We start from the raw sequence: 60,194 nt of genomic DNA on the forward strand, positions 1-60,194 counted from the left end.
TTTGACATTATTAAACAAACACACCTGGTATCTAGTCTACTTGAGGCCACACATGGGTCCTGTTCTCTTCAAACACAAGAACAACATATCAGTTCTTCGCAGTACACATCCAATCATCTCACATCTCGATCTTCTTATCTCTGAGTATGTCTCTTTGTTCAGTGTTTCTCTACTTCATTGACATTGTTGTTCCTAAAAACATTGTCCTGAATGATGTGCAAGCACAAGGGGCCGAAATAAATAAATAGAGAATCAAAGGGAAGAGGTTTTCATCTCCAACATATGTCATGAGCACAGTACATAAATTATTAACAGTGAATAAGAAATTGAGCTGATATAAAATGATTTTGAGGAGGGGGGTGTCCTTTTCATGTAATGTATAGTTTTTATGTAGTTAGCATATTCCAAAACAACAAACATCACATGTACTTATCCTTTTTGAGAATCATTACAGTATTTCAAAATGCAGAAACATCACCTGTGGACGCTTACTGATGATGGATAAGCTTAGAACAAACATGATCAGTGTACCCAAGCTTAAATTTTATGTGTATGTATACACCACGCTACAGTTGTCTTGGTTGCAAAACCCTTTTGCCCAAATTGCATTACTTGCTAGTATAAATAATTATTTAAATTGGCATGTGATAAACACTCACATATGCTGTTGCAATGTTTCATCTCACATGTGGCCATGTATTTGGAAGTTTGAAGTCAGGGTCTGCACACTTTATTGTATTGTATAAATCTAATTTTACAACATTTTAAATCGCATATAGGGTAGAACAAGTGACCAGCAGTATGCACCCAAATTTACTCATCACACAGGCGGTTATGATCTACATAATTACAAATCTGTTTTCAGGCAGGAGCAATAAGCCTTTTCACAGCACATATTTTGACTTTCCATAGCAGGAATAGCACAGGTGAAACCAATCACATTAACGTTTGCTCTGATTCATTAAGTGTCTCAGTAGGCCATGCGGATGAGCCAGCATGCACAATAAACCCTTTTCACAGCAGACATTTTTACATGTCAAAGCAGGAAAAGCACAGGTGCAATTTCTTACATTAAAGATGGCTTTAATCCATTTAGTTGATCTTGTTACATTGTATCCAGTATCATGCACGCTCAATCACTGACATTGCTTACTTGGACATTTAAAAGAATGGAGCCATCATTAACATTATTGGTCACACCTGTGCATTTCATACTTTGACAGTGAAAATGTCCGCTGGGAAAAAGGTCTTTACCAGGATCTTGAAACAGAAGCAGCTGAATCTTATTCAGCCACCATCACTTTTGGGCTGGGCAGTATTGCCATAAAATAATATCGCAATATTTTTAGGTCACGTACAAAATATACCATGTTATTTTGAGATATTCTCCAAAGCACTTCATTCATGTCTTCACACATATTTTTAACCTAATAGGCCCTACTTCAATATGAATATTGTAAGAAAATACTAACACAATGGCATTTCTGATCAATAATCATTAGTAATGTAGATATAAGGAATGACTACGTAGGTAAAGACAGTTTGGTGAGTCATTTTTTTTGCATTTTGAATCATTTAAAAACCAGGAAGACACCACTTATGACATATCGATGTATATAATATATATAACAATATCAAAAATCTAAGATGGTTTGTAGTCTCATATGACGAAAACAATACATATTGTGAATGTGCATGTAACTATTTGTCCTGTACCAAATGTATTACTTAAACAGGAAAACAAATGTAAGTGATCTACAGTAGGTGAGGTGCAGCCTCCTTATGGGAAGCATGGCCGCCCAGTAACTATTTAATAACAGAAACAAATCTGCTGCACATAAAGCAGTCTCTACTTCTTAATTGGACTCTTTAGTTATTCCTCTTAATGTTAAATACTGGCAGAGAGGGTTTAAAGACTCATTAACACACACAGACTCACACTTACACACACCTTAAGGTTCTATGGCTGGGTGAACTATGCACACAGATACAGATACACACACAAAAAACGATGTTGTAGGTGAACTACCACACACACACACACACACACACGCACACAAAGGATAATTATTACCTTCATATGCAAACGCCTGCAGTGCCCGCCTGGCAGCCTGACGTTTTTTAAAGTGTGTACTTTTCTTATTTAATTAATTAAAACAATCGTCAATGAACTTTAAATTAGTCCAGCATAAAATAATCATTTCCACTCTCTGTGTGTGTGTACTGTATGTGTGTGCGAGGTGGGTGTGTGCATGCATGTGTGTGTTAATAATTAGCAGGCAGTAAAGCGGCTGTGTTAATTGCATTTAGGCTCCTGCCTGGGGAGAGAGGGGGGGAGGAACAGAGCAAGAGAGCAAGAGAGAGACTGAGGGAGGGAGAGCAAGAGAAAAGGATGACTAAAAAACAGGAAAGGGAAAAAGAGGAAGAGAGAGAGAGGGCAGAAGCGAGCAAGAGAGAGAAATAGAAAGAGAGAGAGAGAGACTGACTATCTCTCATCTCCTGTTCCTGAAATAGAGAATTCCCATGTATTCTGAGATATAAAATGGAGCGTGGAGCCCTCAGGAGCAGGAAAACACACACACAGCGTCTCTTACACACTCTCTTTCTTTAACACACTCACACACAGCCCCTGGGAGGATGAAGCTAACCTTAATTAGCCTAACACTGTGGTGAAATTGATTGAAATGCAGAACATCAATTATTAAGCCTAACTGTTTTCATAACCCCACACACACCCCGCCATGTAGCACATGTAGGGGGAAGGAGGGGAAGGATAATAGAGGGGTGGAGGTGTGTGTGATGATAAGAAAGGAAATATGTGAATATACATGTGTGTGCACATGCTACAGTAGCCCATTGCTAAGAACATTAAAAAGATAATGACGTGAAAAGATATTGTAGATTTTACATATTGAAAACAGCATAATGGCTCGTCACAAAATGACACACACACACACATGCACAAACACACGTGTGTCGGTCGCTTACAATAAATCACAACACAAGTTGTTACTACTCACATTTTCACCTCATCTCTTGTAACACGGGGAGGAGCATACTCTAAACTAACAGTATGTGGTGACTGCAGCCAAGATGCTCAAGTCTAGTCCAAAAGTTTTAATGGTTCTGCAATGGTTGAAATGCATTAGCAGTGTCACTGACTTCCACAATCTTGATTTGATTCATGATTACAGATACCATTTTGAAACAAGACACTAATTATCTGGTCTCTCAGACAAGGTTTGGTTACAAGTCAGGACTAATAGGCTACAAGATGAAAAGCAATGATTGATATTGACGATAGCTTATAGGCGTGTTAACATTGTATAGCCAGAGCTGTGTAGTAGAGTCAATTGTAAGGACTGGTTACCGGGCAGCAGCTAATTGTTAGATTTGATATTTTATCTATTTCATATCTTAGATTCATCCTCTGAGGAACATAAAAGTCGGAACCAAATCTTTCAACAATTTGTCCAATAGTAGTTTTACTATTTCTGCCTGGACATGAAGTGGTGGACAGACAAAAAGACAAACATTGCCCATAGCGCATTGCCCCCCTAGAGCCAGGTCACTGGCATGGCAAAATTAGTAATAACGCATTGAAAATCTGTATCCTTGAGTTATAACAAAATAGGTTGATCTGTGGCTTTTGGCCTTAGGCAAATGACTGCAGCCCATACTGCATAGCATAACATGACCATGAAGTGTAATAGAGTGAATTAGTGCAGTAGTTAGTGCTTCAAATCTCAAAGACATTTTGACAGTTCAGTGCAGGAAAAGAAAAGGTATAATTGACATTATTAAGATAGGCTGCATTCCATTTAGATGTGCCAGTTCTATGGTCCTGGTGTTGTCCTTAAAGGCTCCCTGGCATGTTTCACTGAGACATCATTACTGTAACTAGTAACACATGTGCTTTTACAAGATATTACAAGTCAAACTGACATGTATAATTTAATTGGAAGGACTATGACAATAAAGTATTTTAGATTTTCTATCTATATAGTGAGCTGGCATGAAGTACAAACTTCTTACTGTACTACCTCCCAATGGCCCATCGACCTTTCCTGTGGCCTTACGTAACACTGTTGTAATCCAGTGACCTTCTGAACCCAACTTGAGTGCAGGTCACAAACTGGTAATGGTAATGTCATTTCAACCACACAAACACTTCCTGCTGGTTGATCTTAATGGCCTGTGGTTGGTTCAATCATTATTGGTGTAATTTGGAATTCTCAGGTGAGCAATAGGAATAAAAAAAAAGTGTTTGAGCTCAACTTCCAAACTGAATTTGGGCAAACTGATCTCAAGCTAAATGGTTTATTTTTCTTTTGTTCTTTTTTGCGTGGTGCACACTGATTGTTTTTTTGATTCATCCATTTGGGCCTACACCAGCTGAATAGTACTGAAAAGCTGTGGTTTATTTACTCTAACAGTAGCCCTTTTTACACAGCGTCTCCGCATTATCTCCAGAGCGGTGGTTCGCCAATTCTCCGCCGATGGTGATTCACACAGAGCTAAGCATCTCCGCCTTCACGTGCGTAATTCACACAGAAAGCCGGCGCTGCAGCTCCTGACGGTACACGTCATGTTGATGACTTCGGTGTCTCCCAGGTGTTCCCCCTGTTAATCTAAACCCGCGGACAGATTATAATCATATGGATGCTGTTATAATGTGTAGTGATTGAGATCCTGACCCAACAAACATCCTGGAAAGTGACAGAGTTTTTTGTGCTAAATTACATAATAATACATGATCGCCATCAGTAAACAGGACGCTGTCTGACTCTGTCACTCGCGAGGACGGAGGCTGTTTTCTGGGGGAAAGTTCCCTGAAGTCTCGGTCCGGAGAGCTGATGGTCGCGGTGATTTATTTTCGTCACAAACACTAGGTGAGTTAAAGTTTTTTGCCGGTGACAGACGCTGTTTTTTGAGCAGAAATGTGAGGAAGAGTCGGGAGGACAGGTGGAGGACGGACAGGAGGACAGACGCTTCTCCACGTACAGCTGTGGTATTTGTTTTCCTCATATAAGTTGCCAAAGACAGTTACAGTTACTACGTTACTTTTGTTCGGTCCTGTACGTTGCTTTGTGGGGCATTTCTCTGTATTTAGTTGAGTGAAGGACCTGTGTAGTTATCAGACTGTCAGAGCGACACGCCCCCGCTCCGCGCCTCCGGATTATCCGTTCACACTGGGACAGCTCACCAATAATGCGGCCCTGATACTTCCTCCAGAGGCGGATCAGCGCCGGAGCGAAATTTCCCCCCTCTCCACATCTGAAACTTTCACACAGGGGAGGGTGCGGAGAATTGGCGCAGGATCCCCGCATGCAAACGGCAGTGTGAAAGAGGCTAGTGACACATCCAGGAATAAGCCTTTGCGTATGGTCCTCACATTTTATGGTGAGTCTCAGGAGTGTGATTTGCAAGTAGGCACAAACTACTTGCTTTTAGCTTGACAGGTGTGCATTCTTTAGTTTTATACATAGCATGAAAAAAGCAAAACAAAGTGTCAGTGATCTTTCCCAATGCAAAGGGTAGCAAGGAATCAGCACTGCACATGGTATTCTTTCAAATGTGCTGTCAAATGCTTTTAATAAGATAGAGAGATGAGGAGTGCAGATTTGCCCTTTTACAAAAGTCTGGCTTTCTTTTGAAATCTTAATATTGGTCAGGAGCTTACTTCACAATTAAATTACACCAAATGTATCACTGACAGGTCTAATCCAATAGCAATGATGTTAACAATATGGTCTTTGCTATTGTAAGACAAATTACATAAGCAACGCAACACAAATCTACTTTACAGATTTAATTACCACAGTCAGAATACATTCACAAACACACACAAAAGCGACAAAACTGCTCGCACAACAGCTGGGGGTTCTGTTTCTGTTCCCCATTTATCATACAAAGAGTTAGAGCGCATACCTCTGCCTCACAGTCAAATTTTGTACTCACTAATAGATACCAACCACCTACATATACCAGATGTTTTTTCAGGAAATCCATGCATTATTCCATCAGAAATTAATGAAAATTATGAAAAACGCCCAGCCTTTATCCAGATTTGCACCATAAAGTTGTGAGGTCTATTCTGTGCCAAGACGCATCCTCCATCCAAGTTTTGTGGAAGTCCATTCAGTAGTTTTTGTGTAATCCAACTGAGACACCAACCATACAACAAGCAAACAAACAGACACAGGTGAAAACATAAACTCCTTGGCGGAGGTAATTAAGTTTGGTGATGGATAACTTGCCCTGACCTCAGCCTTATTCAACACCTTTTGGATCAGATGGAGCCACAACTGCGAGCCAGGATGTCAGCCAACATCAGAGCCCGACTTTACTATTGCCTGTGTGGTTGGGAGCAAATCCCTTCAGCAAGGTTCCAGAACCTTGTAGAGAACCATTGTGGAAAAGAGGAGGCTTTTATGCTGCATAGCAACATCGAAACAACTTAATAGGTTGATTGCTAACAACTCCCAAAACAACATTTTTGACTGTTCTCAAAACAACATGCCTGTTGCAGTGTACCAGCGACAGCCTTAAAGGGCCTTTGATATACACGCGCTCTTTGATTGGGTTTAAACAAGAAAACTACTTGGGCATGTTTGGGAAAACATTGTGGTTTGAGAATAAGCTATTTCTGCACAGGTTTTATTGCGACAGGGAATCAGCATGCTGAATACTAGACTTATAGTTCTCGAGACCTGTCTTTTTTGTGGTCTTGGGCTTGTTACAGGCTCGACAGTCTTTGGTCTCGGCCTTTTCTCGGTCTCAGGTCTCTCGGTCTCGCAATGTCTCGCACTGGCCGAGCGGTCTCGAAGGGATTTGTAACCTATAATATCCAGGCAGGCAAGGTTTTTTTTGTTTTGTTTTTTTTGGTTTTTTTTTATATCATTATACGCCCCCTTCAAGTGGTACCAATCACATGCATTTTGTGACACAGACGGCGTTGGTGCTCGTCCTCTCACGCCCCCCCCTCTAAAGCACGGTCACGGATCCATGGAGGAGGACCCAAATGTTGGCGAATTCGTCAGTTGTCATGTTTGGTATTACAGACCATAACGAGTTCGTTTGCCACACAACGAACGGTACGGTATGGTACGGTGTCACTGCACACAGTCTGTCAATCCGTGAGAGCACACCTTACACACACACACATACGCTTGCTCCCTCTCGTGCCTACATGATCAACATGCAATGCGGCCTTATTTTATTATTGTATATTTTATTTTATTAAATGTTTGATGTGGTATATGATGTGGTACATGTATGTATAATGTGTGATGTGGTTAACACGGTTAAGTCCTCTTCTGTGTGGCCCTATGAGGCTATCATGCCACTACAGCTGCAGAATCGTTTAGGCTACAGATTCTGTAGAGAACAACATCAGACCTTATAGAGTAGAAGTGTATTTTCTGTTAAGATTGGTTTAATTTCTTATCAACAATACACATGAGTTAGCTGGCTGACAGGAAGAGCAGGCATAGTGCTGCAGTTATGCAAAAAGATGAAGTCAAATACAGAGATGATCTGTTTATGTGTCATACTGGATTGGATTTAGGTTTCATAATGCAAAGACCTGATGTTTAGACTGTACACTTAATTTTCATATCACGTGCGTTCACACACAAGACATGCACTGTCTATGTATTATTGTGCCTGTAGAAATAATACAATCTCATATTTATACTAAGCAGCTGAACCCAGTATGGTGCTTATGTTCTACAACTTGTGCAAAATGGCAAAAAAAAGGTATTTTTTTGGTCTCGGTCTCGGTCTTGAGCTGAACTAGTCTTGGTCTTGTCTTGGTCTTGATACTCTCTGGTCTTGGTAGTGTCTTAGTCTCGGTTTAGGCGGTCTTGACTACAAGTCTACTGAATACTAGGACAATGAAACCAAACGGAAACCTCTGGGGCTGGAAAATAGAGCCAATGTGTGCAGTTCCTTGAATGGCCACCTGAGGCTGGCTCCAAAACCAAAGTAATCTCTAAACAACCCCTTATCAAAATGCACAACTGTACAGCAGAAATGAACTTGTTTTAAAAAAAAAAAATGAAAGCAAACTCATCTACTGGCAATAGAAAAGGAATCAATTGCATTTTCTTAATCGGTTTAAAAGAACTGCACATATGTGCTAATTTCGGTGTAAGGCTGTATAAGTGAAATAACTACCGATGTATCTCCCCTGAAAAACCTTGACCAGGGGAGGCCTACGGTTCAAGCATCCCTTACTGCGCCCCTCTCTTCATATGACTACAGCAATGCCCCGTCTCTCTGACTCGATGACTCCCTGACCTCCAGTCTATCTTTGTCCCAGCGCTGCATCGCCTCAACTCACTGAGTCAGTGGAAAACTCATTTAGGCCTAATTACATGGGCTAGGCTTCTGCCTTTCTTACTTTCTTTCACTGAAGAGGCACTTTCTTTCTTTCACCCCCTCTCTTTCTCCTTCACTCTCACGCTGTCCTTTTCTCTCTGCTCTCTCGTTTCTTCTCTCCTCGTGCTCCAGTTACCAGATCAAGGTAGCCCTGCACTACTAGCCAGCCAGAACACACACACACACAGGACATCCAACACTCTGATGTGGCCAAGAGGCCACAGGTACAGCGGTACAAAGGCTTTTAGATGGTGCATTGTTATTTCCCGGGGGTCAGCCATAGGTTAGGGCCTAGTCTTAATTAGTCGACATAACTTATACATGATTACCCCTCCTCAGGTCCTATGGCTTCCAAACACACACATACACAAACACACATAGTACCTTTCTAAGACCAGAAACCAAGAAGTAAAGAGGGTTTGTCCAGGAACGAACCAGAGAGGGGTGGACACACACGCACATCATGTCTAAGGTTTAGAATTGTGGGGTCAGGGAGGTGAAATGTAAGGAACCCTACGTGCAACCTTACCCCAGGACGTCAGATGGCACAAAAACAACGTCAGAAACAAAAGTCATGTTAATGATAGATGACAGTCTGGGGTCAGCGCTCAGGTCGTATGTCAGGACCTGCACTGCTATGTCACCAGGAATCAAAGATGGCAGACAGGGAATGTTAAACGTGTTATTAAAAATCCTCCCCTGTGTGTGACAGGTACAATTTTTACCTTTGAAATATGGACAGCAACATAAAGGCAGATAGAAAGATGGATGCCATCTTAAGATTGTATCTTCTAGAAATGTTGCAATTTCATTTCTTCAGCACAGAGACCAATGAAGGTCATTAATTACACTCCAAGAATCTACTCTTAATGTGATATGATATTAGGGCTGGGACAACGTGCCGATGTAGTCGACGTAATCGACGACATAAATTTGTTGACATGAATAATTTGCATCGACGCGTCGTCCCAAACAGGAAGTGGTAGTACCTGCGGAGGCTGAGAATAGCCCCTCTCACACAGAGATGCTGCATTAACGCCGCAGCGGCGGTTCGTCAATTCTCCGCCGTTGATCTTTCACACAGTGCGAAGCACCGCTGGAATAAAGACGAACCGCCATGTAATTCACACAGAAAGCTGCGCTGCCGCTCCTAAAGAGACATGTACCGTCATGATGATGACGTCGGGGTGTTTCCCAGGTGTTCCCCCTGTCGATCTAAACCCGCGGACCGTTAATGATGTGTAGTGATTGAGAACCCGGCCCCCTGAACATCCTGGAAGGTGAAAGAGTTATTTTATTCGCGCTAAATTACATTATTACATAATCGCCATCAGTAAACAGGTCGCTGCGTGACTCGGGGAAGCAGGCTGTTTTCTGGGGGAAAGTTCACTTAAGTCTCAGTCGGGAGGGCTGACCTACAACGGGAGGACCTACAACTGTGGCATTTTTTTCCTCATATAAGTTACCAACGACAGTTACAGTTACTATGTTACTTTTGTTTGGTCATGTAACGTTAAATTAATCGTTAGATTAGTCGACTAATCCAAAAAATAAACGCTAGATTAATCATTTGAAAAATAATCGTTTGGGACAGCTCTATATGATATTGACAGAAAAGTTCTCTTCTTCAGGAGCGGATGCTTACCAGCAAAGACATTTAAACCCTCAAACACTCCTGCACCAGCCTACCTCATGTAAATATGAAATCCTTAGTACACTGTGGACAGGCTGGTTTAAGCTCACTGTTGCCATACATATGCTGCTGAGTGTAATTTACCAACTTGAATTACTCTCATAGTTATTGGAAAGCATTTTGCATTTGCAGCCACTGCACTAGACAGCGAGGTTACAGCACATAAGATCAATATCCAGTCCATAAAGTAGACGCCACAGTCACAGGAATTAACGTGCTCCTGTCTATAAACCATTCAGAAACATAAACATTAACTGAAATCCGTTCTGCAACCACAAGAGATAAAAATGACTGCCACCATTACCAGTCTATATTACACTTCCAGAAAGTTTAGGTACACTCAGGATATGGTATTAATTTGTTTGGGAAATGCTTACTGCTCTGGACTTTAATAGGGCTCCAGGGAACGGATGAGATCCAAGGCCAAACCATAAGGAAGGAGGGCGAGCATCAACAACAACAGCTTAATGATGCTCTTAGAAAGAGTACTCACTCTGACAGGCAAAAACACACTTTGCACACACACATGCACACTAACAAAGATGCAAATGGGAAGACCCAGTGGGTGCCAAGTATCCATGCAGACAAAAATGTGTCATTTCCGTAATTTTTGTGTGTTAACATCATAATAGTCAACTGTGTTACACAACTGTAACAATGAGTCTTATCATTGATTTGAAAGAAAATTAATTGGCAATAATCAGTTGATTGTTACAATCAGTCTTCAAGCAAAAATGTCAAACATTTGCTGGGCACAGCCTTTCAAATGTAAGGTTTTGCTGCTCTTCTTTGTCATTTATGATGACAAATAAAGACTCTTGGGCTTTTGGACTTCTAGTATTACAAAACAAGCTATTTGAAGATGTCACTTTTGGGTCTGGGAAATTGTGATGAGCATTTCGATCAAACAATCGATTCATTGCAAACATAATCAGCACATTAATCGATAATAACATAATAAATAAATAATAAAATAGCCCTGCCCTTGTGTTTGTTCTTATAAATAAAGGATATACAAGTGATGCACACATATATACCGACAGCGTCTTGACTCTCCAACCCCACCAAACCTTTTAACTGCAAAGGTTTTTAATGTGTTTTAATGTCTATGGGATGTTTAACTGTAAGGCCGTCATTTCACTAAGTAGCCTGCTGCACTGCTTATAGAGGGGAGGGGTTAGAGGTTTCACTTGCTGACAGTAAACAAATCTAAATAATTCAGAGGGGGAAATTATCGTTTTATTTATCTGTTATTTGTCAATTACTGTTTCAGGGTTATGATCCATTGTCCGTTTGTGTGTGTAGAGAAGGAAAATAAAATGATAATTGTGACTCTTAGAGGTAGATTACAGTAATTCTGGATATATAAAAAATCCTATAATTTGTCATTGCTATATCTGTTTTGAAATGTGATTTCTGCTTTTTAGATTGAAAAGCAACCTTTAAAACCTGACCAATTCAGTTTGGGACTAACAAAACCTTACAGACATTTTTAATCCAGGTTATCATGTCTCAGATGTGTAGTAACTTAAGGATATTTATATGTTGTTGTTTTTTTAAAGACACTACATTCAACGAAGATGGATGCCACACATATCTACATTGGAACAGGATAACATTTGATGTCTATAGCAAGATAACATTGACAAAACTTGAGGCATGTTAAAACGTTTTTTTTTTTTTTTTTGTAGATGTTCAAGGGTGAAAGGCATATAACACAGATAAGACACATTATATAATATAGCCTACATTTTCAAGTTCCAAATGACGTTAGTTCAATTGTATGTACTTTCACAAATTAACAACCATGTAGAATATACAGTTTGTGGCTTCTCACTTTAGATCTTTCATTAATGCACCTCTACCTCCCTCTACTGGCTTTTTATGTGAAATACACCTTGCACCACTAGTATAATAGACCTCCACCATACTATACAGTCCTGTTACAAGATGTACACCTGTTTAACCTGGCACTTCGTTTTTTATATAAAAATATAAAATGAAAGATATGCCCTACTTTCAATTCTCGTAAATTGCATATACAATGATAATCTAGCATGATGTTGCTCAAGTTGCTGCGCATAAAAGCATTCACTAAATGAATACAATTCAACAAAGCAAGACACATTTTAGGTGTAATAGCAGGGCTGAAATACATTTTTATGACTTTGAATACAACCAACTTTAGCATATGTTGTTTAAAAAAAGAGCTGTGAATGAAGGCCCTGATAATTAACTTTGTACAACCACAAATGCTAATGCCAAGCAAATGCTAATATATATGGGCGGTATAAACTGACAATGGGTCCAGTGAAGTGATAGCTTTGTGTGTTAACCTATTAATAGCCTATAGTGTACTTTTTTGGTAATGTTAGTGTAATTATGTCTGTTAAACAACCATGGTTAAGTGTATTTACAAGGAGAAAATGCTGGCTGTATTAGGCTTACTTACCATCATAAAAAGCATTAGTTTAACGGGATGAACAGGAAGCAGCCCCCCCAGGTGGTGTCCTGTTCCTTTAAGTTTAACTGTTGAATTCAATGCAAAGATGAAAACTATCTTAAGGGTATCACTTTACCAAACTTCTTTCACTCTCAGAAAGATGACCGTCATGTTTCTGGCAAAGGCTTCCTGCTAGCTTAATCCAAATTTCGTTTAAAAAGCCGCGAAAATTACCTTCTCTGTCGCACCTGCTTCCCGCCGGATTAATTGATAAGACCCGCCCCCCACTAGGCTGCCATTGGTGGATTAATTCAACAAAACATCAACAGCGACAGAAACACGTTTATGTTGGCATGCATAGACTAGTGGCGCATATTTCAGGGCCTAGTTCATGGGAGGACGGTCTAAATTCATTGATTGGGAAAGGATGAGAAGAAAGAGCCAATGTCCATGTCGGTACATCTGAGTATTTTACCATAAGAAAATGAGCACAACAACTATCCTCCATATTAAGTAGTAGGACTTTTTAAATAGGCCTAAGGTGCAAAGCTAAAATGTAAATTGTCCGTATTTAATGCTAGCCACTTCATGTTGTATGAAAAGGTGGGCACAAATACATGTTCTGCTTTGAGATGTATTTAACAAGTGGTTTTGACTTAGGGTTCAGGCTGGCTTGTGTGACAAAAATATGTCATGATGGCCTACATGTTAAAGAGAGGATGGTTATTTGTAAACTGGCTAGTCAGGGCTCAATAAATGGCTTTCTGCCCCAAATGTTGCAAGTATGGCTGCAAACAGGTTGTAAAAACGTGTCAAATATTTTTTCCCAATGTGGCATCAACCACAGCCCAGTGCCCCTATGAGCTGTGTTTTTGGTTATGTATGCAACCTTACGGGTTTAAGCGCTCCCAGATGAAAACATTCAACACAACATCAGTTAATTCAGTTGAATTAAAACAGCTTTATTAGTGTACACTGTAAGAAGTTGTCTGTATATGTAGAATAGTTGGAAAGCCTATGAAGTGTGTGAAGAAGACAGAAATCCTAACAGCTTGTTGTCTAATGGAGAATGCTCTGTTGATAGCAAGAAAGAGGAAGTGTATGGTAAAATAAAAAAAAAAGGTACAACTATACAATAACATCACTAGTGACATGTAGGAGCTTAACTTTCTCCAAAAAGCCTCCTTCTCGGGAATCCATCAGAAGGAGGCTTATCTGGAGATACACAATTGTCATCACAATAAGAAAAAAAAAAAGTACAATATGTAATCTGTAAATAGGAATGTGGACCCTCAAAATGTGTCAACCACATGAAACCTAATTTGGTCTCATCTTCCGTCTCCAAAACAGACTTCTCAGGAGATGAAAAAAGCTGGTTTGTTCTGAGGGTACAATGTTGGGTGGCACTCGTAAAAAAAAAAAAAAAAAAAAAGTAGATACAAAGGCTCTTTCTGGACCCTGGAAATAAGCATAAACAGCATGTGTACCCATCAGAAAATACACAGTGTATATTTCTTTACGGGGAAATGTTCTAGAGTATACAGTCCAAACGATTTGATGTCGCTGCATAGACAAACATGTGGATGAGCAATGATTCGACAACCTACTATATTTGAGCATGTGTATTGACCTCAGCAAAGTCCAGTCATTTTTTTCCCCCCAATAAATGAAAAGAAAATGACAGACCAGAACAGACAGGTGGACAGATATATACACATACAGACAGACAAACAAACATACAAACATCACTGCATCTGGTTTCAGTCTGGTTACAAGTGGATATTAGAAATAACTGACCCAGGCAAATGCTCAAGGAAAAAAGAAAATGGTTCTATAAAAAAATAGAGATCATGATTTTCTGTGATCAAAAAACATAAAAACGGCAGGATCGTCATTTGATTTTGAATTTTTTTCCCACAAATGTCAATCTTTTGGTCTGATCCCATTGTGTTGGCCAAATCTGGAATTGTTGTCTCTGTAGGATTCTGACAATATACGATTAAACATCAGGATTTCTGGACTTCTTGTCACAGGCATAATGTGATAAACTACACCTCCTCTTGGTGTCCTACAAAATGTTTTTTAAAATGTGCATTTCCCCTACATGTTGCAGTAGTGAGTAATAAAACAGAAAATATGAATGTGTTTACATGCACACCAGCATTACTGTGCACCAAGTTAAGACTGCTGTCAGGTTATTATCACAGTTTGGAGAAAAACAAGCTACCTGGAATATGACAGCATAAGCCAAGATAGTGAGTCCAATTTACATATATTTACATGTCCCACTTAGAATCCCGTTTTTTGAGGTAACACTTGTGAGGAAAACACTCTGAGATAACACAATATCATGTGCATGTAAACACACTCACAGTGCACAACCATACGTAAGGAGACATGAAAATTAAATGTCTGCAGAGCTGAAATTGGCAGCAGCTTTTACGCACTGCTAACTGGAATGTCCTATGTTACTTAAGTAAGACAGAATTCAACAAATTCACATTACAACGTCAGAGCATTTAAAATAAATACCAACTGCTTTGATACTGAAAAATAATACTGTATGGTCTGGCTGCTGGATCAAAATCCTAATATCTCCAAAACGTATGAATTGTTGTTTAAACTGCTTCATCTTCTCATGACCCTGGTACACTCAAAATATCAGCGTTTTTAAACTGTTATCTTGAATTGCAACCAACAATTTGAAACCAACCAAACCCACTGCCCCCAAAGCCAATAAAATTCAATACCAGAACAACTTGAGCTATTAGGTCTTCATCAGCAGTTACATTTATGACACAGTGTGGATCTGCAGTGTACAGGACATACCGTAAATACATGCATTCAGTCTTTGGGAAAGCACTGTCGTAATTTGGGTCGCGTCCATAGAGCAGAAAGAAATTGGAACACTAAGGCAGGAAACTACCTTCATCAAAAGGCTCAAACAAATGATAAACTCCAAAAGTCACCAGCCACTTTTTACTACTTTAGCAGCCAGATTAGGTTATGAAGAAGAGAGGCTGGTAGTTATGGTGACTTCAGAACACAATTTGAACTCTTCTCAGTGATAATTTCAGAAAAAATGTTATATCCTATGCTACATACTTCATAAATCATCATCAAGCTGTGATCATTTCAAACAGAGGGTATCTTCTAAAAAAATATTGAATTCTAATAAAAAGGAAGAAAGCTTTGACAATTTTAAATATATTCATATAGAAAAAATACATGGAAATACAAAAAGGTAGCTAAAAGAACATGTAAAGAAAATAATAGCTGTGTCGTATAACTAGCTTGTCAAATACTTAAAGCTTAAACACTTTAAACACAAAAGATTTGGACGCTAAAAATATCGACGTAGGTACCAGCTGGTTTTAAAATCACGGCAAGGAATCTCATTTAAAATCAAATGGATGCTCTTTAACAAGCCAATTCAGACAATATAAGGGGAAAAATCTTTATAGTTAGTCATTTAATATATTTTTTGGAATCGTCTTGATTTAAATTGGGCTTTTCAACATTCCTATCTGTACAATTCAAAGCATATCTCGCTGTATTTTACATCAAAGGCAACTTTCTTGTAGCAAAATCAAGGGTGCATAATTTGGGGCAGTGCAAGTACAGTATGGAAGCTACTTTTTTTAAAGTCCCACACTGCAGGACTTCTTATGGTCGTCTTCCTATCAATAGAAAGTCAATTATAGGGAAATCGTGCATCAGTCCAAGCATATAATGAAGAGACTTCAGTGATACATAAGTGATGAAGGACGTTCATCTTTTCATCTGTTAAACAGCAGGGGGTGACATTGAGGCTTTGACTCATGCACTGACTCCTTATCCTACACCAAGTCCAACACATAATTCTCCTTCATTAATAAGATGATATTGCAAAAAGTTAAGGAAGAGAAAGTATGGTACAGAGAACAAGGGCGCGCAAGGGGGGGTGGGCAGACTGTTTAATGTGTCTCTCTCCTTAAGCCTCTATTACTGAAAACAACATAATAAATTGTGGGATGTTTCAGTACAGTAACATATCTTAGATATCTGGGCTGGTTAGCCTCTGACCACACTTTAAAATAAGAACTCCTCATAGAAGAACAAAAGACACACTTGTATGTTTCAGCTCAGATCCACACTGCACACTCGTGGTTGAATTGACACCGCAGAGGAAATGATTTGTCGTTATGTCAAAGCAAAGGTGTTAAAACAGCAAGCGGTGGATGAGCTGTAAAGATTTGTCTGTGTTACAGTATTTATGCAAGCATGTGAGGACAGGGTGTGTGAAATTAATCATAGACATCAACTTGATCTCCCAGTTACCCCTTTGACAGCCGAGGGACCGACAGTCCAGCATAGTCAGGTCTGTGATGGCAACAACACAGGACTGATTAGGAAAAAGTAGGAGAAGTGGAAACCTCAGATAAAAATGGAAGTTTGGTCACCAAAACCAAGGGAAAAATAAAAAAAAGTAGAAGTCCAGGCATGACGCTGACTTTGGTTGTACATGAGCCTGGAGTGGCAGTACTACTGTTGGTCAACCTTGTGTAAATCTTGAATCAAAGTTGTGCTGCGGTAGGTAGGTAGGTAGGTAGGTAGTGACGCACGAGGTGGGTCTGATGGTTAACTGTGTTGGAAGTAGAACGTCACGTCAGTACCCCAAAACAGCTGCTCTCGTGTTGAATTGGAACAGGACAGTAAAGCTCCATCCCACTGTGTGTTTCTGGATCAGAGCCTCTGTCAAATACCAAAAACATGAATGTAGTCTGGTCCGTTACTACATCACTCTCTTGTCATTTTGATATTGCAGGGTGATTTCAACTATTAGGTCCATGATTACTGGAATGTCAACATTAATCCAACAGAGCCTGAGGTGATCCAGCCAAGTCTGACATCACACCAGTGATCTCAATCCCCCATCCTCCAGGTCCATTGTGTAATTCATTTTCTTTGTTTTTATAATGTTGTTAGTACATCAGTTGAAGACTGCATGGTGGTCTCCCTTAGGACATACTAATGTTGTGAAATGTCAGTTTGCTTTTGCGTAGGCGGCAGCAGAACCCTGTTTAGGACATACTGGAGCAGCGCACTGATGGTGAACCCATCTGGGTCAGGACCTTATCTAACCACTGGAGGGGGCCGTTGAGATGCAACTCAATCCAACAGGGTGTGCTGGTGACTGTCTGACGTCTGTTGGGACAAAACAGAGAATAAGAGTGAGGATAAAGTTCTCACTAGTTCTGCTTGGTTCAAAGACTGAAACAAAATGAAATAGAAACAGCAGTAGTGTGAGCAGTGGTAGAGCACTTTCTCCTAGTGATTTACAGCAAATAAATGAAAAGTCAATGGAAGCTTGCACTGCCAAGGTTAGACCAGATGATCAAACACAGCTGACGACTCTGTGGTCGTGCCAGGCTTGGCCCGCGCTCTACAGACAGTGGAGACACTGACTGTTAACCAGACGAGCTACACAGCGGCTTAACCCTGGCCAGTGAGGACAAGCCAAAACACCCCCACAAACGCTGCTGTCTGGCTCCTGGGAGGGCACAACACAAAGCAGAGCCAGGAGCAGAACAGATGTTTGCTGGATGGATCATTGGAGGGTCACAGAGACAAGAGAGGTACAGACAAATGCCCTGTAATCTCTGACATTTTACAACAAAAGGAGGAATAAAATAGTGATTATAACCTTGCAGTGCAAATGAGAGCATGCAAAATCCTTTTACCTTTCAGACAGTTGTTTACACAGAGAACATGGTCACTCTGGATCTTTATTTAAAGATACAGCCTTATTTATTTACCTTAATTAAACCATGTTTGAGTACATTTGTCCTCTTTGATTAAATTAAATGGGGTCAGGTCTCATCATATCTTATATTATATTTTATCATATCCTGTATAATCTGTGCCCATGCGATGGTGATTCAAAATATAAGGGTTAAATCCATTGCATATGACATCAGCATGTGAGTCAGTGTTCAGGGCAGATGGTATATGGTGTATGCACCAAACATCATTTGGAGATTCTGCAGGCTTTGCTAGGTTCTAGCCAGACCAACATGACTTCAGCGCGTCCAGGCTGAAAAATCTGGGTGAAGTATTCAATGTTCCTGCTAGGGTAGTATAATATGGAAAAAAACAACAACACTGCAGTGGTAGTAGAAGTATTTATGTCAAGGGGCTCCCAGTGTGATCTCTTTCACAAGGACACACAAAATAATTTCATTGGCTTCTCTCTGGTCTGACCCAGGACCTACACCTCTAATGTGCTTGAGAGCGTAACATACCTGTACTCTGCTCCCCAGCCCTTGACGAAGCTCATTCTGATGGTGCACATCCTGGTTAGCTGGTAGACTGCCTCAAACCCCTGATTGACTGACTGGGCCAGCAGTGCAGCAAACTCCTGGTTGTTAAAAATCTTCAGATTACAGCCTAAAGAAAAAGACAAAAGATTCAAACATTGAAGAGATTTCCTCATCTTGGTTGACAATAGTGCAGTGTGAAAAGAGTGGTGATAACCATATAAGTATTTCATAAACTTTTTGTTTCATCTCTAATTGAGTCTGATATGTTTGAATTTGACAAATATGTTTGACTAAACTAAAAGTTAACGATGAACTACTTCATAAAAATATGAGTCTACTTCACCATTTCTGTAAACACAACCTAAAAGCACCAAGCAGAGGCACTGCTAGGTGTGGGTGTATTGTCTGTTGGTGATTATTCTTCACAGGGCTGAAGTGTCCGACCCCTGCATGTCTACAAGATCCTTGTTTCCTTTCTGTACAAATCTGTGCCTCAGTAATGATACTGTTCACACCGTTCATTTAGCTAGGGATGAAATGTTCAAAGTTACATGGGTACAGATGAGTCAGTGTGCGTGGGTGGGAGTCGGAGACAAACTGTCACATAGTGGAGGGCATTGCCGCTCTTCCTAAAGCTTCATTCAATCGATATCAGTTGAAAATAAAAGAACGTTCCTCTATTTAATCAAAACTATTTTGGAGTTTTGTTAGGTGGCACATCTTGTTCTTCACATGGATCCAGACTTCCAGATAAAAGTTTGAGGAGGAGCTCAATCCGTTTTATGACAATCAATGTCATGACTGCAGATCTTATTAGTAAACCAGAGTTCTTCCAGCTGTACAACATTCATCTGGCTCAAGAGTCAAAGGAAAAAAAATATATTTATGTGTATTAACCTGGTGGTATCTTGCAGACTGTGGCAGGGTGCCAGCCGTATCGCTGGTTGCAGTTAGGACTCTGGACAAAAATGGCACTGTCGCTGAGGCACTCTGCAAACACCTCCCCTCCGATGTAATACAACCTCACACCACGACCTGCACAGTGTGAAACAGAGAAATGTGGAGAAAAACGGGAGAAACACAGACATCGTTGGGAAGAAATTGTGAATTTTGTGCCATAGAAAGTATCATGTGTATTCAGCAGTATGTCCACAATACAGTACATTTTCAAATAGATTTTTCCCTCTCTGTAAAGATACAAAAAACTTTGCTCAAACAAATCAGTGTACCGGTTAATGTATGTCGCATGTGTGCTTTTACCTATGTGTCTCCTTGTCATTTCTACCGTTGCGTTCCTGTTGACATTGCTGAGAAGCCCTAGACAGAAGCGTTCAGAGTTGGAGGGGTCCGTGAAGCCATCGACTGTCAGGGATGGCTGTGAGGCGTGGAACGTCTCTCCGACCCGCTGGTTGAGCTCATAGTAGGCTATCGAACACCAGAAAGCTGGTTCACTGTAGGTAACTGGCTGAAGGTCTGAAGAGAAACATGGAGAAGATATTTTACAGGTACAGATTTTAAAATCCTGTTTCTAAATTTCTGGGCCTTCATTCAAAAGATTTGTCCACTTTATATAACACTTTTCAAACTACTAGGGATTCTCCAGTGAATTAACCAATTTCTCACATTGATTTACTTTAAAGACCTCAGTATATATTGACTTGTTATCAAATTCAAGAAAACCGATACAGACAAAAATAAAGAAGTCTCACCAAGGCCATGACTGACAGGTGACAAGGCGCCTGGTGACATTTCTGCTGGTGAGCCTGGGAGAAAAAAGAAGACATCTCATTTAACAACTTATTGTTATCTGTATTATATTTGATGCATACATTGTTTGAACTGTGCTGTTCAATGTTTGTAGTATTGATGCTCACTGCTGTAACATATTTTTGTCATTAGTTTGATTTTAAGTTGTTAAAAGTGAGCTTTGGTATTTTTTCAAAGATGCATGGTCACTAGCACCGCGCCCAACTATTCTACCTGTTTCCATACTTTGATTCATCTGCTGGTCGCTGGTCTCTCCATCTTCACTGATGTAGCCAGGCGGAGGAGTCTCTGTGGAAAACACACAAATATGAAATAAGAATATATTTTTAGTAAAACACTGTTGCACATTTTGTGAAAGCCTGTGGTCTTTGAGTGGAAAAAAACACGAAAATGAGTTCCTGCCCTGCATACACACCTGGTATATAGTTATTAGGAGGGTCTATGCCAGCTGGGAAGTTGGTGTTTTCAGGGATGGAGTTTGCAAAGTCGTCTAGAGGCGGAAGCTCTGTCAGAATTTCCGTGTGTCGTGGTACCAACACCGGAGGCAGCACTGGAGAGAAAGAGAAGTGTCACTGACAGAGGGAAAAATAAATACTATTCAAATCACATTGTTGAACCTAAATGCATGTTTTCTCTCATCAAGTGTGCAAAACATAATTATTTAAACACATCTAGACAGGTTTTATCTACACTGAATTTCAGTCGCCATGACCACCATCATTATAGACTTATTAGAGGGCACCTTGAAGATCACAGCCAGCAGTATTCAGAGTAAAAACTGTGTCAAAAAAACAAACACTCAGTTATCAAGGATCATTACCAGGTGTCTCCACTCTCTGGTAGTGGTAAGGATTGACACAAACTTCATCCTTTTTGAGGTTGAAGGCAAACTGGCAGGCGTCGATGGCCCTCAGCTCATGGTGGCTATGAAGGTCGGGCCATCTCCATAGGCGGCAGTAGATGACATGAGGCAGGCCCTTACGATGGGACACCTGGAGACGTCCGTCCAGTGACCTGAGAGGGTTGTGTGAGAGTTTAACTAATAGCTCAGAGATGACTGTTCATGAAAGAAGAAGAAGACTCTGCTTTCTTTAGTTTCTAGTTTGGCAGTGTGGAGCAAGGAAATAAACAACAGGAGTAACAAAGAAAGGCCCCCACTGCACCAACCAGTAAAATCTTTCAACAATTTCAAGAACCCATGGGAACCCGGTTGAAACACAGCTCAATTATTACCCTATTACCTTCATCATATAAAGCATGATGACACCAATGGCATTGATAAGGCTGTATTATTAGAGGATATTACACTACAGACAGCCTTTCAATGATCTCAATAAAAACAGACAGGGTCACGTGAGCAAGTCTACAGTGATACTGTAGATTACAGAAAGATGGATGAACGTTAAAGCAATATGTGGTGGCATTTCTCCAGCATAACGCTTGCAGCAGCTGTGGGTTTGTTGTGTTTGAGTGCGTCTGAGAATATTCACCTGCTGTGGTCAGGATATCCGTACATGCCTGTAGAGTCCCACTGCTCTATCGTGTGGCCTGAGCCTAGACCCCATAGATCTGAGCAGTTACTACACACACACACACACACACACACACACACACACACAGAAGACATACATACATACACACAAACAAACACACACACACACACACACACACAGGACAAGTGCAAAAAGGATAAAAAATAAAAGCAAACAGATGGTAAACATGAGATGTTTCATTCCAAATTAGTAAGATGATATCACAAACATGTACAGTTGGTCTCTTATTGGCAAGAGGGAAGGAGCTAAAAAGATTCGCCCTCGCACTTTTCAATAAGAGACAATGAGTGGATGACACGTGATCGTGTGATAAAATTCAAATTGACAATGATGTGGTGGTGCAAACAGAGAGGGGTAGACAGGACTGAACTCTGAGATTCACCTCACTATATGCAGATGTGAAAAAGACCACACTGATCATTTTACTCAATTATAAGGCTTTAAAATCTTAAATTAGAAAAGTGGTGTGAAGTAAACAGGAAACAGAAATGCATTTACACAACAATGGCAAGTGAATGAAGAAATAATTCACTAGAATACACAAAATGTGTCAAGACATGATGACAGAAAAAAACAGATACAACACAAATGTGTGTGTATGACTAAAAAAAGCACGCATTCCGACTGCTTCCTTGCTCTGTAAAGCCCTTAAGAGTTGTAATGTAACGGAGGAGAGGAGAGGAGAGGAGAGGAGGCTGTTCAGAGTGAAGTAATTGCCAGACCTGTCTGTACAATACCCGCTATCTCGATACTTATCGCCCTACTCAAAGAGTTCTACAAGCACAAGCCCCGTGTGGACTATCTCCTGACACAGCTAATGTCTTCCCTTCTTCCTTCCTCACTTAAAGGGCACGGATGCAACCCCTACAGTGTCTGCCTCTCTCATCCAGATCAAGACTCTTGATCCTCATCCACTAGTGTACAAGTCCATATGGATCAAAGCCAAAAAGCTAGACTTGTAGTTGCTACAGATCTAGCAGGTTAAACTGGATTATTTGCAAAACATTGTGAGGATATTTTTTCTTCCAGAGGTGCGCATGCTTGCTATCTGTAGACACAGTTGAGTTGTTGCACTTGTCCGCTGTCACATTGCGCCTTACCTCTACTCAAAACAGAAATCTACAAAGCCCCCACACCTGCTATCTCTGGACAATTCTCCAGACACTGCTCTCTCATCCTCCACCACCCAAGAAAAAAACTAAAAGAGCAAGGGCAAATTATCTTAGACCTTTATCAACCTTACTGCACAGCGATCAAAGGGAAGTGAGCCACGCATCAAAGGCCTGGTGTGCTATCACAAACTGCTGTGCACTGTCAAAGAGTACATCCTGGAGATTCACTGGCAGGGTTGTACCCAACCAAGCCACTGTCATTAAATAAGTAAGGCAAGACCAATAGCTAAACGTGACCCTTCATAATGCTGAAGGAATGTATGCGTGTATGGCCCAAATACTGAAAGTTGAAAAAATCTAAAATTTCTTCATGAGCGACTGAAGACAGCAGTATTCAAGTAAAACCACCATCACCTTATCAGCACCACTTCAGAAGCTACTATCTGGCCCACATTCCTCAGAGTGAAGAAACAGAGAGAGGCCTGGATGAAGACACTTCACATAGTTCTGCCACTGAACTTTTCATGCTTATTTTTCCTTTTAACCAACTTCTTACATTTACTGTACTTCTCCAACTTCCCACTATTTCCTCAATAATGCTACTGTTTAGCACACAGTATATAACCACATATATGTAACTGCCATCTATGTATATTTATCACAGCCAAAGATAAGGTTCAGGCATTTTCAGTCAGACTTCACTCAATCTAACGTCACAGCCAGAATGGCTTTTCAACAATTTAAACAAAATGAATGTGCATTGGAAGATCTGTATTGTTAAAGCTCAACATTATAGCACAACTAGTTTGATGTTTGATGCCCCCAAGAAAGAGAAGACTAGTGAGCTCATCATGAAAACGGGGACTGGAAATCCTGTTAAACTTTGTGGAAGAAAAAGGCATTTGCCATCTGCAAGCTGATGATGTTTGTTGAGCCAAATTACAAGCTACATCACTGTGAACAACAACTACACAAGGAGTTCAGGATATGTCGCCAACTCCAACCCCTACCCACATTTCCACATGGTTATTCATTTTATTCTCTCTTCTTCTGTTAGATTTGCTCGTCGAGTGCTTGATACTTTACCTACCTAACTTCTCAACACTCACACTAGCAGTACCAGCTTCTCTGCCAAGTTGCTCCTGTGATCTGAACTGAACTGAGCCAGCATTGATTCTAAAACACTTGTTAGATTCTATAACTACATCAAGAAATATAAGTCAATGCAACGTCTCCACTGCATTGTGAGTAGATCTGCCTGTTATCAGCCAGCAATTTGTAGAGAGCATACTGCTGGGAAACTCTCCACCCACCTTGAACATCACCATCTGATATTACTATAGTCAAAACAGATGAAACCTTACCATGATAAAAGAAAAGTAAACACTTTGTAAATTGACTGCCTCTGCTTAACCAGGCCATGTTTATCTTTTTTTGGAAACTTTTACAGCTTCTCACTTTGATATAAATACAATGCTATAAATGCAAATGCTCCGATTTCCATGTAGCCAAATGCACACCAGGTTGACATAGAATGCACTGTAATCCCTGCTATGAATGAAGGGTTGATTCACGCATTTAGTCCTTAATTAATCTGATGAAGCAGGTTCAAGACATCATTTTCAAAACAAGCTGCCTCGACACTGAATCCCCATCAGTCTCAGATGATTGTGGGTGAAGTTGGGTATGGAGTGTTGGAGAGGAAAAGGTCATTTCTCTGCAGGGTCAAATTCTATTATTGATAGTTTATAATTAAAAGGAACCTAAGAATGAAAGAAAGAAGACACAGGCTGGATTACACAGAAAATCTGGGAAGGGTAGCTCATAAAATCTTCATTAAGCATGACATTAATCACATGCGTCTCATGGGGCACCCCTGACTTTTCCACCTTTATTGTGATAAGGTTTCACCTGGTCTGGTGACTTGGCTCGTGTACCTAGTCATGCGACACAGGAGAAATCTATACTGGAAGACACATGACCTGTAACCATTCAGGCTAAGTATCTACTGTATTGGCAGGTTCGGGTGCACCACAAAGACAACACACTTACACAAACAAAGCTTATTTTCAAGTCTGTTGACTGACTTTGCCCTGTAAAAAACTATGAAGCAAGTATACTATTGCCTTGTCTATGGTTTTAGACTCTCTTTATTTTAAATAAAAATCTAGAGCTGGTCAAAATTATGATATACCTATATTGTGTAACAACAGAAAAATCATTGCATATTAGACATTATTGTTTATCTTGTAATGCAAATCACAGCCTTTGTGGCAATATTCTTCGCATTTTGTACTAAAATACTTTGCATTCTTAATGCAGGCAAGGAATTCTTGATGCCATCAAACATAGAGGACACTGAACATGACACAGAAGCGAGTAATTCCAAACCAGCGAAGGACTCAGACTAGCCAAGACAAAACGAGGAGTGCATACTGAAAGAGAAGCTACTTGGATGTGGTTTGGGTCTGAAAAGTCCCCACAAGGATCAGAAAACTGTACTGGCAAATTATGTCTTAACAACAGACAACCCTAAATTCTTGAAGCACCAATGCATTTATTCTTCCTATTGACAGACTAGAATGGCACTCAGTAGAGTACATAAACCAGCCAAATAACTAACCAAAAAAAACATGGGTTAAATGCCATTTTTCTTGGTTTTGTTTCTTAATCAATTGTTAATGAAATTGTAAATGTGACTAATAAATGCAACTTTTTCAGTTCTTTTCTCAGATTTCTATCGAACTACAGCTGCACCTATAGTATTTCTTCAGAACTTGTAAATCTTCCTTAAGTGAAGCATCCAATATCCAAACAAACTCATGCTGTTGTCAGGAGGTATTGAGTGTAAACAGTCAGGATGAGATGAAAGGCAATCTTGAAAAAAGGTTTTGTAGTTGCAGAAGACAGCAGCGTAGGCACAACCAGACAATCAACAACGGTGCACCCAATTTCGATGCACGGATACGTTTGCTGGATATAGGTCATAAATCTCAACGAAGCTCAACGCAAAGACAGGTTTGGTCGTCATCATGTGTTGGACATCTGTTTCCTCCAATCAGGTTTCACTTCTGCTGCCCTGCCAAGCTATGGAACAACAGAATAGGGAAGTGGACCTGCTGTTGCACAACAGAAACTTTTCTTTCTGCAAGCTTGTGGGTGCCTGTCGCCTTCCCTTCTTGATTCCATGTGTGTTGACACACCTCACTGTGCTGGTCTGTATTGGTGGTATTGTGGTAAACCAGTACAGAGGGACTGATGATGTGTGCTTGTGCGCATGTGAGCACAACTTCAAGTGTGTTAGTGCGAGACTTATTTGTCATTAATTGATCTGTTTTGATATTTATTGAACACAATTCATTCAAATGTTTCCAATTTGAGAGAGCACTTCTGCCTGTTTCCCTGAGTGTGATGACAAACTTATGGTCTGCTAATACTATGTGTACAAAATGTATAAAAGAATGAGACAGCATGTTGTACTTAAATATCTTAAAAAGGCTGTTACCACTCCCTGTGATAATAATCATGTTGTGTGTGCAAGCATTTACAAGGCAGAGTCAGGAAGACATAGAAATACAGGATGTGTGTATGTGTGCGTCCTCATCTCACCTGGGTATGGTGACACACTTTGTGTTGCTGTTCTGTGTGCTGATGGCTTTCTCGAGCTCGTCCAGCTGCCCAGTCTTCTTTAGCTTCTTAACCAAGCTCTTCACTGCTTTTTCGCACCATTTCTCCTCCTGTCCTCCTCCGTTCTGCTCCCCTACTCCTCCGATTCCTCCCCCTGCTCCTCCACTCCCTGCTGGGGTCTTCTTCCAACCAAGGAGTCGTTTCACTACTGGGGGAGTGAAGGGAAGGATGGAGGACATGGTGGCCTGTGTGTGTATGCGTGGGCTTGTGTGTCCTAAGTGTGTTTTGATGCCCCTTGTAATCTGACGTAAAGAAAAAAGAAAAAGGGAGAGGGGAAAGAGGGTGGTGCGGGTGACGGGTTGTCTGAATTCCTACTGGAGATTTTCAAAAACTATATGTAGGCAACCATGCCATGTGTATTTTGTTTAATGAATACTTGTCAGAACTAAGGCATTAGTCTGGAGGAGTCTTGGGGAAATATGAGATGGGAAGAGCACGACATAGGGAGCGGAGACAACTACATCCAAAGAAACCTAAGAAACAAGAGAAGGCGCATGTCAACAATTCTGAATATAAGGAGTAAGACAGTTCAGAAGATTAAAAGTCTGACGAACAACTCATTGCATAACATTTTCATCAATTATGCCCACACATTCAGATTCACCAACAGATTTTTCTGCACAGAGCCATAACTAGCATATCTACCATAACCCCCTGCTGCTTACTCTCCCACCATGTACCAGTGCTTCTATCAGCCAGACTGGCAGTCACAGCACTACACACCCTGCACATATTAAATGATTCTGTTTCATATTCAGCACTTGGTCCGCTGCTGATCTGGTGCAGTCAAGTATATGCTTTTTTGATTATAATGAAAAAAGGCTCTTGACTTTGCACGAACTAGTTGCCATCTCATAAGGCTGGGCAATATATCGATACATCATTATCATATGTCGTCTGAGATTTTAGATATTGTTTTATCAAGATATGGACCAGGTGTTGTCATTTCCTGGTTTTAAAGACTTCTTTACAAGTGTAAACTTCGGAACTTCCCAGACTGTTCTACTTGTTCTAATGTAACATGTTACTTTATCCACATCACTGTTGATTATCAGAAATCACACTGTGTTAGTATTTTGCTGTAAAGTAGATTGTTGACTCCTTCAAGATTGATCACACTCTAAAAATGTCAGATTGCCCACCCCAATATTTAACCAGCATATCACCACTGTTGGGTCACAGGTCCAACAGTAGGTGTAGGTCTGCACAAATCACTTGAACAAAACTTGAACAGTATTCCAGACCCTGTACTTTTGCTAAATGAATTACGACCAAGCATCTTTTTTACTGAGAAAAGATTAATTTACGTCTGAGGTATGATATCTGATATAACGCTAATCCTAAAGTAAACCTTTCGCATTATTGAAATCAATATTCATCCCCTCATATGAGAGCTGAGCACCGTCGGACTGTGCTGAACCCTGCTCGGGAGCTCGGCCCTAAAACTTTGTCAGATAAAACGGGCCGCTGAATTTCACAGCAACTGCAACCGTGTTAAGTTTCATAGATCCTTTATTCAGACAATCCAGCCATTCTGGCAGATGGTAAATTCACCATTTTCAAATTAATAAATCAGACAGGAAATGCTGCTAAAACAGCTTGTGAAATGTGGAATTCAATGGCCACATAACACGTTGCTCTGGGCACCGACATAAGCTCTATCTCGCAAATGTAGCATTATCCTATTTTATAGCCAAGATCCATTCTCCAGCCTAATGAGGAAATCCGAGGAAATCCAGGAAACATCTACAGAGAATACTCTAATTCAATTGCTAAAATCAAATCTGAATACTTGACACAGTCCTCTCTCTCTCAAAAAAAAGAGACACTTTGGTTGAGTGTAGATTAGTGCGCTGGATTATTGATCAATGAGACTTAAATAAATACAGGTAAAACCACTCAGCGATGCAGATTTCTCAACTCAGCTGCTAGAGAGGAAGGGATCACTGTCCTGGCAGTGTTACTCTGAAAGTCCAAGCTCCTTCTAAGAATTAATTTCAAAGGCTTAACCCTTGGACTGCTTACTTAATAGCACAGGAGTATGAGTAGCTTTCAGAAGGAGGCAGACCATTCCTGAAAATAATTAACTACAGTCTTGATCTTGGTACCTGAGGTTGTTTGATGTTGTCTAAACGTTCAAGCATGCTACCCCATTGGATCCAGCGTGCACTAGCGACATAAATAGCTGCTTCAGTGACCAGGCTTTGATGCCAGAGTAAGAGAAGGCTGGGAAACCGCTGTGTGTAAGTAAAACATGGTAGGTTGGTTCTGGATCGGGGTCACTGACATGTGATTATTTAACAAAATTGGGGGTTATTAATATCATTCCTCATTGTGCTAAATGTGGACGGACAAAGAAGAAGGAATGAACTCCTGCAACAACAAACACCCTTGCGGATAGGGGGCTGTCCCTGGGACAACAAGACCTTGTCGTTGTGTGTCGGAGCATCTCGAACTGAACAGAAAGTCTTAATGTAAGAGACAAAAAGCACAAAACGTGCTGGTGTGAATGTACAGTAAACGTCTGCTCGAAATGCTGACAAACGGCTATCAGGGCCTTGAGGGCAAAAACATAAGCAACGTTATTTTGTCTACAACGTCTCGTCTTTTTGTGTGAGAAAACTGTCTGTTTGGGTTACTTCGTCTCCAAAAACCACACACACATACACACACACACACACACATCATGGCTCGAAGAATAAGCTAACGCTACATACGGCAATTCAAGAGTTAACAGCTAGCGTTTTTGGATGTACACTTTGACAAGCCACAAAAAGCGACTTCATTTCGCTGCTGGCTGTCATTTGCAGTGCTGTGCAGATACAGTGGAATTATTCAGGCTTCTTTTGTCTCGAAATGACTGATAGCCCCCCCTCCTCCTCCAAAAAAAATAGAAAAGGAAAAAAAAAAAAAAAAAGAGTACGAAAAAAATCCGCTAGCAAGCTTGCTACTTTGTGTCACAGACAAATAAACAGGTCTGTTGCATGTTTTTGTCGCGAACAATTCAAATCCGTTTCTTTGTTTAGGAAAAAAAACGTACTTACCCGACGAGGGGTGTGAGGAGGCTGAATGGCCACTCAGGTACCTGTCAGAAAAGCCTGCTTGTTCATTTTAAACGCACCCAGAGAGACTTTAAACTGTATTTTCCACCTCCGAGCCGCCGGGATGATGGCCCCTCATTCAAAGCTCAACCAAACATGTATCGCTTCACGCAAAACGTGAACGGCAGTGCGACGGCACCAAGCCCCGCCTCCCCCCTCTTCCTATTGGCTGAATCCCGGGGTTCAGCCGATAACCTGTTGCCAGACGTGCGTTCAATTGGCCGGAGGTCGTGTCCGTCACACGTTGTTATGTACGGAGGTATGCTGGTGATGTTTATCAGTGGGTACCTTGATTGTCCTTTTACAATTGCATAGGTCGTCAGCAGAGAACAATGGAAACAAGAAAGTAGAACGGAATGAACACAAATCTCATAGATCAGAACAGTTAAACAAATGTCAGCACTTATTTTTCCACGCTTCACTTTTGAAAACCGGCACAGTCTGTGGTTTAACACCCCTGCATTGCAATCACAGAATGTAAGACCATACAAATGTAACACATCCCTTTTATATATTTATATATATGTATGTATATATGTATATGTATATATATATATGTATATATATATATATATATATATATATATATATATATATATATATATATATATATATATATATATATGTATGTATGTATGTATGTATGTATGTATATATATATATATATATATATATATATATATCTATATATATATATATATATATATATATATATATATATATATATATATATATATATATATATATATAGCGTGTGTGTATGTGTGTGTGTGTTAAATATATATAATGCATAAAAAGGCAATGATCCCCCACAGCTCGAATAATTACATCAGGTGCTTTTTCGTGTATGTGGCCTAGTGACATGTTAAAGGTGCAGTATGTACTTTTGGGGAAGAAGAGAATCAGAATAGAGATATTTCCATTGACACATTTTTTATGTCTAAACTAAAACTAAACGAACAAACTCTCTTTGTTTTCATGACTGAATAAACTCAATAAACAAAAACCTGACCTTAAAGGACAACTCAGTTTCAAACAGTTTTACCCTGCCACCTTTCTAGTTTCAGACAGTGTTCTGGGGACCTTATTTTTGTCAGAGAACAGCTTGTATATTCAGTTATATTTTTAAAAAACTTGGAGGTTTAAGTTTTTTCTCCAAAACTACTTAGTGCCCCTTTAGACTACATTCACTCTGAGATAAATGACTCCGCTGTGTCAACCTTTCCTTTCGAAGACCATCTGGCAACATCATGCAAATATACCAAAAATGCGCCTGCAGCAGGTGCATGCAAATCAAAGTGTCTCTCATTGGAGAAATCATTACCTATTGACTGATGAAGTTCCCTCCCAAGCTCTGGTCACTCTTTGTCAGCGTAGGTAGTTTTGTCCAACCTGGTTGTGAGAAGTACCTCATCAAGCACTGGAGCGTTTGGAGGCGCATGCTCTGTGCGCACGTTCACCTGGGACCTGTTGCTCGGCTGCGTCTGTTGCTGTGTTGTGAGGTCGCCTGCTTTTGGACCTAAAGGATGCTTCTCTTTATCCTCCATCGTTATGGACATAAATGATACACCACAGACCTGCCACCTTATGACAAGACTGTAACCTGAAGCCGGATGAAAACGATAAACCAAAAAGAGGGGACCAAAAGTCACTGTGTCTTTTTTCTCAGTCGGCTGAACCAACGAACACACCTGTAAGTACTTTAATACTGTTTCTTTACTCTTCTAATAGTTGTAAGAATGACTGCCAGTGTTCTACAGCAGATTATTACAAGTTTATGTAAAGGATAAAGAGAAACAGTGTTGATGACTTCAGGCGTTAATTACTACTGAGTATTTAAGATAAAGTAGACAACAAACAGTACAGTGCTGCAGTCAAAGGAAAAAAACAAAAGACAAATAACTAATAAAGGAGGTATGAAGCAATAATCATCACACTATTTGAAGCCAAGGGCAAAATACAATAGCAGTGTTTACACAACATTCATGAGCTAAGAAAAGAGGGAGTTCATGCTCTTTGTTGCATATTACATATGACATGTTCCACACTGTGTCTACAGGGGCTGTGTGCCTCCTGCCAGGTAGGTACTGGATGATGCTGTGAGTGTGTAGACAAGAACAGATAATAGGCCTCACCGGACCATCACCAAGGAGACAGAAACTCCAGAGGGTCGCCTGCAGCATAGCTCTAAAAAAAATCTCTGAGGGAGACAAATATATCTGCAGTGGTCTTGGTTCAGTGGGGTCAGGGGGGCATTTATTTTTTCTACGTTATGATCATTTACGAAAACATTTGTCCTTTTGTGTTACTTCTTATGTGTGCGCAGGTCTGCGTCTGATTTGTACACCACAGGCAATGGGCAGATGCTGCAGATGCTGCAGGTGCAACGGGAGACTGCTGTGCATGTGCCTGCTGCCTTTCATGATGACCGGCCACCTCCTGGTTTACATCATGGTGTCCATATTCGTCACCATCTCCTACACTCCCCCCAAAATAAACGTCCACTATATAGCCCCGGGGAATTCCGGCAACACCTCCACATTGGCCCCTCACCCACTTGGCCCTTTCTGGAACCTCCGTCTGGAGGACAGCGCCCTGTGGAACCAGTTGCAGCATGCTTGGGACCGTCAGCACAATCCAATACTGCGAGGAAACACGACTGGCATAGTGAGGAAGCCCAAAGCTAAGATTATAGCAGATATCGAAGATGAGTGTGTCTCTGACTGCTTGTCACACAAGTGTTCGGTCCCTCGTGTGCATGATTTAGACAGTTTGCCAGAACACATGAAGGCATTTATCCGGTCAATGCACTGCAGGGACTATCCTCTCCTCATCAATCAGCCTGGTACTTGTATGAAGAACGATAATGACTTTGATCTGGATTCTCCCATGCTGCTCATGGCAATCAAATCTCAAGTGGGGAACTTTGAGAACAGGCAGGCTATCCGTGAAACGTGGGGACGCAGCGGGCTGGTGAGGGGGGAATCCAATAAGAAAGGCGGATTGGTGCGCACAGTGTTTCTGCTTGCACGACAGGACTCAAGCACAGGTCCTCACCCAGACCTCAAAAACCTCCTGGAGCTTGAGAATCAGAAATACGGGGATATCCTGCAGTGGGATTTCAGAGACACTTTCTTTAACTTGACCCTAAAGGACCTGGTGTTCTGGCGGTGGCTCCAGCAGCACTGCCCCACTGCCATGTTTGTGTTCAAAGGGGACGATGATGTCTTCGTACGAACAGGGGTCCTTCTGGATTACCTGCACAAGCAGTTGGAGGAACACAATTTGTGGAGAGCCTATACTAACAACACTGACATGGATTTGAATTTGTTTGTCGGGGACGTAATCAACAACGCAATGCCAAACCGTGAGCCATCCACTAAATACTACATCCCAGAAAGTTTCTACAAAGGCGGGTATCCACCGTATGCTGGTGGAGGAGGGGTGGTGTATTCTAGCTCTCTCGCATTTCGACTGAAAGAGGTGTCTGAGAGGGTGCGCCTCTTCCCGATAGATGACGTGTACCTGGGCATGTGCCTGCACAGTCTCGGGCTCTCACCCAGCCACCACCCAGGCTTTTTAACATTTGATCTCCCAGAAAGAGACAAGGGAAATCCCTGCGCATACAAGTCTGTTCTGCTCGTGCACAGACGGAGTCCCAAAGAGATGCTAACGTTGTGGAAGCAGCTCCAGGATCTGCGGTGCTGAGGCTCATTTGCCTGCCAAATAGGATTCACTGAGCACCACCACATGCATTTGAAAAATACGTGCATGTTCGTGACTGCATCTTTATGTCAAGCAGGCAGAAGTCAGTGACAGTCACATGCGCTGTACTGTACCTTTCCCCCAAAGAGTTATGCAACACTGAGGAGGAGACTGATCTACCTCAAAGGGTACTTTTATGATGAGGGGACTACACAGCGAGAGCACATGGTACTTTAAAAAAAAATCAGAACAAGTACTGTATTTATTTATAGCCTTTTAACATAAGAGTCTTATTTTAGTACATTCTAAAGAAATGAAAAATGTTGCTTCTTATTGTGTGATACGTCAATACGTTGGATATGTTTTTCGTTTTCTCTTATTTAATTAAGAGCCAACCAAGAATACATTTTTGAATGTCTCACACATCCACTGTGCCACATATCAACAATGCAGCTGTTGCTCATGCACAGTCTATAATAACCTAAATTAACAATAATGTTTGTAGCAAATCTCGACTTTGACAGTGGTTGTCAAAGTGTATGGGCAAATTACGTTGTCTGATTTTGACACAATGAAAGTCAAGTCACTTTTTTACTGAACAACATATACGTAATGTAGTAACATAATGTATATTTTAAGAAATGTTTTCTAATTGTTACTAACGACAAAGCGTTCTCTTATCTTTATGGATTTTAAAGGTGCATTATGCAAGAATTAAAACTTCAGCAGAAGGTCAAGGAATAGTAGTTGTGAGGTTATGACATCTATGTTTTGTCTTACATGTATTGTCTTACAGAGATATCTGCTGAAGTTAGCATGCTAACCAGCTAGCCCCAGTCTGTAATGCTCCATAGCTCCTGTGCTAGTGGAGTAAACACCAACAATTCCCCTGAGCTACAAGTCAGGATCGCTAGCGTCATGGCTAACAGAGCTAACTAGCTTACAGCAGCTACGGTTCGCATGGGTTTGACAAGTGGTTAGATCTTACATATTGTATCTTTTAACTCGTGAAAAAACTGAACAAGACTGACAGAGGTAATGTTATCCACAGAACTATTTAATGAACTATTTTGTTTTTTTCACATAGGAAGGGAGTGTTATCAGAGAATACAACCAGCAGAAATGTTAGTTGTTGCTGTCTTCAAGTGTATGATGTCCAATGATAAATAAATGTTTCTGAAAACAATTATGCTGAATATTCTTATATATGTATTGTGTTTATGGTGTTTAAATACAATTCAAATTTGACTGCAACACAATTTTGCAATAAGATAAGAATAACTATAAAAGCCCTCTAATAGATCATTAAAAAGGCAGATATGCAGTCAAAATGAAGACGAAGTTCACAAGCCACACGTCGAATACAAGTGAATATTTAGCAATAGTATTTACTGTATAGCCTGAACACAAATTGAATTCCAAGTTGTTTGTCGAGCATGATATTCCACTTCAGTCACAGTAGTGAAGTGCAGTAGTTTGCATGTCTGTAGACAAAACAAAAAACAAGACAGACAATGTGAATTTCCATTTATGCAATATGCTGTGGTTGTTTGGCCATTTGTACAGAGTACATAGAGGGCTTAGTTATTGACTATCAACAAGGAAACGTTTCGTTTATTCATTATTTTTATTGCAAATTTAAGACAACCAGGAAGTGGATGTGTTGCACATTAGTCATAGCCAAACTGAGTTACGTTAAAACAAAGAAAACCTACAATAACCACCTTCATTTATTCAGATGAAGAGTAGACGAAGAGGTGGAAATGGCAAACAAGACCCCAGGAGGTGGATTTCCTTTAGGTAGAGAGGAAGCTGTTTCAGAAAAAACACCAACAAAAAAGAGAGGACAGGTAAGACAGTGAGTGTCCTCACTGTACAATTCTAAAACGATAAAACACAGATTACACAAGGATGAAATACTACTTCTCTTCTCTTCTCTTCTCTTCTCTTCTCTTCTCTTCATTGTATTAATGCCTGTTCTTGTCTGGTCTCCCTTATTGATTTTGGTACTAATAGGCAGACAGTGGCTTCAGAGTAATGTGGTTGTAGAGGAAGATAAGTCTATCGCAGGACCACAGTAGGAAGATTGCTGAGCTGCAGAGCACTAATAAGGAAATGCAGAGATAAAGGCAAGAGGAACTACATTTTGATGTAATTATAATTAAATTGATCTACAAACTACATGCCAGAGCTGCTTAGGTTGAAACACTCTCTCTTTATACCAGGATACAAATAAAACCCAAAGTCAGACACCATTCAAGATAAGTGATGAGTGATAAGTGTTACTGACATTAAGTGTCATGTAAATACAAGAAAGTTCCTGAAAAAACAGGAAATTTTCTGTGATGGCAGCACCATAGAGTAACAGCTCCACCCAGTGGAGAGCTGTGGTGATGACAGGAAAGTTCCTGAACACTCTGGAGCTCCTCCAGTCAGAATATAAAAGCTGGGACAGTCCCACTGCTGAGACACAAACAACACAGAGGAGAAGAGACACTTTAACAGAGTTTCATCTCTCAACAAGACCACACAACACTCAACACTCAGTGAAGATGCTGTGCTCTCGTGGACTCCAGTCTCTCAGTCCATTCATGGACTTGTACTGGCCTGTACGCAGTCTGTGGCCAGAGGTCAGACCTCTGCTCTACCAGCAGGATCTACTGCAGAGAAACCTACAGGAGCTCCGCAGCAGCCTGGAGCTGATGGACAAACTTCAACACCACATCCTGGAGGAGACAGAGCCTTTCCAAACCGGTGTGGCCGTACAACCGCTCTCCTACCAGCTGGAGAAAGAGGGAGAGCGCTTTGGCCTGACCCTGGACACTCAAGGCTTTTCCCCAGAGGAGCTGTCTGTCAGGCAGGTGGGCAGGAAGCTGAGAGTCAGCGGGAAGACAGAGAAGAAGCAGGAGGACGAGGAAGGCTCCTACTCTTACAGACGCCATGAGTTCAGATGGGAGTTTGACCTGCCCGAAGGGCTGAACCCTGAAGACGTCACCTGCTACCTGGCTCCAGACGGGAAGCTCCACATCCAGGCGGCCCAAGATCCACGTGTGGAGGAGGCTGAGAGAGAGCTGACTGTCAAGAGGAGCTCGGAGGAGAACACACAGCAGAGTGTGTGTTCACAGAGAGAAGACAGCAGCAGCAGCAGCAGCAGCAGCACAGAGACAGACAACAGCACACAGGACAAACCTCAACATATGGACTCATCTACATGTTGTTAACAATAAGTTTAAATAGAAATGTGTTAAATGATGATCATATCTGTGCCTTTGTATTTGTATAAATGAGGATGATAAATACATCTGTGTGAAATGAAATCATGTTTTTCCTGTTTTCTATTCTTTTATTTTGCACAGAGCACATATTAAGGTTTTGAAACTACTTTAAAAATAACAAATTTTTACCCAAATTATTTTAAATGTAAAGAAGAAATGCATCTCTATTAAAAAGACAATTCACTGATATCTTTTCCTTTTTCTTCATTCCATAAATTACCCTTTTACAACTTTCTTCCTATCAAAGGAACACAATGACTGACCTCTTATTAACTTCCATACTTTTATTTCATATTGATTTTGAAAGAGTGTATTTTTTTCAATCTCTGGAATGTTACACTAAACACGAAATTACACAATATAGAGCTGATTCTAACAACAACATGATCATATTATGAAAATAATCATCGACCAGTAAAATGACTGAAGACACTCTGTAAAGTACAAAGTGTGAGTCTTCATCAGTCTGTATTAAAACTATAATAACCCCTCATGGTTGTTTTCCTCTGTGCACCAATCACGTTGCAGTTCACATGCATGTCTGTCCAGCCTCATTAAATATGTTCAGTGAAACTTAGAAGGAATTTAATAAAACATGTAAGGTTTCTTTTTTGGGCAAAATGAAAGTGATCACTAGACTGACATGTGTGAGTCCAGTGAGAAACATTCTGTCTTCATTCAGAGACTATTGTACCTGCTGCAGTGACAATCACCTGAAGATCAACATCAGCAGAAACAATGAGCTCATGGTGGACAACTGCTGTGTGTCTGTTAGTGAGGCTGAGAGAGAGCTGACTGTCAAGAGGAGCTCGGAGGAGAACACAGATCTTTGCCTGTGTTCTGTGGCTTCAGTGTTTATGTCAGACTCTATGAGACAACATTCTTAACAAATGGGATCCATCTGGTGACATCACTGTTTATGAGTAACGGCTTTGTCCGGTGAAGAGGTGTGGCGGAATTCACAATTAATTTTTTTTTCTTTATTTATTTTCTTTATTTTATATATCATGTTAATCCCGAAGTAGGAAATTCTTTTTTTTTCTTTTTTCCACTCACATCACACACAATTAGCCAACACTAGAAAGGATGTTGGACCTAGAAAGTTATTTATAGCCCCTGCTGTATAGTATGAATGAGCATTTTTGTCCTTTTTTTCTCAAATAAATATAAGTATGCTTTAACATGTGTACATATAATTTCTCTTTCTCTTTCTCTCTCCCCTTTTCTGTCAAGTCGTCAAGCTTTCCTGTCAAATTAAGGCACAAAAGAACGAGAAAGGCTAGAATATATCATTTAACACAGAAAAAACATGATTTCATTTCACACAGATTTATTTATCATCCTCATTTATACAAAGGCACAGATATGATCATCATTTAACACATTTCTATTTAAACCCATTGTTAACAACATGTAGATGAGTCCATGTGTTGAGGTTTGTCCTGTGTGCTGTTGTCTGTCTCTGTGCTGCTGCTGCTGCTGTCTTCTCTCTGTGAACACACACTCTGCTGTGTGTTCTCCTCCGAGCTCCTCTTGACAGTCAGCTCTCTCTCAGCCTCCTCCACACGTGGATCTTGGGCCGCCTGGATGTGGAGCTTCCCGTCTGGAGCCAGGTAGCAGGTGACGTCTTCAGGGTTCAGCCCTTCGGGCAGGTCAAGCTCCCGTCTGAACTCATGGCGTCTGTAAGAGTAGGAGCCTTCCTCGTCCTCCTGCTTCTTCTCTGTCTTCCCGCTGACTCTCAGCTTCCTGCCCACCTGCCTGACAGACAGCTCCTCTGGGGAAAAGCCTTGAGTGTCCAGGGTCAGGCCAAAGCGCTCTCCCTCTTTCTCCAGCTGGTAGGAGAGCGGTTGCATGGCCACACCGGTTTGGAAAGGCTCCGTTTCCTCCAGGATGTGGTGTTGAAGTTTGTCCATCAGCTCCAGGCTGCTGCGGAGCTCCTGTAGGTTTCTCTGCAGTAGATCCTGCTGGTAGAGCAGAGGTCTGACCTCTGGCCACAGACTGCGTACAGGCCAGTACAAGTCCATGAATGGACTGAGAGACTGGAGTCCACGAGAGCACAGCATCTTCACTGAGTGTTGAGTGTTGAGTGGTCTTGTTGAGAGATGAAACTCTGTTAAAGTGTCTCTTCTCCTCTGTGTTGTTTGTGTCTCAGCAGTGGGACTGTCCCAGCTTTTATATTCTGACTGGAGGAGCTCCAGAGTGTTCAGGAACTCTCCTGTCATTACCACAGCTCTCCACTGGGTGCAGCTGTTACTCTGGAGGACTGACGTCACCAGAGTGTTCCTGTTTGATCAGGAAGTTTCCTGTATGAAATAATCTCATGCAAACAGTCATCATTAGAAATTAACTTTTTATATGTTGAGTTCAAATCAACCAGTTGAAGAATATATACTTTTTATGTCTGCACGCCAGCGACAGCCGTGGCTCGGGTCATTCTGATTTTGGTTGACTCTCCGTCCCTTTCTTGAGGAAATTTTTCAAATCTGCCCCAAATATCAGTTTGGACTCTAGGATGAACCGAATAGATTCTGATGTTCAAAGGTCAAAGGTCGCTGTGACCTCATAAAACTTATTTTTGACCATAACTCAAGAACTCGTTCACCCATTGTGACAAAATTTCACACAAATGTCCAACAGGATGTAATGAAGAAGTCATGACGTTTTATATCCAAAAGGTCAAAGGTCAACTTCACTGTGACATCATAATGTTCCAACCACTATTCAACTCCGTATCTCAGGAATAGAGGGTGAATTGTGACCATAATTCACATTTGTTCAGATACTGAATTGATGACTGATCTCGGGTGTCCATCCTGAAACTGAGCTGATGGCTGACATCTTGTCTGCATGTGTGTGAAACGTCCACGTCTGCTGTCAGGGCTGTAACTTCATGTTCTGTCAGAATCAGCTTTATTTGTCAAACACGTGAACACATGGAAGGAATCTGACTCTTTTTGTTTCTCTCAGTGAACTTACACACTCACAGACACACAGCAGTTGTCCACCATGAGCTCATTGTTTCTGCTGATGTTGATCTTCAGGTGATTGTCACTGCAGCAGGTACAATAGTCTCTGAATGAAGACAGAATGTTTCTCACTGGACTCACACATGTCAGTCTAGTGATCACTTCCATTTTGCCCAACAAATAAACCTTACATGTTTTATTAAATTCCTTCAAAGTTTCACTGAACATATTGAATGAGGCTGGACAGACATGCATGTGAACTGCAACGTGATTGGTGCACAGAGGAAAACAACCATGAGGGGTTATTATAGTTTTAATACAGACTGATGAAGACTCACACTTTGTACTTTACAGAGTGTCTTCAGTCATTTTACTGGTAGATGATTATTTTCATAATATAACCATGTTGTTGTTAGAATCAGCTCTATATTGTGTAATTTCGTGTTTAGTGTTACATTCCAGAGATTGAGAAAAAATACACTCTTTCAAATTTAGTATGAAATAACAAGCATGGAAGATAATAAGAGGTCAGTCATTGTGTTCCTTTGATAGGAAGAAAGTTGTAAAAGGGTAATTTATGGAATGTAGAAAAAGGAAAAGATATCAGTGAATTGTCTTTTTAAGAGAGATGCATTTCTTCTTTACATTTACACTAATTTGTGTAAAAATTAGTTATTTTTAAAGTAGTTTCAAAACCTTAATATGAGCTCTGTGCAAAAGAAAAGAATAGAAAACATAAAAAACATGATTTCATTTCACACAGATGTATTTATCATCCTCATTTATACAAATACAAAGATATGATCACCATTTAACACATTTCTATTTAAACTTATTGTTAACAACATGTAGATGAGTCCATGTGTTGAGGTTTGTCCTGTGTGCTGTTGTCTGTCTCTATGCTGCTGCTGCTGCTGCTGCTGCTGCTGCTGTCTTCTCTCTGTGAACACACACTCTGCTGTGTGTTCTCCTCCAAGCTCCTCTTGACAGTCAGCTCTCTCTCAGCCTCCTCCACACGTGGATCTTGGGCCGCCTGGATGTGGAGCTTCCCGTCTGGAGCCAGGTAGCAGGTGACGTCTTCAGGGTTCAGCCCTTCGGGCAGGTCAAGCTCCCGTCTGAACTCATGGCGTCTGTAAGAGTAGGAGCCTTCCTCGTCCTCCTGCTTCTTCTCTGTCTTCCCGCTGACTCTCAGCTTCCTGCCCACCTGCCTGACAGACAGCTCCTCTGGGGAAAAGTCTTGAGTGTCCAGGGTCAGGCCAAAGCGCTCTCCCTCTTTCTCCAGCTGGTAGGAGAGCGGTTGCATGGCCACACCGGTTTGGAAAGGCTCCGTTTCCTCCAGGATGTGGTGTTGAAGTTTGTCCATCAGCTCCAGGCTGCTGCGGAGCTCCTGTAGGTTTCTCTGCAGTAGATCCTGCTGGTAGAGCAGAGGTCTGACCTCTGGCCACAGACTGCGTACAGGCCAGTACAAGTCCATGAATGGACTGAGAGACTGGAGTCCACGAGAGCACAGCATCTTCACTGAGTGTTGAGTGTTGAGTGGTCTAGTTGAGAGATGAAACTCTGTTAAAGTGTCTCTTCTCCTCTGTGTTGTTTGTGTCTCAGCAGTGGGACTGTCCCAGCTTTTATATTCTGACTGGAGGAGCTCCAGAGTGTTCAGGAACTCTCCTGTCATTACCACAGCTCTCCACTGGGTGCAGCTGTTACTCTGGAGGACTGACGTCACCAGAGTGTTCCTGTTTGATCAGGAAGTTTCCTGTATGAAATAATCTCATGGGAATCAGTTAAAAGTACGTTTGTGCATGAAAACATACTTTTTTGATTACAGACTGGTGAGAACAGGGATGCTTTTTATTTCAAGCGTGTCTTCAGGACGGTTGCTGTTAGATGAAAAAACAGACAACCAGATAATCACATCATTTTCAAATCTTCATGTCACTGTTAGCACCCATGCATTAAAAAAAAAAAAAAAACGTTCATGTTTGAGTGTGTGAATGTGTGTGTCTTTATGAGAAATTGGTTCAAAATGTCAAAGATGGAAAATAACAAACGGTCAGTCTTTGTGTTTCTTTGACGGGAAGAAATAAGTAAACGTGGAACTTAAGCAATGCAGGAAACAGCAAAAAGATATCGGTGAATCATCTCAATAACAGAGACATTTTTCTCCACTCTATTCTATCACAGATTCACAGATTGGAACAGAAATTGGGTGAATACTACATTCCCCCTTGCACCAAGCACACTTCTGAGGGAATCCATGAGAGACAGCTCCTTCAGTAGATGTTCAGCTTTTTGAGCCTCGCAGATGAAACACAGTGCTGTTTGCTGTCTCAGCACGAGACCGTCCAAGCTTTCCAGTGTTGTGCACTCACTTTCCTCTGATCCTCTCCCGTCTTCTGCGTCTTTCTCCACTAGATGGCAGCATTCCCTTCCACAAACACCTACCAACAAAGTCATCCTCCTATCCTCCGCAACTTTCCCGCCATTGCAGCACTTTGCCACTAGTTGTCATCCCAGTTTCATTTAATTTACTAACACATATTGCTGCTCATGATGACACACTTTATTGCTCAGACTGTGACGGTGAACTCATGTACTCATTTTCATTATTGTGACACGGCTGATCAAAACGGAACACTCACACTCACACACACACACATCGATGCTATTATGCAAGAAGCGATCATGATGCACCGGCTATGTGGTGTGTTGAGCAGGTTTCATATAAAGAGATCATGACTGTAAAGGCCTCATCTGGCTGCGTAAGTGTACAACTGAGTTAGCCAAAAAAAATTAAAAAATAAATAAAAGCCCTTTTTCATGTTTCAATGTGGACTCCTATGAAACAAATTGAAAAATGAAAGGGGAAAAAAAAGGAAACAATTATAGAAAAATTTAAGAAAAGAAAAAGAAATTGAAAAGGAGAAACAAATTTAAATTAACAAAGAAAAAAAGAGAAAAAATGAAGAAAAAAGAGAAGAAAAAAAAAAAAATCCAATAATCCAAGTTATTCTCAATGGATTTTTGGCTGACCTTGTAATATTGTGTACTTAAAATGTGTGCCAGATCCCATGTGGCTGCATAATAATACAATAAATAAATAAAAGCAAGGACTCATTTAAGATGGACTCCACGAAAAAAAAGATAAAAAATATGTGTGATTAAATGAAAAAATATCCAAAAAATATGTTGTGCGGATGTTATCTTTGATTGGATTCTTGCTGGACTTGTGTGCTTACAATGTGCTGCAGCTGTGACAAAACTCAATATTACTTAATTCACTTGTATATCATGCTTCACACCTTTCCTCTGGCAGCTTTCTACCTATTCATCCAGAGAATGTACAGAAAAAGTCTAACGGAGGACTGTGCAGAAAAGTAGGGCACCAACAACAACACAGAAGGCAGGATTTAAACCCACAGTCTCCTTTTCAACATATTCCTTCCAAAAAAACACAGACGGATGATGAAATCTGGACTGGCAAACACGGTGCTTTGCTGCTCGGGGATATTGTGTCAAGGCTGGTGTCAATAATTTTGACACATAAAGAGAATATATGAGTTTTTTTTTTTGGGATGGGGGAAAAGAGAAAAAGATACTTTTTTTTTTTTTTTGGATAGGCATTCACCTTTGGATGAACTCCCCAAAGTGAAGGCAAGATAGAAGAAGTGAGGAGGAGGAGGAGGAGGAGCAGAACGAAAGGTAAGGAAAATAGAGGAAGGATGAGGAGGAGAAAAGCCAGACTCAGCTCCATGTAAATCATCCACATTGTTGCCCCTAATGCTGCTTGCACGCACACACACACACACACACACACACACAAAGAGAATCTCGCACTTCCTTGTTCCTGTCTTAGTTTGTCCCTCACAGAGATGGTTTATAATGCGCCATAATCCCCCTCTTTCCCCTCAACACATAAAAGAGATATCCCTCTATCTGTGTAAGTGCTTCTGACGGCCACCAGCTCGTCACAAACACACACATAGACACGCGCGCATAGACACACACACACGCGCGCACACACACACAGCCGCCAGCTCATCAACATGCAGTTATTCCTTTGGCTCTGGATCGCAGGCTGTTAATTGGCTGCCAAGCAGAATGTGTGCGTTGCCGTGCATGTGTTTGTGTCTGTGCCGCAGAGCCGGGGTTGCTTAGAAATTCCCGTCACGTCTCTGAGCCTCGATTAAGACGTTGCTCCAGTTTTTCGAACAGACAGACATGTGGGGAGGAGGGGAAGAGAGGTAGAGGGGGGGGGAGGGGAGGGGAGAGGATGCAGCAGGGGGGAGAGAGAGAGAGAGAGAGAGAGAGAGAGAGAGAGAGAGAGAGAGAGAGAGAGAGAACGCCAGAGGAGTGGGAAGAGGGAAAGAGAAGTGATGAGGCGGGACTCGGGAAAAGGAGGTGGGGGGAGGGGGGGATGTGAGGGGCGAGTGAGAGAGAGGTAGTGAAATGCTGCAGTGGTCCTGGAAGTGATAACTCTCCTGTACTGCCTTCCTTATCTCCGTTACAGAGTTGTCTAAAGAGGAGGTGTTATTTCCAGGCGTCTACCGGAGAAGGAGCCCTGTTCCATTTCCTGGCACAGACGGCGTGAGGTGACTGGCACTGTCTCACCCTCAAAGCCCGGAGAGGCACAAAACTCTCCTGGTTGAATCTGCGGAACAAATTGAAAAAAAAAAAGAAAAAGAAGGAGCACATATCTGGTTCTTTGGATGGAAACTCAGCATGAGAACATTAGATAGCTGGTGGAACAGTTTGAATCAGTTTGCTCTCAGATGCTCTTTCCCTTCAACGCGCACCTCAGGAGCGGGTGAGCCGGTGCCGTATCCCCGCTCTGCATCAGTTTCTGGGGGAATTCAGCAAAACTGTGGTGCAGTGTTTTGTTTTGCATCTCAACAACGAGGCCTGCTGAATATGTTGTACCTCTGATTCTCACCCTCTGATTCTCATGCCTGACTAACTTCTTGTAGCAACGGTGACATGAGGGCCAACGCCGACTCCAGGCACACGACGAGACCGTCCTGATGATGGTACATGATGACTGGTTCGGCTGAAACAGTTAGCTAGTGCAGTTTGTTAGGGCTTGTGTGAATGCTTTAGAATGAACCCTGGTGCGGACCGCTTGAAAGCACGGGCTGCTCCCAAGTGGCTTCGTTGGGGTGCGAAAGCCAGCAGACCAACTGCAAGGAGTTTTCATAACAGATTTCTGATTGTAGCGCAATTTTCAAAAGCTGATTAACCTGAGCGCGAACTCCTCGGGAAACGATCTGATAACGGATCCGTAGCCAAGCTGTGTATTTTCGTCAAATCATTCCGGGGTAGAGCGTATGCATGTCAGCGTGGGCATTTTTTTCCGGATTAACGGGTCAATCAACCGTGTCCTACTCCATGGACTGTGTCCGTTCATCAAAGCCCATTAAAGAGTGCGTGACAGCTAGTATTTATTCCTAACGTACGCTCAATTCACAGTCTAGGGTCGTGATGCAAGATGACAATCATCAAAACTGTCGAACCAGCTACCTCTCAGGCTGTATGACTTCAGGTTTACTCCAAGACAATGCAGATTTTTTTTTCCCCCATGGTCTGGACCAAATAAACAGAACTACAGGTGCAGCCATAGGACTTATGACTCTTGTCTGTGAGGCTCTAAGTGGTGTGGGGTTGTTTAAGATCCACTATGTGGTAGACGGTGGATAGGACTTCAACACTTTAGCATCTGAAACCACTGTTTGTTTCCAGCTTATGTTGGATTCTTTCACTCCCTTACCATAACCAACAGGTTACTACTTTAAACTCTAATCTTAATTAAGTAGTCAATTCAACCCAAACCACTTTGCTTCCATAACCCTAACCAAGTTGGATATGTGTGTAAACACATATCCAACTTGATTAGGGTTAGGGTTATGGAACTTCTTTTGAACTCAACTTCTATCATAGCAGTAGCAAGTTCATAAATACTTTTCAAACAGTTTGTCTTATATGACAGATGTCAACACACCACCATCTCCATAAGGGCTTCATACTTATCATGTTCGATCCTCAGTTTGGCATATTCCACCAACTGTACGACGTCTGTTGTCCGTATGACACATTTGTGTGAGTCAAACGACACGAGGACTGTCGCATTTTAGGCTCATGGGTATTGCAGCATTTACAGCCATATTCCATAGCAAAGTTGAAGGGATTGCAGCTGCTTCCCTTATCTTCGAATTATCCAGCAGCCTCTTGTGTTTCTGTGTAGAGGAGCATTGAGGACGTCGTTAAAAAAAACAACTTTCGAAAAGCGGGAAAAACACTCTCAGAACGAGCAGCTCCTCCCATACCCCAAGTCCATAAGAGAGAAATGACAATGACACAGGCGCGCACACACACACACACACACACACACACACAGGGTTGCTGGGAGCGGGCAGGATGATAATTTGAAGGTTATAGATTGTGAACTTTCAGTTTATGCCCTAATGAAGCCATGAGAGACTGCTCGACATATCTGGGTCACACATACGCACCGAGTCACACACGACACACAGACCTGCTCTCCATTGCATGTGCACACTGTACGCACACATACACAACACACACAGCTTTCACTGCTGATCTCATGTTATGTAATCATGCCAGAGAGAGAGAGAGACAGAGAGAGAGGGAAAGAGGGGACAGGCACCCCCAGCCAAATCAGACACACACACACACACACACACGCACACACGTCTCACAGCTGTCTGTCAGACACTGACTGCGGTCATGTTGCTCTTTCCCAGCTGCAGCATCCAAACAGCCTGATTTGTTTTTTTTGTCGACAAGTCATCATTGTTATGAATATTTTGATTTCAAACGCAGAGTCTTTATTATTTATGCCTCGTCAGATGGCGTCGACACCAGACAACAACGGCTCGGTCGCCTCCTGACAGACATAAACAAGGCCGGATGCCACACGCCGCCTGGGCTGGCGCAAAGTGGCACGAGGTCAGCACACGCTTACAATAGGAGGTAATCTTACTGAGTGCATCTACTCTGAACTCTACTTAGGTAAAGAAGCAAATTCTTGTACTTTACTTAAGTATTTCCATTGCATTGCAGGCAAGGCAAGTTTATTGATATGGCTCGATTCAGACACAAGGCAGATCATAGTGCTTCACAGGGGCAAAGAGATGCATTAAAAATAGGTCATTAAGACATTGGGGCGGCTGTGGCTCAGTGGGTAGAGCGGGTCGTCTAGTGATTAGAAGGTCATCAATTCGAATCCCGGCTCCCCCTAGTTGCATGTCGAAGTGTCCTTGAGCAAGATACTGAACCCCAAATTGCTCCTGATGAGCAGTTGGCGCCTTGCATGGCAGCCTCCGTCATCAGTGTATGAATGTGTGTGTGAATGGGTGAATGTGGCATGTGTTGTACAGCGCTTTGAGCTGTCGTTAGACTGGAAAAGCGCTATAAAAATGCAGACCATTTCCATTTAAAAGACGATGCAAATGAACAAAGGTTTTAAAAGTGCATTTGATAAGCTAAGTTGCAGATTACAGTTATGAAGGTCACCCCACTACATCCCATAGGCAGATATCATTACTCCACTACATTTATCTGACGGCATAAGTTACGAGTTACTTGCACTAGTTAGGATTACAATAAATCATACCCCTCTTGTCCAGTGAAATCCATGTATCTCCAAATGCATCGCTTGTGAATGTTTGTGGTAAGCTGAAGGATTAATTGTTCCTTTATGGGCCGAGAAAATCCTCCAACTTCTTAAATCAATTAAAGTCATTAAAAACCCTCTTGGATGAGCTGGAAAACGCTTTGTCGCAAAGCTTAAAACAGGGCTGTTTATCTGAGCTCATGAAAAGTTGACCTTGTGGGGATACAGCAATATTGAATATGATACATTGTTGCAGATACAACTAGTCAGCAGTACATGAAGTGGTTCAAATTTGCACAACTTTAAACATCTACAGCAGTGAAATGCAACAAACTCATTAAAGCAGCAGTAATATGAAACCAAAGACGTCATAACATTTTACTCGCCAGTGAGCACTTTTATATTTCATACTTGAAAGGTGCACTATGTGGGTTTGGAAATGAAACTCAGAAAGTTAATATTAAGAAAATTTAACAAGATAATAATACAGTGCTTTGATATATTTCCATTAAAAATGTAATTATTGTAAAACAGAACACCGTTCCACGCGAGAAGCTTTGAGGACAGCAACATTTATTTTGTTTATTAATCAGTGAAGAGCAATTAGTGAAGGATTTTCTCCTCTCTTATAATGTCTTCCTCAAAACTAAGAAGTGCATCTTTAAGCCCGTTTTGATGATAATACATACTTTTATCAGTAGGGTTTTGAACACAGGACTTTTACTGGTAGTGAAGCATTTTTAACAGTGTGGGATTAGAACGTGTTAGGATCTGAATTCTTCTTCCACCACTGCCTGCACTCCTTTAACTGGTGATGCTCAACATGGCCATTAGTATATAATCAAATGAGAGAAAATCAAATAATGCTATCTTACCTAAATGGCCTCGTGTGTTACCTTATTTACTTTCAGTTCTTCGTCTAAAGGTCAGAGAACGGGGTTAATTAAAGAACCTGCTATCTTCCCTTTAGCGAGTGTATTTGTGTTTCGTCTCTGCCTTGTTGACCTCGGTTCTTTTTCCTTCTCCATGATAGCAAAAGTTAAAGCGACCCTGTACTTTTGTGAGGTCTCTCTCTCTCTGTCTGTGAGAGTGTGTGTATAGATGTGAGGGACCTTGGTCCAAGTGATCTCAAGGTGCTATCATGTTTGTTTGATGGAGGATAATTAAACAGGTAATAGAAACCAGCCTGCTGTCATCACTATCGATTCACCGGCAGCACACACACACACACACACACACACACACACACACACACACACACGCTCATAAATACCCTAAAGCCCCTGGTCTCTTCGAGGAGATGTCTGATACTCCCACATCAGCTATCAACAACCTTTCATGTTTTAATGGGTTTGTTTAACCTAATCCACATTAGCCGGCATCCTTCAGCCCCGCACGCACACATTCTTCACTTCTTTCTCAGCCCTAAATCCATACACTGAGTCCTTCGCTGGAAAAGTGTTTGTTTGATGAAAACCAAGCAAATAATCCCGCAAAAGACCCGTCCTCCATCAGAGGCAGCCTCTATTCTCTTGATCCGTGGATCTGAAGCAAGCAGCCAAACCACAGAGGTGATTGAAACTCAAAGGGACGGTCCCCAGCATGAAATTACAAGTCGGACCATCAAAACAACCCTTAATCATAAGAGTGTCCAACAACAAAAATTAATTTAGCATTTTTTTTTAAAAACTGCTCTTCATGATGCCAGTGTCAGTGTGTCTTAGTGCAGGCAGGCGTAACTCACAGGCTCCTTATTGCATTAAGTAAACCAAAGCCATAGAATAAGGGTTAGGGTATTTAGAGTCACATGACTTTGAAAAACACTTGCAACCCAAAGTTGACTTTAACACCAATGACTCCTATCTTCTCCCGGAATTGAGGTGGACTTTAAATATCTTCCCCCAAGCCCAAAGATTAGAAAGCACGTTATTCAAAAAGTGTGCCACAAATCGTTTGATTTCCCCTCAATCCATACGCTGCCAAACAATGAACGAATTGTGTCAAATGTGGATAAGAAAAGACAGACGGAGACGCAACAATTTCAACCATCGTTTCACATTTGAGGTAAAAAAAAGAACAGTGAGTTGAGGCTCTGTTGTTCAAAATGGCATTACAGTTTGTAAAAAAAAACAACACTCTGCAGCCTGTCGCTGTCCAGTGAAAACCACTTTTTTTGGATATTCTTTGGATAAAACTAAAGGAGGGAGTGCTCCTTTCTGAGTTGAGACAGTTCCCCTATTCATTAACCAAACAAACCCTTAACAAAGCCATTGAATCAATTGAAAAAAAAAACACCCTAACCCTAACCCATGAACCTGAAAACAACTTGTTCTTCTTAGCTCATGAAAACTTAACACTTTAGCTGGATAGCAACACTATGCAGGTACTTTTGAACCATATCCGATAGCCATGCTTTTTCCTGATGATGTTCTTAGAGTTGTCTTGCCAACAGTAGGATAAGTAGCATTGGGGTTTGCATGTAGCTTTTAAGTTTTGAGTAATGATTTAACCAGCACAAAAATGAACAACTGTCATTCCCTCCCACGCGGTGGATGTAGCCACAGATGCTTAGAAATGTATGATCATCTGAGGACCTCGGCACGTGACGTCACAATTGTCTGCATGGCCTGCCGCCGCTATGTGTGTGTGAGAAAATATGCTTTTGGTTGACTGTAGTGAACATAACAATATTTATCTCTGAAAAAACATGTAGAAAAGTATAAATGCACCTTGCCACCTATAGTTTTGCTAAGACGAGTCGCACATTCAAACGTATTTGCATTCATCTCAATTTGCACGAGTCATCTGTTTCGGCGCCAAAATTAACTGCCCGTTGTGCTTTTCATCCCAAAGTGCATCATTTTTATTTAACAAGAGCGTCGTAAGCGGCGGCGCGTTCCTCTGCTCCACGTGCGCCTTTGTTCTCTACATGTGTGTGCCTTTGTCTCCCCGTAATGTGTTTTGTTTGTCCGTGTATCTGTATGACAATGATTAGCCGTGATGGATGCTAGTGACCCAATAATTGTGACAAGGACACAACATTAACATTGAAGCGGGGACAATGGCGGTGCAGCTGCGTGGCCGCTGCATTATTCAGGCGGGATGGATGGATGGAGGAAGAGGGGAGTGGGGAACTAGAGGAGGGGGCAGGAAGGAAGGATGAGAAGGATGAGGCGAGGGAGGGGAAAGTGGGGATGGGAGTGGGGCTATGTATGGAGCAATTTATGAATAGAATGGTGGATGGAGGGAGGGGGCGCAGATGGATGTACAGTGCGGATGGATGGTTGTATTTGGGGGGAGGAGAATAGGTGGTCTGGACTGTGGATGGACGAACAAAAGGAAAGGTGAGGCGATTGTGTCGGCATGGAATGTGAGCGGTATACCTGGCTGACTCAAAGCATTAGACGGGACCTATTGTGCTCATTTACAGCTCCATATTCGGTCCACGAGAGTATCCCTGCATGATTCCCAGCTCCGAAAATTCCTTATTTATCGTATGCCGGGCCTTCATGCTGCCCCTTTCTTCATCCTCTTTCTGAAACAAGCCGTTTAAGATCACTTTCTTCTGAGTGGTCAAACTTCCACGGCTCTGATAGTGACACAAGCACGTCCTCCTCCTGCCCGGACCACCATATAGGGCACTGAACTTGATTACTGCACATAAACCATGACTTTACACACTGATTTAGGCAAAACTAGATCATATTATATGGAGAAAATAACTCTGTAATTTACGTTCGGCTTGTCCGAACTGGAGAACATATGTATCTGGAGAACATATGAGAATATGTTCTCCAGATCAGAGTCCTGGTCGGAGTCACTGTAAATCACCTCGGCGTGAAAGACAGACTATGTGGGTGGACTAGCATGTCCCTGCGCTTCATGAGCGTGCTGTTCCTAAAGTAGATGAGCAGGAAATAATTAATAGTATTAAGTCATTGTGAAATGAGAAAAAAACTCATAGGTTTACCTCATTATTATAAACTCTGACCATGTTTAATATGAACATCCTACACTATTATAAGTACACATGACAGAAAATAATAATATGCATAATAAATCCTCATTAAACATTTAGAGTAAAAGGTGACAACAATTCAAGAGCTTGATCTGAAAATATATGAATTGTTTCGGGAAATTCATGTTAGTCATTCAGCACGCAGATATAAGAGCAGAGTCATTCTGTATGTTCAGCCTATAAACACAAGCTTATTCTACTTTCTATCTAAACAAAGAAATGTTGTCGATGGGATATGACGTACTGCTCTGTACACGGGATTCTCTCACCATCAGATCAAACTGAATTTAATTGTCATGGTCATTTGTGACGGCAGGATTATACAGGACAAAAATATGATTAAAAATACACGTTTTGGGCTTAATAAAAACATCAAAAATATTTGTGTATCTCATATAACATGAAAGGATCTTAAATCTATTTTTTAGGTACATTTTGTGTCATTGTCAGAATGTGATCACTCTGCCTGTCCACCAGTTGTCGGCCAGCGCGCGCACACACACTCACACATGCACACACACACGCACACACACACACACACACACACACACACGCACTGCCCAGCCCCCCCCCCCCCCCCCCCCCTTGCTGCCATAGGAACTATTAGTGGAAACACCATGGGGACACATAGATAAAGGCTCTCATTGCCAGGGTACTGATCTGTAATCACCGCTGTCTTTTAACAAGGAACAAGACAAACTGGGCTCCAGAGGACGATATATCCTAAAGCTGCATCTCTGCGGCGTCGAGAAGAAGTCGAAACCGTATATAAAACTATCATTAAATATCATTTTACGTTGCCGTCTAGACTTTTCTATTTCATGTGTTTGTTCTCCTGTATGAATAGCTAAACAGAGATGATGCTTACTCAATGTCTGAGTAGTGTGTCATAATTTGAATAATTAATCAACCAAAGTGAAACAGGCTTCTAAAATGGTTTAAATTCACTTATTTGAGGCTTCACAAACAAGCTTCGTCTGACGGAGGATCAGGGCTAGAAGGCTTTTTGGCCGGCGAGGTCAGGAGGTTCGGGGTTGCAGTCGCTGTGTTTGGTCCTATCATGGTCTATTTTAAGTTTTGCTCTGCGTTAAAATTTGTTCCGTCTTGCCTTTGGTGTCAGCCAGCTGATAAAATATGCATGGTTTGGACTTTTCACCTTTCCGATTTTTATTCCTTGTATAAATCAAAGGAAAATGGAGCCTTTTATGGTTGGAGCTCATCCATGTTTGATGTGCAGCCAGGAGGGAGACCTAGATAATAGAAGCTATCAGAGACATACAGCACTCTCTGTGTGTGTGTGTGTGAGTGTGCGCATAGGAGCGTGTGTGCACGTGTGTGTGAGAGTGTGAGTGTGTGTGTGCGTGTCCTCTTTCGGATTCTGTTTCATTCCCAGGCATTAATGGACTTGAATGTATTACGACATACACTTTTCCGAAGGTCTGACACTGAGCTAAGCGGGTCCACGTACACACACACACACGCATGCTCGTGAGCACACATAAACGCAACCCTGCATTAAATATCTGACTGTGGTAAAATACAACAACATGAGACGGAAACAGCCAAATGAGGTCAAGCAGCCAGGAGTTGTCCCCCCCCCCCCACACTTCCCTCCGTTTCAGGCAGATGTTAAAACAGAGAGACATTCGAGTTGTGTGCTCCGAAAACTCACTCATCTTAACCTTATACATCATTCATTCAGTCCTTATCCGTTCACACAAATCAGCCATTCAAAGTGTTTCAAACATTCACTGATTTTTCTGCCAGGGAGAGCGCAAAATAAGACGAAAATACCTGGAGGGGGTTATCACTAAGGGGAAAAGCACCAAGTGATCAAAGAACGGCAAAGTGATTCATCATCGGCTGTGGGTGATAACTGATTGCCTGCTGGGATTGTCCTTATAGAAACTTCACTCATAATCTGTCCGTGCATTTTGTCACAGCCCCTCGGCAGCTCTCTCGAGCTTCGGGACAAAAAATCAATAGTCATTTAAGAAACATGACTTAATAATGACTTATTACACACTGCGGTGAGCACTACTGTTGAAGCAGAGGTCAGATGTGCAGCCGTTTCTCTATGTTCATATGAAGCTCATTTGTGTCAGCTGAATGCATTTTGCCACCAGGAGTATTTTTAACCCTGATCTTTGAGCGTACCTTTTCGCAATTGTTGACATTGTCCCACTTATTCCATTACAATATCTGCCTGAAGCAAAGCTAAGTGTTGTTGAGGCAGTGATCATTTAGTCAAGGTGAAAGTGAGAACTTAGAAAAAATTGGAGAGAAGATAACAATCGTGCTTTGAGGGTAACTCCACACACTTTACATATCAAAGTCTGTTTACAGGTCTAGGTGAGTGCTACTGTGGAGAACGCCTCCTTTTTGTGGAGTGCTAATGCAAATGAGAGAAAAAAAAAACCTCTCGTGGCTCAAGAGGGACACATCGCCTCAAATGATGTCAGCTGAGTCAGTCCGGGCTAAGGACTTGAAGTTTGAAGATTAAATTGGAAAGAAGATTTCACCCAAAAAAGCCAAGAAACCACCCCCAGTGAGCATAAAACCCTTTTTCTGTAAAACTGAGGATTTCGTTTTGTCATTTCTATTGACCTTTTCTTATGGGCAACTTCAAAATGTACATGAAAATATGCTGATGGCACACAATGATTGAGTTCTGGATACGTGTGCACTTAAATATCTGCATAGCTAGACACCACAAGCGGTGATGTTTTCTGCGATTAGGGTGAACTGATCCTTTAAAAAAACTCAACGCTAAATTGAAGTATAACATAAAACGTGAACCCGTGCCTCAGGTGTTAAAGTGGCACACTCTGTATGCTCAACCTTCTCCCTACATTCAATTTTTCCCATGCTGCACAAGTGACACGCCGCTCTGTGCATTTTGCAATAAACGTGCAGTGAATGCACCACGCAATTTAAATTCATTGCGTGGAATATCAGGAGGACAGGGTTGTACTGAGAGTCACTTCATTACACATATATGATGCATTGCACACATTCGATACTGAGCAGGATACCTGCAAATGTGCAACAGACACGCGGGGAGAACACTGCTGCACGCTCCAGTCGTACACACATCGAAGGGCTCACACACTTTTTATGGAAATACAATATCCAGGTGATGCATTGAGGTCATTAGTGTGCCTATGCGGAGCACAGTAAATATTAAGACAAATGGGATGCTTCTCGCAGACACAAAGGCAGTCTTGCAGCTATTAACTGCAATTTATACATATCTGTAGAAAACCACAAATCTTTCCTATCATGTTCTACAGAAAGTGGTGCTTCTGGTTTTTCCGGGAATATGAGGAAATTGGGTTCTCGAGTAAAAAAGTGTAGACTTGCTGTCGTGCATTTTCGTTGCTCTAATGAGAGTTGAATAATTTTGATTGAGCTCAATTTTTTGCAAAATTATGAGCCCGATCCACGTCCGTACGAACACTTTCTGAGATCAAAACATTGCTTATTTGCTCATTTGGATGCAATTCGGCTGAATTACGCAGAACTGATTGGACTGTAATGAACAGATATTAAACTAATTACACTCCACTGCCCGCATTTTCGCTAAACTGATGTAAACTAAAGTGAATTAAATCAATTATTTAAACATACTTATGCAGATTTCAACCCCCGGAAATGACAAAGATCAAAGGATGAATACTGTAAAGTCACTTCTACAGGGGAAAAATATACTTTTTATTTTATTTACTTCATAAACCAAAAATGTTGTGACTTGTTCCGACTGTGCGAAACATCTGGCCCCGCTCCCCCTCGGGATGCTTTAGAGGGCTGCTGCTGCTGCTTTGCATTACTGTATGCAACACGTCCAACCCAGTCAGAATTATGAGTAGCACACTGTGCAAGCATGCACAGTGAGGGATATCACAAGGTTAATAAACAATGTTATGCGGCTTTGCAAAGTCAGACGTAAACATTCCTCTCCTCGCATACCGAAACAGAAGATCCCGCATCCAATATAGGAACAACACCGCCTTCTGTCGCACTTTTATTTGGTCTACATTACCCAGCTACTATACCGAGAGAGACTGTAACATGCCATCTCCGCTGCTGCTCCTCATGGAACAGTGCATGTACACATACATTTACCCGTGCAGGGCGAGTGCTGATTATGATAAGTGTATGGCAAGCAGACGCTGTGGAGGGATAATTCCCTTCCAGCTCTCAGTGGGTAATGTCAAAATAATTATGAGACCAGACAGCTCAGTGGGCAGGCAGCACCTCTTCATTATAAAGCAAGGTTGAGGGGGGCTAACAACCTCCGAATGTGGTGATGCGCGCCATACGAGGCTTGACACGAAAACTCATCAAATCCTTTTCACCTTTATCCTCAGTTTTTGCTGCTCTGTTTTTTAGCACTTGATCCTTTCATGCTCATAAGGGTTATGTCACGGCCGTAATGCGTGCGTCTCTCACTTCTTCTGGGATGTTTGTGCCTTCTTTCTTGTCGAAACACAGTTTTCACCAGGTAAAAAAAACGTGTTATTTGCCTACCAAACATCTGCATATGTCAAAAGTGTTGTGGGAGTTTTTAAAAATTCAAATAGAGATAATTCTTTCATATATTCCATCCATTTTATATTATGTTTTTCGCTTTCGAACACGAATTTTTGGGACTATAAAAAGGAGGTCAAAGATGAGAAAAGGCTGCGAAAACCCTGTTTTTAAGAAAAGCAGGTAAAGGTTTTCGTTTAACGCTAACCAGCGTGATGATGATAAAGAAACATCATCGTGTATGTTTCCATTGCTGGTCTGACCACGAGATGACCAAAGCGGGATTATCGATTTTGACAGATCTGACATGTTGGCAATAATCATGAGGTATTTTTATTTGCATCACGGCCCTCAATTGCAGATCGTTTCATCACTTTACATGGAAATGGGTGTGTGAGCATTCGAGGGAATCGCTAATGAAATTCCGTCAGATGAAGATGCTCAATTTAGTTTTTATGGGGGAAAAAAAAAATGGGAACAAAGAGTGTGTGCCCTGCCAAAAGACTGTGTGTGTGTGTGTGTGTGTGTGCTGGAGTGACAGATCTCATTAGACCCAAGTAATAGCAACTGTATGTGTGCGCAAGGTATTGTAGTTGTTATAAATATCACCTCGCTGGTCTCGGGTTAACTGCACTTTCATTTCACCTTGACCGACCTTCCACACACACACACACACACACACACACGCACCCACACACCTACACACACACACACACACACACACACACACACACACACACACAGAAGCCATTGCACCGAAGGGACTTCACATTAGGGACATTTCTGCTCATATGATTGACTGCTTCGAATAAAGGACCTTGGAAAAACATCTGGGCGAGTGACAAATGCGTCCCTCTGGCTGCCGTTGTGCGAGGGAGTCGGATACCATGGGCGAGAGAGAGGGAGAGAGGAAGAGAGAGAGAGGGACAAACGTGTGTGTTGAGTTATCTCCAGCGCTACATGAAGACCTGCCAGACTGCTACAGCCGTCAAGGTTCCTGTGCACACATGTGTGTGTGTGTGCGTGTGTCTAAATGCGTGTCCTTGCCAGCCACTTGACATCACACAGCCCTCTCATGGCAGCCTTCTCGGATCAGTAGCAGAATGGATAAGGCTATTTACCAGCAGCTTATTCGGTCCGGGGTCAGACCTCCTCTCACGGTTTAATGGGTGTTGAGGGTGGCTGCTACACGGAGGCGAGCAGCTTTATCTGGCCGTGTGCACCTTGAGCTCACATCTGCATTAGAAGTGATTTAAAAAAAAAAAAAATCATTTTGACAACTAGGAGGCCATGATCTGGACATATACACATATAAGAATTTTCTTGTTAAATGTTCTAATTCATGTGGATGACATTATCATCCCCTTAAGCCTGCCCACACCAGATCTCTCTTTAATACTGACGGATAGCTTCTGAATCAATATCACACTGTTTCAGTTTCTCATTCAGCTGACTATACGCATCAGTGAACATTGCTGGTATTTACATTTTTCAAAATGTAATTATTGTAAATGCATAAAATCAATCACAATAATTTCAGCTCACATGAAGGTGACACTGCCTACATTGCTTTAGACCGTGATTAAAAGATGCAATATGTACGAATTTTAGAGAAAAGCATTCAAAAATTAAAGGTGCACAATGTTACATGTGTTACAATACATGCAAAACTCATGTTAACTCTCGCAAGTTGCTATCCCTTGTCAATATCCCTGTGTCTGTTGATAGATCCATAAAAATGGACATGCTGCGCCCTGCTTGTGTTGAATTTGATGGATGGTTGATTATTACATATTGAACCTTTAACTAAAATCATTGACAACATGTGAATAACATTTCTGATGTAATGACAACAATATTGAATATTCCATTGCAAAGATTCCTACAGATGTTAGCATGCTAACTAGCTAGCAAAGTCCCATACCTGTCTAAAGTCCTGTGCTGGTGATTTAAACACCAACACTCACCCTGTTCTCCAAAATCGCAATCTGGACTGCTAGCTGCATGGCTAACTGAGACAACTAGCTAACGGCATCAACAGCAGTAAGCGATTACTCTACACTTTACATCCACCTATACATTACACATTACAATAAGTATTTATATATCACATATTGCACATTTAAAAGCAAACAAAAACAACCTTTGCATTTGACAGATATGGAATGTAAGTGGATTTTATTGCAGAAGATTTTTAGCGTAATCTACTCTTAGGCAAAACAGGTCACACTTAGATGCACACACAAGCAATTACTACTTCAGCTCTGAGAATGATTCCTTACTTGAAAAAACAATTTAAGTGTGAGGTGACCATAACCCTACAAAGCTTATAATTTCCCTGCAAGTCTCTGCATTTTCAAAAGGCTGGGTCATGTTCTATTCATTTTAAACACCCTGCCAACTGTAAAATCTGCACCAAATTAATCTCTGAACCCCTTTCTGACAGGACTCTTTTATGATAACCTTCTTCTTTAGACAAGCAAATTGCATAAAATGTCATAAACAGCCCACTTATATTTAATGTCAAACATTTAAACTGGTCTTAATGTGGATGCACATACAGTGCAAACACATATAGACTGAAACATGTGACCCACAAACATTCTTACACAGAAAACTCATAGATTCCCAGACACCCACGCAGTCTCGCCTAAACTGACAGCTAAGGTTTTGCTGAAGGTCATTCATTATGATTAAAGAGGCATCTCTGCAATGATTTTCAAATGACCCTCGGGACGCCTGGACCACTGACACCTCTTCAATGGAAAATTACTTTATCGTGCTCTGGGAAACCTGCCTTTAGACAGACACAGTGACGGTCTAATAGACAGCCAGACAGTCTCATGCGGCAGACTGGGACAGAGATGTAAAGGCAAACAGAAAGCCAGACAGGAAGACGTTATAGTCCCAAATTGTATGTCATGCAGATAGTAAGATGTAGAGGCATGTAGCAGTCAGGCAGACGGAGATGGTCAAAACAGAGAGGAGCAGACGGATACTGTATGTGAAGACATGCATGTGTACAGAGAGACAGCCAGGCTTGCCCAAAGCGAGAAAACCCTTCCATCCATCCATCCAAGAACAATCCCAGTCAGCACCATTGGGAATTTGGTCCCAGTGCAATACCATCATGTGCACACACACATACACACACATACACACACACACACACACACACACACACACACACACACACACCCTGCAGCTCTTTTCTTCAAGCCGCTGATACAGAGCTTTTGTGATAGCCATACTGATGGTTTGATGGCTAATTTCACCTTCATACACTTTGTGTGTGTGTGTGTGTGTGTGTGTGTGTGTGTGTGTGTGTGTGGAATCACCTTGAGCCATACAGGCAGTGGATTTCCCCCAGAGATCATGGAGGTTTGATTTGACATCATAACACACACACACATACACACGCACAAAACCATTTGGTGCTGATATTTACATATAAACTACTGTAAGAACTGAGCATCACCTTCACACATGATCCAAGGTTATCGCCAAAATCACATAAAGAAGCATTGGATTAGGGATTCTTTCATGTATTGCAAAGGAGATTAAGCAAATTATTTTCTATTGTACAACCTGTCATGAGGACTTAAAGAAGTAATCCTCCATAATGAGCATTCATCACATTCTGTACATGGTTTTGTACATAAAATCAGATATCTCGTATAATGCATTAATTGTTGGCACGGCGGCCACATATTGGGCTCTTTTGTGAGAGAGAGATCACACAATAACACGAGCTGCTGACATCAGCAGCAAAAGCGTCTGGCAGACCCACCGTTGCCAGGTCTTGCATCATTAGGTTTTAAAACATTGTGCATTTTACAGAACCTCGTAGCTCATTATCACCATAACCCAGCGTTGAACTGGATTCTGGATTCTGTTGTCAGCTGGATGCACCGTTGACAATAACTTCCACCAAATAGCTCAACGCCTAAATGGGGGCCGTGCTATTTAGGGTGACTTTCTTCAAGTATTCGATTCGGTTCCTAGATCACACACTGTCTGTGTTCATTTA

The 60,194-nt window shown here is 41.4% G+C and overlaps 5 protein-coding genes across 7 annotated transcripts; 2 read left to right on the plus strand and 3 right to left on the minus strand.

The window, feature by feature from the left end:
• Positions 1-13,462: 13,462 nt before the first annotated feature.
• Positions 13,463-30,160, minus strand: smad2 (SMAD family member 2). 3 transcript variants are annotated; one of them, XM_030435870.1, is made up of 11 exons: positions 29,987-30,160; positions 26,865-27,415; positions 22,081-22,170; positions 21,411-21,604; positions 21,006-21,140; positions 20,816-20,878; positions 20,533-20,586; positions 20,084-20,296; positions 19,721-19,858; positions 18,806-18,950; positions 13,463-17,708 (listed from the first exon to the last, which is right to left on the minus strand). In XM_030435870.1, exons 2-11 carry the CDS (start codon positions 27,119-27,121, stop codon positions 17,585-17,587), a joined length of 1,413 nt encoding a protein of 470 aa, XP_030291730.1. In that variant the 5' UTR covers positions 27,122-27,415; positions 29,987-30,160; the 3' UTR covers positions 13,463-17,584. The 3 variants fall into 3 exon arrangements, with proteins under 3 accessions (XP_030291730.1, XP_030291729.1, XP_030291731.1); XM_030435869.1 differs by having other exon boundaries at positions 20,804-20,878; XM_030435871.1 differs by lacking the exon at positions 22,081-22,170 and having other exon boundaries at positions 20,804-20,878; positions 29,987-30,159.
• On the plus strand, positions 28,898-34,934 carry LOC115592762 (N-acetyllactosaminide beta-1,3-N-acetylglucosaminyltransferase 2). The gene is made up of 3 exons (XM_030435872.1): positions 28,898-29,185; positions 31,619-31,736; positions 32,370-34,934. The coding sequence occupies exon 3, from the start codon at positions 32,399-32,401 to the stop codon at positions 33,749-33,751; it is 1,353 nt and encodes a 450-aa protein (XP_030291732.1). The 5' UTR covers positions 28,898-29,185; positions 31,619-31,736; positions 32,370-32,398; the 3' UTR covers positions 33,752-34,934.
• Positions 34,935-36,193: 1,259 nt separating this feature from the next.
• Positions 36,194-37,065, plus strand: LOC115593050 (heat shock protein 30). The gene has a single exon (XM_030436368.1). It carries the CDS (start codon positions 36,301-36,303, stop codon positions 36,967-36,969), a length of 669 nt encoding a protein of 222 aa, XP_030292228.1. The 5' UTR covers positions 36,194-36,300; the 3' UTR covers positions 36,970-37,065.
• Positions 37,066-38,336: 1,271 nt separating this feature from the next.
• On the minus strand, positions 38,337-39,263 carry LOC115593045 (heat shock protein 30-like). Its single transcript, XM_030436361.1, has one exon. The coding sequence runs from the start codon at positions 39,243-39,245 to the stop codon at positions 38,427-38,429; it is 819 nt and encodes a 272-aa protein (XP_030292221.1). The 5' UTR covers positions 39,246-39,263; the 3' UTR covers positions 38,337-38,426.
• Positions 39,264-40,827: 1,564 nt separating this feature from the next.
• On the minus strand, positions 40,828-50,493 carry LOC115592962 (heat shock protein 30-like). Its single transcript, XM_030436243.1, has 3 exons — positions 50,489-50,493; positions 42,681-42,683; positions 40,828-41,671 (listed from the first exon to the last, which is right to left on the minus strand). The coding sequence occupies exon 3, from the start codon at positions 41,659-41,661 to the stop codon at positions 40,828-40,830; it is 834 nt and encodes a 277-aa protein (XP_030292103.1). The 5' UTR covers positions 41,662-41,671; positions 42,681-42,683; positions 50,489-50,493.
• Positions 50,494-60,194: the final 9,701 nt, after the last annotated feature.

The sequence above is a fragment of the Sparus aurata genome, chromosome 12 (assembly GCF_900880675.1).
Source record: "Sparus aurata chromosome 12, fSpaAur1.1, whole genome shotgun sequence".
Lineage (NCBI taxonomy): Eukaryota > Metazoa > Chordata > Actinopteri > Spariformes > Sparidae > Sparus > Sparus aurata.

Coding starts and splice junctions, on each gene's coding strand:
- smad2 (XM_030435869.1), bottom strand. CDS start 27,121: ATGTCCTCCATCCTTCCCTTCACTCCCCCAGTAGTGAAACGACTCCTT. Junction 21,605..22,080: donor GGATATCCTGACCACAGCAG/GTGAATATTCTC, acceptor CAACCCTCTCAG/GTCACTGGACGGACGTCTCC. Junction 21,141..21,410: donor CCAGAGAGTGGAGACACCTG/GTAATGATCCTT, acceptor CTTTCTCTCCAG/TGCTGCCTCCGGTGTTGGTA.
- LOC115592762 (XM_030435872.1), top strand. CDS start 32,399: ATGGGCAGATGCTGCAGATGCTGCAGGTGCAACGGGAGACTGCTGTGC.
- LOC115593050 (XM_030436368.1), top strand. CDS start 36,301: ATGCTGTGCTCTCGTGGACTCCAGTCTCTCAGTCCATTCATGGACTTG.
- LOC115593045 (XM_030436361.1), bottom strand. CDS start 39,245: ATGACAGGAGAGTTCCTGAACACTCTGGAGCTCCTCCAGTCAGAATAT.
- LOC115592962 (XM_030436243.1), bottom strand. CDS start 41,661: ATGACAGGAGAGTTCCTGAACACTCTGGAGCTCCTCCAGTCAGAATAT.